The 71,201-nt window shown below is 40.2% G+C and overlaps 3 protein-coding genes across 7 annotated transcripts in view; 1 reads left to right on the top strand and 2 right to left on the bottom strand.

The window, feature by feature from the left end:
• Window positions 1–4,480: 4,480 nt before the first annotated feature.
• LOC111145328 (phenazine biosynthesis like protein domain containing) lies at window positions 4,481–26,512 on the bottom strand. Its single transcript, XM_022500167.1, has 9 exons — window positions 26,362–26,512; window positions 15,112–15,211; window positions 14,641–14,739; window positions 11,682–11,791; window positions 11,562–11,591; window positions 9,109–9,197; window positions 8,662–8,840; window positions 5,752–5,814; window positions 4,481–4,674 (listed from the first exon to the last, which is right to left on the bottom strand). The coding sequence occupies exons 1-9, from the start codon at window positions 26,443–26,445 to the stop codon at window positions 4,562–4,564; spliced, it is 867 nt and encodes a 288-aa protein (XP_022355875.1). The 5' UTR covers window positions 26,446–26,512; the 3' UTR covers window positions 4,481–4,561.
• A 24,594-nt stretch (window positions 26,513–51,106) lies between these two features.
• Window positions 51,107–62,768, top strand: LOC111145360 (heterogeneous nuclear ribonucleoprotein H3). 5 transcript variants are annotated; one of them, XM_022500222.1, is made up of 10 exons: window positions 51,107–51,309; window positions 56,266–56,400; window positions 56,931–57,069; window positions 57,590–57,729; window positions 58,228–58,314; window positions 58,626–58,741; window positions 60,210–60,345; window positions 61,111–61,206; window positions 61,289–61,381; window positions 61,525–62,768. In XM_022500222.1, exons 2-10 carry the CDS (start codon window positions 56,289–56,291, stop codon window positions 61,599–61,601), a joined length of 996 nt encoding a protein of 331 aa, XP_022355930.1. In that variant the 5' UTR covers window positions 51,107–51,309; window positions 56,266–56,288; the 3' UTR covers window positions 61,602–62,768. The 5 variants fall into 5 exon arrangements, with proteins under 5 accessions (XP_022355930.1, XP_022355926.1, XP_022355929.1 ...); XM_022500218.1 differs by having other exon boundaries at window positions 51,141–51,309; window positions 57,590–57,774; XM_022500221.1 differs by having other exon boundaries at window positions 51,274–51,290; window positions 57,590–57,774.
• Window positions 62,769–64,772: 2,004 nt separating this feature from the next.
• The window catches only part of LOC111145359 (RUN and FYVE domain containing 2), a 54,662-nt gene continuing 48,233 nt past the window's right edge, over window positions 64,773–71,201 (bottom strand). Inside the window, exons 17-18 of the mRNA XM_022500216.1 lie at window positions 65,491–65,568; window positions 64,773–65,399 (exon numbers count right to left, since the gene is read on the bottom strand). Coding sequence (XP_022355924.1) covers window positions 65,256–65,399; window positions 65,491–65,568 — 222 coding nt within the window. The 3' untranslated portion in view covers window positions 64,773–65,255. The remainder of the gene's footprint in view (window positions 65,400–65,490; window positions 65,569–71,201) is intronic.

Below are 71,201 nucleotides of genomic sequence, written 5' to 3' on the forward strand. Positions count from 1 at the left end.
ATGGGTTTTCTTCATTGTAATCTTGAGGTGGAAGAGAAGTAGGTGGAGGCATAAATAATTGGCCATGAGTGAGAAATTGTTGAGCCTGGATGATATGTTCATGGGAGCTCATCACATATTCTCTATACTTCTGTATATGTTTGAAATTTTCAGAATAAATCGGGCTCTCTGCTCGGCGGGGGGCCTGCTTCCTCCTCTCTCTCTGCCTGTCTCTCTGCCTACTTGTGATCTCTCTCTGTCAAATAAATGAAATTTTCAGAATAAAATTAAAAATGAATAAATAGACAGCATGTGTATTAGTTATCTATTGCTTCAAAGCGAATTACCTCACAACCTAGTCATTTAAAACACACATTTATTATCTCGGTTTCTGTAGGTCAGGAATTTGGCACAACTTAGGCTGGGGCCTCTGGTTCAGGGTGTCAGGAGGCTGAGTCAAGGTATCAGCCAGACTTCAGGCATCAGAGTCTTGATGGGGCTAGCAGGTCCGCTTCCAAGCCCATTCATGGTGCTGTTGACCAGACTCTCCTTAGAGCAGTTCACAAGGGGCAGCTGACTTCCCACAGAGCAAGTGATGAGAAAGACACACACACACATCTACCAAAACAAAAACTGAAGTTTTTTTTATAACTTAATCTCAAAAGTAACATGCTGTCACTGCTGAATATTGTATTGGTCACATAGACCAACCCTGGGAAACGTGGGAGTGGACAGCCCAAGGGTCTGAGCAGCAGAAGGTGGGATTGTTGAGAGCCATTTTGGAGGCAAGCTGCCATACATGGTGCATGAAGCAAAAACTGAGTGCTGTCCAAATTATCCTTGAAAATCCTGTAAATAACCTAGAAATCATAGTAGACTGATATCCCAGTGCACAAGCCCAATACTGCCAGGTTTTTCTCTAGTGCTAGAACACTTCACTGTTTTGTCGAGTGCCAGATAAAGTTGTTGGCTTGCATTAGGGACCATGGTCGTTCCAAAAATAAATGTATTTAAAACTGAAATCACATTTGGCCATGCCATGAGCATATATAGTTAAATTCAAGTAAATCAAATGCATTATGATGGGATTCTAACGCATTGTTAAAGTGGGGAAACTTATGTCTTGATGACGTCTGCCATTTAAGTCCATTTGACTGACTTTCCTCTTATCAGCTTCACAGTCATGAAGCCGCTTTTTGATTATAATTTGGCTTCCCAAACAGATATGCAGATGGAGAAAAATGCTCTGATCTAATCCATTATGTGATTATACTTCTCACTGTTAAATAAAAAATTGGTATTCTGGTTCTATACATCAGTCTCTACACTCTAGTTAAATGTGACTCTACATCTGAAAGATCAATTTGCTCTTGGTACGTTTATGTAATAGGCTTCTGAGCCTGTACCCCTGAACCCTTGGACTGTGATGAATTTACTCAAGTAATACCACCCTAGGGGAAATGTCTGAGTAGCCTAAAAATTTCCCCCAGGTGTGGCAGCCCTATTTACCATATGCAGCATATATCCATGAGCTCCCCCGCATTTCTCAGTTCCCTTGCTCTTAGATGGGGGTATATGACCAGTTCCGGCCAAGAAGCTATGAGCAGAATTGACACCTTTCACTTCTGAGGCAAACAGAGTGAGACTTCCATCCACTCTTTACTCCTGCTGCAGCAACGAAGGAGGCCACGTGTTGAAATAGCAGAAGGCAAAATCAGCCGGGGCCCCTGCAGGACCATGGAACAGAACCCCTCCTGACTTGTACTAGACAGTGATAGGAGTGAAAATAAAAGTTTGTTATATTAAGCCTCTGTAATTTTGTAGGTATTTCCTACATTAAGATAACCCAGTCTAACTCAATATGCCAGGGGATGCCGACTTTGAGGAGAGTGCTTTTTTCAAGCAATGGTAACATTATACTTGAGTGCTGGGACACATCTCTAACAATCTCCCTACACATTCCCCTATGCCCACTCTTAGTAAGATCAGGTAGGTAAGAAATGGGCAGAAGCAAAAGAAACCCGCCGTATTCATATCAGCAAATAACTCACTCTGCACAGTATGCTAATTCCAGAAGCTCTTTGCTCCTGCTACCCACAGAGGTCATTTCATTTCTTCTTTTTATCTATTTAGGTATGCCTCTCCCATCCCTACCCCTGCTCCCTTGGTGGCTACTTCTGGAGCACTATGGCCCCTCCAGCCACTCAACCTTTGACCAGGTTGACGCAGTAAACCCAGTAAGTATGATCAGTTGCCCTGACTATTCTGACTCAACTGCTCATTTCTAAATGGGCAGTTCTTTAAAAATCACTTACAAAAGTGAATACAGAGTTAAAAAATATAAGACAAAGGGGTACCTGGGTGTCTTAGTTGGTTAAGCATCTGCCTTCAGTTCGAGTCTTAGGGTCCTAGGATTGAGCCCTGAGTCGGGCTCCCGACTCAGTGGGGAGTGTGCTTTTCCCTCTCCCTCTGCCCCTCCCCACTTCCCACCCTGCTTATGCTCTCCTTTTCTATATACCAAATAAATAAATAAAAATCTTTAAAAATATAGGATGCAAAGTCAACTCAGATGTTTCAACTAGCAACTTTCATGCCAAAAAAAAAAAAAAAAAAAAAAAAGATTTCCAAATAACCTCAGGGACTTGTATCCCAAAAATATCTATTAAGAACTTAAAAGGAAATTAAGAGTATGCTCCAACATGATGAGCCCTAGGCATATAGAATTGTTGAATCACTATATTGCATACCTGAAACTAATATAACACTGTATATTAATTATACTTGAATTTTTAAAATAAATAAGCTTAAAAAGAACTTACCATACATTGTGGAGATAAAATTCAGAAACTTACAACTATGCATTTATATAAAATCACTCAAACAATTCAGTTCAAGGTGGAGAAAACCTTGTACTTTATGAAAACCCTCCAGTGATTCTCACCCATGGTGTCATGACCCACTGATGAGTTGGGAGAAGCCGTGAGGTATGCACCAGGTCACTGGTTACTCATTAAGCTAAAATCTGAAGCCAGTGAATCGTTTACTTCATTGCAAATCAGCAGAAACACAAGATTACTGCTAGAATAAATTCATTTTCACATGCCTTAGCAAAAATAAATAAAAATAGAAAATGTGGCAGCAGTAAGGACACAAAAGGGACACTACTGGAGTTTCTAACTGATTAGCTTGCAGTTTTTTGAGATGGCTGAGAATTGCCATCAATGAGATCACCTTAAACCCTGTTAATGTCTTGAAAAAGTCCCCATCCCAAAGTCAGTTGTAGATATTCAACATTATACATTTAACTGAATTGAAAATATGTTAGAACCAATTTTATTAACCTTAATATTTATTAAGATTAAGAGAAGAATGTTTTGGGGCGCCTGGGTGGCTCAGTGGGTTAGGGCCTCTGCCTTCGGCTTGGGTTGTGATCCCAGGTTGTGGGATCGAGCCCCAAGTCGGGCTCTCTGCTCAGCAGGGAGCCTGCTTCCTCCTCTCTCTCTCTCTCTGCCTGCCTCTCTGCCCACTTGTGATCGCTGTCTGTCAAATAAATAAATAAAATCTTAAAAAAAAAAAAGAGAAGAATGTTTTTTAAGACATCACTTCAAAACTATGTATCAAGATAAAGATATTATATTGCTTTTAGTGTTTAATTTTATCACTGATAAAATGTGTATTACACTAATACACATACACTTTTTTGAAATTTCTGGGTTTTTGGTTATTCTGTGGTATGTCCTGATTTTTAGTTAATGAACATGAGTATTTTCTGATAAGGAAAATAATTTTTTAGGTGCATTAAAATGACTCCCAATTTTACCCCCCCACACATAGACACACATATATACAGCTGTCACCTTTCTATCTCCATGCCCCATCTTTGTCCATATACATTCATATTTTCCATAGACATAACTTTGCTAACATTTTGTAGTCCAATTCCCTTTCTTAGTATTATGTCATGAGATATTTTTTCAATATTTCCACATAGTTATTGGGTCTTTTTAATGGCTACAAAATAGTCTATCAGATATTCACACCTAAGCTTAAATGGTTTGATCTTACTCCTCATAAACGTGCTCTTCATTCTGTGATTGGTAGTCACAATCAAAGGTGACAACATTATTCTTTGTTACTGGTTACTTCTATGTCAAATACACTCACAGACAGAGCCAAAACTCCATTAAGTAATAGTCAGGAAGCATGATGAAACTTCCATTAATATGTCTTAGTTTTTCTATTTCTAACCTGTGGGTAAACTGAACAGCTGTGCAAATTTGGTAAAGGCAACCGCTTACATTTCTTTTTATTTTATTTTTTTAAGATTTTATTTATTTGCCAGAGAGAGAGACAGACAGCCAGAGAGGGAACACAAGCAGGGGGAGTGGGAGAGGGAGAAGCAGGCTTCCCACTGAGCAGGGAGCCCTGTGCCCTGCTCCAACCTAGAACTCTGGGATCGTGACCCACGCCAAAAACAGACACTCAAGGCTTAACGAGTGAGCCATCCAGGCGCCCCTAAATTTCTTTTTATGCAGAAAATACTTAGTTATTCAAAAATCACAACATCGAACCACAACCATTTCTAGGCTGTCAAAGTGCCCTCTAAAACAACAGCAGTGCCTCCCCTAATGTCAACCCGTCCATCAGGACGCAGTGAAATCTCCAGTTCTCCTCCTCGGCGGGAACACTGAAAGGCTAAAGGAAACATAAAACAAGTCATAAATTAATATTGTTCATTTTCACCCTTTCTAATTCACAGGGCATAGTTAAAGACCTAGTTAAAGACCTCTTCTTATAAGCTCCAGAACCCTCCCAGCTCAGTGGAAAGAATGTATTCCTTCCTCTGTCCATAGCACTGTCCAGCCTGGCCTGTTTTCCTGAGGACTGAGGGACCGTAAATGCAATTTGAGCCACAAAACACACAGTTCCACATCTTCTCTTCCTGAGTCATCTCCTCTGTCACTTCCTGTAATGTCCCAGACACATCCCGCCTATAGCTTCCTCCCCACTTCTGTCTAGGAGAGGCATGGAATAGAAATCTAAAAAGATAAAGAGAGGTGATCTTGGGCCTCCACAGAGAGCCCCATCTTTCCAGGTCTGAAGGACAAAGGGAGCTTGTTCACCCCTGTGCTTTAATCAAGCAGCCACACAAGTCAGGCAAACAAGAGGCACAGCCTCTGCCTTCCCGGTGTGTAGGAGAGTAACTAGGCTCACCAAAGAAAGACCGGCCAACCTGGTATCCCCAAATGAGAGTCACAGAGGCCTAACCCTCCCACTGCGTAAGACCTCCTTCCTGGAGGGTCAGATTCCTACTTTGACTATTGGGCCTCCACTGGCTGCAATCTATTTCCTCTCTCCCCTCCCCCAGGTCATTAGGGGACTTGGTTCAAAAGCAATTTGTTTGATTCAATCCCGTGACTAGCAATGGCAATAAGGAACTTTGGTGATCATCCCATCTCAATTTGTCACGGTCTAAGCAACCTCACTGGGCCAAAGTTATACAGCTAGTTAATTTCATTCAACAAACATTTCTTGGGCACTTACTGTATTAGAAGTGTGTCTGTGGGTTGGGAGGGACAGGGGTGGAAGATGTTCCGAGTAGAGGATTCAGAGTGAAGGAATGTAAATCTTTTGTTTTCATATGGGTGATATAGGACATTTTATTACATCTTCAAATCAATAATACATATGAGAAGGAATGCTAGCTAAAGTTAGCAAATATTTTTTAAAATGAAAAAAAAAAAAACAACAAAAAACAAAAACCTGCCCTACCGTGCATGTCTTTCTTCCCCAGTTGCTCAGACCAGTAGCTGCTGAGAACAGCATGTGCCGACCCTTAAAAGAAGTGAAAAGTTATGATACAAAAACAGGGGTGACATTGTGGTAAATTTATAAGCAGTTACAACCAACTATCCAGTCTGACTAAACCTTAGATGACTTGGTCATGATGTTGGCCATGGCCACAGTAGAGTGTGGGATTATGAATGGACATAGAAAGGAAAACACAGAATTTATAGAGAAGTTTCTCCAAATAGTGTATCTGCTATGTTTTACACTTTCTGAAGGCCGAATTAAACTGCAGGGTCTTTTTTCCTAATGTTTTCATTTGAGTCTAGTTGACACACAATGTTACATTAGTTTCAAGTGTACAACAGAGTGATTAAACTATGTTATGCTTTGCTCACCGCAAGTATAGCTACCCTTCATCACCATACAATGCTATTACAATACCATTGACTATATTCCCTGTGCTGTGCCTTTAATTCCTGTGGCTTATTCATTCCATAACTGGAAGCCTGTAAGTACACTTCCCACTCCCCTTCACCTATCCCACCCATCCCCTAAACCCCCTTCCCTCTTGGAATAATCAGTTTGTTTTCTGTATTTATAGGTCTGATTCTGGTTTTTGTTTATTCGTTTGTTTTGCTTTTTAGATCCCACACATGAGTGAAATCATATGGTATTTGTCTTCCTCAGTCTGACATTTCACCTAGCATAATACCTCTAGGTCCATCCATGTTGTAGCAAATCGCAAAAATCTCATTCTTTTTTTATGGCTGCATAATATTCTAGTGTTTCTGTGGCTATGTGTATATACACACATCACATCTTCTTTATCCATTTATCTGCCGATGGACATTTGGGTTGCCTCCACAAGATGTTGCCTCCACATCTTGGAGGTACCTCCACATCTTGGAGGTACACAGTGGTGCATATATCTTTTGAATTAGTTAAATGGAGGTTTTAATTCTTGTCCTATCAGCTCATTGTCAGCCCGTGGTAGGACGACCAAGGGCTTCACCTAAATCTTTCTCTAATCTTTCAAGGGGATTACCTCCTTCCTCCTAGGATGAATATGCAAGGAATACTGGGAACTCTGACAATAGGTTAAATTTTCCACCAAGCCAACATTTTTAGGCTTTTAGTACCAAAAATACTTTCTTTTAGTGAGGTGTTCTTTTTTTTTATTCGACTGTGCCCTTGTTTAAATCAGTGAATAGATATTAAAATGAAGAAATAAAATTCAAAGTAATAACTGACAGAAGAGTCTTTGGGAGAGACGAGGATGGGTTTTATTCAGGAAAACTTACTAAAGATCAAGGGAGGTCCACTTAGGCTGACCAATCATCCCAGTTCACCCAAGACTATCCTGGTTTCAGCACCAAAGGTCCTATATGCTGAGAAATCCCTCAGTTTCAAGCAAGCTGAGATTATTGATCATAACAGCCCAAAGACCTTCCCACTTTAGAAAAGCATTATTACAGGGGAAAACACTTGCTCTCTGTACCAGTTAAAATCTTTGTGAAGCAGCTGTGCATGTGTAAATCCACTAGAAACTTCTTTTCTTTGGGGAAGGGTCAAGGTGTACTATTTAGATGTCATTGGGTATTTTCCTGAGTCTTTAAGAAAAGTGCTTTTCTGAGCTTTGAATTTCATGTGTTTTGTTTCTCAGAGAGTGAACTAGGTCAAAGTCCTGAAACCATCCCAGCCTCTGTCTTCTGTTCAGAGCAGGAGCTTCAAAGGTTTCTCCCAGCCTCATTTTGCCCTGGCCATTGTCACATCCGCCAACCTCCTCCATCAAGCATCCCCCCCTTTTTTCTGCTCAGCCCACTCTTTTCTAAGAGGATGAAAGGAGGAAGCTTCCCCTTCTTGCCCATCTTTGATTTCATCCCTCTGCTTCTGGCGGGTAGATCTTGAATAACCATGTTCCCAAACCCATCCCACCCACTTTGCAGGCAGGTCTGGGAAAGCTAGTCCTTTCTGTGTTTCCCACTGACAACCCAGGAATTTATCCTTCAGAAAAATAAATCTTATTTATGTTTCAATGATCACGCAGGCTGGACATTGGAAAAAACAAAGGGCTTTGTGACTATAGAGGACATTGGCCCCTGAATTGTGCAAATGGCATATCTGGAAGTGTTGGTTCAGGGAACAAGTTCTGTCATCATTATTAAAATAGCTAATAGCGGGGCGCCTGGGTGGCTCAGTGGGTTAAAGCCTCTGCCTTCGGCTTGGGTCATGATCCCAGGGTCCTGGGATCGAGCCCCGCATTGGGCTCTCTGCTCAGCAGGGAGCCTGCTTCCCCTTCTCTCTCTCTGTCTGCATCTCTGCCTACTTGTGATCTCTGTCAAATAAATAAATAAAATCTTAAAAAAAAAATAAATAAAAAAAATAAAATAGCTAATAGTTATTGGGCATTTATCATGTGCCAAGTACTGGGCTAAGCATTTACCATGCATTGTTTTTACATAACCCTATGAAGTATTACTCATACTTTATAGAAGAAGGAATAGAAACTTTTTTTTTTTTAGTTTTTATTTAAATTCTAGTTAGTTAACATGCAGTGTAATATTGGTTTCAGGAGTAGAATTCAGTGATTCATCACAACAAGGGGAATAGAAACTTTAAAAAATTAAGTGATTGGCCCAAGGTCAACAGCTAGACAGCCAGGCTGCAAACCCAGGCCGTGGGGTGTGAAGGGTTAACCCTGCTACACTGCCTCCTTTGTTCTGTAGCTTTCACGGGAGACTTCGGTGAAGGAATAGGGCAGGGGCAGAAAGGGAAACAAAAAACAGCTCAAAACCCAAACAACTTGAAAGGTCTTGTGAAGGGCACTTAAAGAGCTATTTTTTTACCTTCCTCCACTGTTGAACCCTCCCCAGGACCCAAGTCAAAAAGTACCTGTTACGGGGTCCTCAGCCAGACCAACCCACGGTGCAAAATATCTGGAGTAAAAGTCAAATGCTTGGGTCTGCTCTCCAGGCTCTCCTTTAAGGGTGAGAATGAGTCCTTTCACCTTGCCTGTGTTTTCCACTTGCGGCAGATCCTGGGTGTTCACCTTCAGGTTCTCCAGGAATGACCTGGTTCATAAATGGGATGAATTAGGACAAACCTATCTCACAGACCACGACACAGACTCTGTAAAGCCAGCGGGGGTACAGCTTTTGCCCAAATGGCTCCGCAGGACGGGAGGAGAGAGCAAGTAGAATTATCTTCCTCTCTGAGAACAAAAGTCTCTGCATAAACAAATGGTTTGACTGGACCTAGCACAGCCAGACAAAGACAGCGCTATAAGTCTGGGTTCTCAGCCCTCCCCAAAGTGCTACCGAAGCAAAAACCTTTGTTTACCTCTTGTAAGTATCACTGAGTCGGACAAGGAGTTTTCGGGTATCTGGAGAATAGCGGATGTCTTGGACCCGTGTATCACCTATGGCAGTCTGTGGAGACAGACCAAAAACTCCTCAGGGTCAAATCATTGATCTTCTGTATGAGGAACAATCTCTCATGAGCATCTTCTGAGTGCCAGGCACACCCAATATCCCTAATCCCAAGAGTTTTAGTTCAGTTTCAGGACTCAAGGTGTTGCCCAGGGAAGGCCAGTTTTCTGGAGACCAAAGACCTTTAAGGAGGTGAGCTCACCCTCTGAGAACTAAAGACGGGCATTGTTCACAAGTATTACTATGGGCCTCAACATGCTAATCCTTCAAATGGACATTTTCCTCACAAGTAAGGAAGAAGACTTAGAGAGGCCCGGGGACAGGGACACACACATACACATACCCACACGCCTTGACCCAGATCTGAGGGGCCCTGGAGTCAAGCTCTGAATCACTAGTGTCTACTGTCTGTAGAAATGGGGGCCTCGGGCCCACCTCTTAGCATTGCTGCAAGGATTAAATGAAATAATACATGTGGAGTCCCAGCAGCAGTAACTAGAAGATTCTACAAGGCAAGGACTCAGGGCCAGCAGTCTGAATGGAACTGGGGACGAGCACACTCATCTACACATGCTCTGCTTGGCAACCAGTGTTTTCATTTTGATGGTAGGCTGCGTATCAGTAATGTAGCAACATTTCCTAAAGATTGCTGCATCCACACTTTACCTGAGACTGCGTATAATCATGCTCACATCCTAGAACATTGTTTGTCTGTTTGCCTATTGACTTGGAGAGCTGAGGGGGCTGTTGAGCAGGGAAGCCCCTCCAAGTCATTTGGCACCACCACTAGCTATACTCAGAGCAGATGAGAATTACATAGTACTTGTCTGGCTATCATTAGGTCACTTCAGGTTCTCGAACCTTCTTCAGGAACTGAGATGTTCGGGGTCCCAAAGCCAAGACTCCCTCTGCTTTGGGTGGTGACTTGGCTGTCTGCCCCTGTGACCACAGATGAACAAGTTCCCTCCCTCTGGAAATGGAAACTCTTGCGGCCAGATCCCATCTGTTCTTGGGGCCTTTTAGCTTCTGCAAGGGGTCATTCAGCCCTCCTCTGCATGAGTTCTGATGTCAATCTGAAAGTCCGATTCTCAGCTGAGAATCTTATGGCCAATTTCTAGGAACACAAAATAACAATACTCAGGAGAAACAACCCTTTAGCATCCCCACTTTACAAATGCTGACCCTGAGGCTTAGAGACACCACGTTAAGTTCTTTCTACCATGAACATCTATACTGTGTATATTTTCCATTTTCTTGTCAACATGCTTAAAGCAGTTCATTTATGAATTTGGCTTGTCTTTCAAACCCCAGGCCATAGATGGGACTGAGTGTAAAATCAGAATCTGTAATGCTTGCTTCTACTCTTGGAAGACATAGATAATGCAAGACCCTAAAGAGATCATAAATGCTGTAGTTGAACATTCACTGAGAAACACCCCAGTGGTACCCACAACAGGCTATTTAGTGAGAACTGGTTTTCTCACTGCAGCCCTTGCCCTGGCCCTAACCGGGCCCTTCCTTCTCTACAGACTAAGAACGGGGTCATGCAGGGCTGCTCAAGTCCCCTGGAATCTCCATGGGACTGTAGTAGTGCCAACCTCACCTGGAGACCGTGTTAAGTGAGATAGTGCATATGAGGACCTTAGCACCTGGTACTGTCCAAGGCAGCTCTCAAAAATGTTCATTAGCAGGATCATTATGAAAGTTATGAAGTCCCACCCCTTCATAGACCTCTTGAGGAAGCCAGGCTATGAATCTTGCCTTCTCTGTCAAGTTGCCCACACTCTCCTGCCTGCCTTCATCAAACCACAGCCCCTCACCTCAGCCTCCTTCTCCACCACAGAAATCGGGGCTGCCCTGCCCAGCAGTTTCCATTTCCTTTGTGCTTAGCCCACTGCACAGCAGTCTCTCCCCTCCCCTTCCTTCATGAAGGGTAATGCTGGCAATGAAAAGCCAGGGATAACTGCTCAAGCTTCTCACCAAACAGATTCAACATTAAAATTCACTCTTCAAATGTACCGTGCACTTTTCATCCAAGCTTAGGTTGGACTGCTTATACCAATAGAAGGCCTATTTTGGGGGTCATATGGTACTGAACACTTTTTTAAAGATTTTATTTATTTATTCATGAAAGACAGAGAGAGAGAGAGAGAGAGAGAGAGAGGCAGAAGGAGAAGCAGGCTCCCCCACAGAGCAGGGAGCCCGATGCGGGACTCGATTCCAGGACTCCGGGATCATGACCTGAGCCGAAGGTAGACACTTAACTGACCGAGCCACCCAGGTGCCCCAAATGGTACTGAATCTTTGTGTTCAAACAACAAATGACCAAATCACAAGAGCTTAGGTTTAATTCTTTTCACCAACCTTTATCAAGTCCTCCACTTCATGGAAGTCCTAGATGGGGAAAAAAGACAAGACCATTGATTGTAAGGTACACGAGCTGTCGGTCAACACGGCCCATGGCAGTAGTTAGAAAGAGCTGACCTGGGGGTGGGCAGGATAAAGAGGTAGATCCAAGATAATACTGTCCTCTGCTCTTCTGGCCTTCAGTTCCCCACTCAGAGTGACAAAGGTTAGAACGTTATTCACGTTTTCTGGACCAAAAAAAAAAAAAAAGAGTCTTACTTTGTCAATTAGAAAACTCTCTAAAAGGAAAACAAGAAATAGGGAAATAAACTTTGTCCTAGATTTGCACATCTGTTTCAATCACAATTGCATTGTCTTAGATTCCCTGGTAGTGCTGCCTTTTCCTGTAAGGAGAGGTTCAGGTTTGGGTTACTGGGGTCCAGCGTAGAGAGAGCACCCACCAGATTCTCACTTGAGAACCCAGAATGTATCTGATTGGACTTGCAAGGCTTCAAATGCTAGTTCCTTTATGCTAACTGTGTCCTTGAGAAAATTATTTAACCTCCTTAAGCCTCAATTTCCTCATCAATAAAATGGGGTAATAATTAAACCTACTTCATAGGGATGTAATAGTGTTTTCTAAAGCAGATTTTTAAGTACCCATCTACAATATTAGATTGTTACAAATAATACTAGTCTAAAATATGCCAAGGGGATGATAAACTGAACATAGAAATTATGAATGACAGGCTACTAGAAACAAATCAAGTTTTCCCTTAATAAACCAAGCTACACATAAATTTTTTATTTAAAGATTGGACCACAAATGCTGATATACTAGCCCTTCATGTTACTGATACAACTTGGCCCACTTATCTACCTCAGTGTGGGTGACATTTTTAGTGAAAACAAAGATCTGTGACCTAATTCTTTTCTCTTCCTTCATATTTCTGTAAAACGTAACCATATCTAAAAGGTAAGGAAATTTGGCATTGTTGGTTAACTTTGACTGACTATAAAATGTATACTTTAAAACCCAAAGTTTAATTTTTCTCATTATAATTGGTGGAAGACATCATGATTTGCAAAGCATTTTTTTCTTAGTTTATCTTATCGGAACTTAAGACATTCCATGGGGGCGTCGATCTGAAGGCTATTACTCCAAATCTCTGCCTCAAACCAAACACTGTGGGGTTTTCAAAAGGCACGCAATCCAACTTCAGTAAAATCTTTTTCAAGATTTGTTTTCTTTATTTGACAGACAGATCACAAGTAGACAGAGAGGCAGGCAGAGAGAGAGGGGGAAGTAGGCTCCCCACTGAGCAGGGAGCCCAATGTGGAGCTCGATCCTAGGACCCTGGGATCATGACCTGAGCCAAAGGCAGAGGCTTTAACCCACTGAGCCACCCAGGTGCCCCAGTAAAATCTTTTTCAAGACTGAGTTCCTAAGCAATATTTCAGGGTATTTTCCTGCTCTCATTTTTGTCCCTTATCCACAGAAACGAAAATTATCTTGTTAAGACATATAATGGGCTACATGGTAGCATGGCCTCGTGTTACCTCCTGCCAGTCCCCCCCTGCGAAACTCCAGCCACTCCAGGTTTACCAACTACACCCTTGCATTTGCTGCTGCCTCTGCCCCAATAGTCCTCCTTCCACTCGAATTCTTTGCACACATGGCTTGATATTCTTCAGCCTGAAGATCCCCATCTCTAGTGGATGCTGCTGTCCTGCATCTCAACCTTCCCCTCTGAAGGCCAGGACTAGGTGAGGCAAGGAAAGACAGACGACGCATGCATTGAAGGAGGCACCTGCTCTCAGATGCAGCCTGAAGACGTGATTGTCTCCGCCTTCACACAGCCCTGCCCCAGCTGCCAGGGGTATTGAGGACTGACAGCTCAGCTGAATCCCACTCTGTGAATCACCCTTGGGTGAGCAGAGCTACACTACCCAAAGTCAGGCTGCTTTTGTGGGCATTGGATGTAGGTCAATGGAGGGTATAAAGGCCTACACCTTTGTTTCTATTTGGAACTATAGTACTTGAGGGATCTTCACAGCTTCACCTCTCCCTGTGGATTTGGCCTAGGCCTTTCTTTGTTGCTACCACTTTGCAGTTCAACATGTCCCTCTGTTCTATTCTGCTTTCCCTTACTCCCCTGCCAATATTGACCCCAAGAATACTGCCTGCACTTCTCCCAGCATGCAGTGTGCTTCCCAGGGGAACTTGCCCTATAACACCTCCCCCTACCCTCCCCATCTATGTAACTGCCCAGAGAACCTCCTTTTCCAACGCTGCTCTCCCCACTGTTACCCTCTGTCATATCATCCTGTTTATTTCCTCATTAAGCCTCTGTTTGTTGTCTACACCCATTCATGGCTGTTTCCATCCCCAATTCTAGGGCATTTCTATGCATCTCTTCTCTGCCTCATTCCCACAGAGCCCTGATCTTTATTACACTAAATGTAACAAAGATGAAAACTGGTAGGACTGAGGTACAGCATCGTCTCTTCACAAGGGAAGTGTATCTAGCTGCAGTTCATGGATCTTTAAACATCAGAGTCAAGAAGATCCTGTGAGGGGCATTTGGCTGGTTCAGCTCACAGAGCATGTGACTCTAGGGGTCGCGTGTTCAAACCCCATGTTGAGCATAGAGTTTACTTTAAAAGAAGAAGCAGAAGCAGAAGAAGAAGAAAGAGCAAAAGAAGAAGCAGCAGCTCTTGTGAAATGAATCTCAGTGTGGGTGGGGACATACTTGGAGCAAAATGTGCCTTATGGTTCTCTGATACCACATCACGTGAGACACCTATTGTGTCTTGCAAGCTCCCCTCCTGTGCTGGTCAGAGATCAGACAGCTCCTGTTCAAAACGAAATGGCGTTCTAGGGAACAACGACCAGAGCTCTCCAATAGGCCTGGCACATAATCAGAAAGGCCAGAGTTTCGGGAAGCTGTATCTGTTTCAGCGTCCTGAATGGCATGAATAGGACTCTGTAATGTCTTGACACCAGTGACTTTGATTCATCACAAAGAGTGAGAATTAAAAAAAAAAATACTTGCTATTTGCTCAGTGATTGGTTCATAAAAGAAAATCATGTTACTTATTTTGTTGAACAGCACAGCTGCAGAAGCCAGGGTGGCGTGGCCGCATAGGGGAACCTCTCTCGCTGGCGTAAACCACCTTAATCCGAAGCAGGAACCTTTGAAGGAGGAAAAGCCAAAGAGAGGCAAGATCATTCTCATACAAGTGGGTCACAAGATTTCATTTTTCTTATTCTTTTCTAACTATTTCCCTAGCATGATTAATAGCTGAAACACATTGTGAAGGAGGAGTAAAGTCTAGGCCAGCATCCTAAGGCTCCCCGGTGCCAGATCTAGAGCTGAAACATTCAAATTACCCCACACCTACTCCCCCGGATGAGCTGGAAACCAAATCAGAATCTCCCCACCTTCTTTCCTGTCTGCATGCAAATAGTTAATGGGCATCTCTCTGCAATACCATTCCCCCACTGGAAAAGCAGCTTCTGGTACCGTGCAAGAATGGCTTAAGGAAAAAAAAAAGGCATATTTACTTTGTGTAAAGTTGTCAGTGGGGTGCAGTTTTCGGATAAAAGCAGTTTCAGAGAGGTTCATTTCTCTTGCAATTTTTTGATGCATGTCTTCATCCAATTTCTAAATTGGAAACAAAAATTTATTGAGACTCCAGAAACACAAATGAGACTTCCTTGGACAGCAACTGCCATTAGTTAATAACACAGTTTATGAATGTTAAAAGTTACTTGCCTAAAAGAAAATAATTGCCAAGGAAGTCAAGACACTTTTATAAAGATTGTTTCTCGGAAATCTATGCTTGTAGCACTCTATGAAGAGCTGTAGATGTCAAAGCTAGGAAAGACTCAAAAACCTACTGGCCAGCCCTGTCTTTTATCTAGTCTACCTGAGAGATTATGTTCTCTTCTAAACAATCTCCACAAAGGAAACACCACAATCTCCCTTTCTTGTTGAATAAAAAGATCTTCAGTATCCACTCTGGGTAGGCTGGCCCATTCTGCTCCCATCAATACAGGGTTCACTCCCTTTTATGAGTCAGGCCTCAGGCTAGAGTTCACCTCCTCCAGAAAGCCTTCCGGAGTGCTCTGTCTAAAGGCTTTGTCTCCTCGCAATGCTTAAACCACCTGAATTTACCCACTGTGTCCCTTCACTGTCTGTCCCCCAACATCTGAGTTTATGAGGGCATACAATGTACTATCTTGTTTTTTACTTATACCTTATACTCATCCCAGAATGGTAGGAGCTCAATAAACATTTGCTGGAAGAATATATTATTCACTACATCTTCATTTTTACTTGTTTTGTATGTGTAAGCTCTATGCTCAAAATGGGGCTTGAACTCACGACCCTGAGATCAAGAGTAATATGTTCTACCAACTGAGCCAGCCAGGCGCCCCACTTCATCTTCATCTTTAAAACTCTCAAAATAGGGCGCCTGGGTGGCTCAGTGGGTTAAGCCGCTGCCTTCGGCTCGGGTCATGATCTCAGGGTCCTGGGATCGAGTCCCGCATCGGGCTCTCTGCTCAGCTGGGAGCCTGCTTCCCTCTCTCTCTCTCTGTCTCTCTCTCTGCCTGCCTCTCTGTCTACTTGTGATCTCTCTCTGTCAAATAAATAAATAAAATCTTTAAAAAAAATAAAACTCTCAAAATAAATATTTTTGTCCACATGCATATAAAGAAATCAAACACAGAGAGGTTGTATAAATCATAAAGTCACAATATGCTGAATAAACGGAAGAATGGTTAAGAATATGGGCTTTGTAAATGGTAACAGCCAGTGAATCTAGAGGAAAGGTATATGGATGTTCATTGTACCATTCTCAAAACTTTTCTTTAAGTTCTAAATTTTTCAAAATAAATGGTTAAGAAAATAATGTGAATTTATATCCTGGGTCAGGTCCTAGTAGCAGTGCAAAAGCGGGCAAGTCATTTAATCTCATGGAGTCTCAGTTCCACACCTTTAAAACAAGGACAACAGTACTTAGGTGGAAAAGTTCCTGTGAAGATACACAAATACGTATATATACATGCACACACATGTATTAACTCAAAAAAAAAAAGGGGGGGTCAGAAACATGAGTTTTCCTTTAGAGAATGAAAATCAAATTTTTAATCAATAAATACTCGCTAGTTAGATTTTGAATTCTGAAGAAGTCTCAAGACAAATGTATTTTTGCTTTGGCCAAATTTACTATTCTTGAGCCCCCAAAACCCAGAAATAAGATTTATAACTTTATACTGATAAATTCAAAATTCACTTAACTGACTTATGCAAGTTAAGCACCCATTATCTTTTAGTTGATTCAAATTGTTTTGAAACACGTTCCACATACTCATATAAGGCACAAAACGGTGGTTATTGTGACAAATCAATCATTTTTTAAACTATCAGCTGATATAAAGATCCTAGCAGACTTACTAAGCTTTTCTTAAAGGGGCACTGTCTTCAAAATCTATAGATGATGTGGGGTTCTAGAGAGAGAGAAATGACTTAAGAAATTGATATGTATTGTCTGCAATTCAAACACAATGATTTCTGTTTTACTTAACATTTTTCTTTCAAAAGATTAAATCTAATAATGCGAATAAAGTGCTCATCACAGTGCCCAACACACAGCAAGTACTTGGAAAATGTTGGCTTTTATTTCGAGTAGCTCAAAACCCATGCTTTAAGCAGCCACACCACTCTGCCTCCTCATAACAAAGACAAACTATTATTATCCCTTTAGCACACTGCAGACCAGAAAACCAATGTCTATCAGATGAGACGGGTTCCCACAGCGTTTCTAAAGGAAAGCTGCAATCAGTCAATTAACAAGAGCTGTGCTAGGCCAGCACCACTACTGAGGGAATGTGTTAGAAATACAGAGTTTCAGCTCCCCCCCTCCACCTTCTAAATTAGAATTTCCTTTTTTTTTTTTTTTTAAACTAGATTTCTAGGTGGTTAAAGTTTGAGCAGCCCTCTTGGATACAATACAACCCCATTTTCAAGGGGCTTAGCATCTTGTAGGGAATCAGAAAGCAACAGGGAGCAACACCAGAGAGTGTGTAATTGAGACACATAGATTTTTGACAATAAATACTCTAGGACTTTAGGGGCACCTGAGTGGCTCAGTTGTTAAGTGTCTGCCTTTGGCTCAGGTCATGATCTCAGGGCCCTGGGATTGAGCCCCGCATTGAGAGCCCTGCATTGGGCTCCCTGCTCGTCGGGAATCCCGCTTTCCCTCCCTTAGTTCCCCTGCTTGTGTTTCCTCTCACGCTGTCTCTCTCTGTCAAATAAATAAATAAAATCTTAAAACACACACACACACACACACACACACACACACACACACACTAGGACTTTAGATGTGGACTTAGAAAAAGAGCATATTTGGGTGAGTTGGACAGGAAAATATGGACAAAGAGTTTTGTGTTGGGGATGCTTCTTGGGCAAGTCACTTGACCTCTCTTCTGATCTCCTTCTGTTAAATCTTTGACACTCTAAGGTTCTGTGATCTGAGGTAAGGAGAACCAGGATGGTGGGAATGAAGTGGCATGAACACCTGTCACGCCTGGGGCCTGGGGAGTGAGTCGTCCCAGCTGAGTAGATGGGCTGGGTCTGCTGGGCATCCCAGCCAACAAGGCAATGATGTTCAGAAGCACTCCTCCTGGCTCATTGAATTTTCTGTGTGGAAACTGGTCCACGTGCCTGGGCTAATGACCCATGAGAGAAACTGGAAGCCAACTAAGTCCCTACTGCTGAGTGTGCAATCACAGGCCTCGGTGGGGATGGAAGGGGTGATAAACAAAAGCTTGTGTTGGTCTTTCTGGATTTGCTGCCGTGGTTGTGAGAACCCGCAGTGCCTGCCAGGCCTTCCTCTGATCTGGCCACACTCCCTATCCTCGTCCTTCCTTTTCTTGTCTTTTGCTTCCCTCCACCTTTAGGACAAGAGTCTCAAAAAGCATTAAAGCATCCCACATTGTAGCCAAGCTCACTGTCTGTTGTTAATGGATTTCTTTGCAAATGGGCTTTTTGGCACATCGGCCAGAATACACACTTCGCTGACCATCAGCTCTTCTGTCTTCTCTACCTTGGCGTATTGTACCAATTACAGTTTGAATTTCTGTAACTGTATTTTCTGCCCCAGGACACCTAAAATTCACTTGCTATTTGCCTAAAGGACAGAGATGCTGCAGAAAGTTTGATGGTAGCCATCCTCGATATGCATGACAGGCAGCCAAATTTCTACACTGGAACCAAAGGTCAAGATAATAGTGAGTCATCAGAAGACTAAAGTTGCTTCAACTTTGGGAGCTGGAGAAACAGGAGACTGCATTCATGCAAAAAAACTGAATTTTTATTCCAACAATTTTTTCATCTTGCTTTAATATCCATTTCCCTTTGGCAAGCTCATGAATCAAATTTCCGACAGCAAAGACAGAGCCATGTTTGTTTTTCTGAGTTCCAGTGTGCTGCCTAGGGACACTGAGGTTTCATCACCATATGGCCCACAAACATTAATGATCAGAAAATCAGAGCAAAGTTTTAAAATACTCCCATCTTGTGGCAGCTTGGAAATATGACAGCCTAAACATGACTGTTCTGTTATCTGTCCTTGTTCATTTGTCCCTCTTCTGTAGGTAGATCCCAGCAGAGGAAAAGCACTTAGTATGGAAAGTTCTAAATGATCCAGGAAGAAAGGGAAGATTCCTTCTGAAGCACTTGGATTTCCTATTTTGAAGTGACATCTGTACAATGCAGCACTCAAACCGTAGGCTGTCTCCAGTTGTTCCTGATGATTCTTCTGTGTGTCTCGTATCTCCAGCCCCATCATAGAACCCAAAGCTCATACTCTCTTTGCACATCCTGCCCAGCCCAACTCACCAATGAAATAAAAGATCAGTAGTTGTTAACCAGCTAGAACTCTTAGAAAGAGATCTTGCTATAATTCAATTAACAGATTTACTTTCGCTCAAAAGATAGCTATTTAGTGCCTCTCATGTGCTAAGCCATGTGTCATGGAATAAGTTAGAATAGGTTAAGATGTCAAAGAATGTGCAGTCTAGTGCGGAAGACAGGCATTGAATGAATTACAACAAGAGCAACGCATGCTACCAACTGGGAAATAAGGGGTGCCATGGGAGATTAAAAGGGGAGGACAGCTAGTCTGGCAGTAAGCATGATGGGTTAAAAGCTTGGGATCTGCAGTCACGCAGACCTGTGGTAGGATCCTGAAGTCAGCCACTTGGGTAATTACTTAACCCTCCTCTGCCTCTGTCTTCTCATCTGTAAAATGGGGGTGATGATAATAGTAAGACCTAATCTTAGGGGTTCCTGAGTGGCTTAGTCGGTTGAGCACCTGACTCTTAATCTCAGGGTCATGAGTTCAAGCTCTACATTGGGCTCCACGCTGGGTGTGGAGCTTAGTCTTAAAAAAAAAAAAAAAAAAAAAAAGACCTTCTCTTAGAGTAGATGTAAGGGTAAAATGAGATAACATATAAAAATCAATTTAGCACAGTATCTGGCTGAACTTACCTGAAGTTAATACTCCCAAAGCTGAGGGTTATGTTCTAGAAGCCAGTGAAGCAGAAATTCCTACATCAGAATCTCCTCCTCCCTTGCATTGCTCTTTTCCCTCAAATACTAGACAAGAGAAAACATTTCAATGCTCTGGAAAAATCTCTACACTCTTCACCGTGCCTTTTCTGGGGATAAAAATGAGATATGACTTTGGAACCCCCTAGAAACCACAGAAGCCTCTGACTCAGTGTAGGCACACAGAGCCAATGATCCTCTGAGGAAGGGCACCAAGTTTGGAAATGGTCACTGCATCATAAGCTTTCCCAAATGAGTTAAAGCACAAACTAAACACAGTACTTCTATATACTCATTTTTCCTTAAATACATAACACACCAAGCTGCAAAGAAGCTTTTTTTTTTTTTTTTTTTGAAAAAGTCTCTTGTTACCCTCTAAATTTAACCAGGAAAACTGGAACAGCAAGTAGTTTAGAAAATAAAACTAGGCATTCCTCTAAAACTGCAAAGCCAGTCCTCCTTGCTATCTCTGGAAATGATTGGGTTAGTGTTTCAAAGAATAAAAATGCATAGATGTGAATATTATATTTGATCCTGGTGTAGTGTCCAGCACATGGTACATGGTCAGTAAATGCCAGCTGAATTGGAATAAATGCATACACTAGGCACACGGCAAAGTTGTTTTTATGGATAATTGTAACAGGAAAACCCAAGAATAAACTGGTGTTTGGAAAGGATCCCCTGAGGGGTGCCTGAGTGGCTCAGTTGGTTAAGCGTCCAACCCTTGGTTTCCGGTCAGGTCATGATCTCAGGTCCTGGGATCAAGCCACGCATCAGGTTTCACGCCCAGTACTGAGTCTGCTTGAAGATTCTCTCTCTCCCTCTGCCCCTTGCCTTGCTCATGCTAAATACATACATACATACATACATACATACATACATACAATCTTTAGGAAAGATCCTTTGACACAGTGGTTCTCAAATGGGGGGAGGTTTTTAATTTTCATAACAGGGGGAGAAGGGAAGACTGCTGCCATCTAGTGGACAGAGCCCAAGGTTACCAACATTGCCCATGACAGCCTCACACAGCAAAGAACTACCCAGTCCTGAGTATCAACACTGCCGCAGTTGAGAAACCCCACCCTAAACATACACCTACATATACATAAACACATACCACAACAGCAAGAACAGCAAAACAAAACAACCTGAGGCTTTGTTAGAATATGAAGAATAGGGGCACCTGGGTGGCTCAGGGGATTAAAGCCTCTGCCTTCAGCTCAGGTCATGATCGCCGGGTCCTTGGATCGAGCCCCACATCAGGCTCTCTGCTCCTGGGAGCCTGGTTCCTCCTTTCTCTCTGCCTGCCTCTCTGCCTACTTGTGATCTCTGTCTGTCAAGTAAATAATCTTAAAAAAAAGAAAAAAGAATATGAAGAATAAAATATGGGCTCTCTACCCCATTGTTATGTTATTTTCACTGATTGAAGCTGGTTGGGGTACCTGGGTGGCTCAGTCGTTGGGTGTTTGCCTTCGGCTCAGGTCATGATCCCAGAGTCCCAGGATTGAGCCCCACATCAGGCTCCCTGCTCACCAGGGAACCTGCTTCTCCCTCTGCCCCTCCTCCTGCTTGTGCACTCTCTCTCTCTCTCTCTCTCTCTCAGATAAATAAATAAAATCTTTAAAAAAATAAAAATAAAAAAATAAAGCTGATTGACAGAATTATAAACAACCTATCACCCCTTAGCACTACCCCAGCCCTCTGACCTATTCAAGTAGTTAGTCATGAGTTCCTGCAGTTTCTACACAGCTGTCAAAGTAATACATCTATTTCATTCTTTAAAATATTGTTTCTGGGGATGCCTTGTGACTCAGTTGGTTCAGCATCCAGCTCTTGATATCCGCTCAGATCATGATGTCACAGTTGTGGGACAGAGCCCCACATCAGGCTCTGTGCTCAGTGCGGTATTTGCTTCAGATCTTCTCTCCCTCTCGCTCCTGCTTTCTCTCTCTCTCTCTCAAATAAAAAATAAAATGTTTTTCTTTTAAATGTTGTTCCTAGGAGCACCCAGTTGGCTCAGTCGGTTAAGCGTCCATCTCTTGATTTCAGCTCAGGTCATGATCTCAGGATTGTGAGATCGAGCCCTGCATTGGGCTCTGTGCTGGGCATGGAGCCTGCTTAAGATTCTCTCTCTCCCCCACTGCCCCTCCTCCCCTAAAAAAATCTTTTTTTTTTTTTAAGATTTTATTTATTTATTTGACAGAGAGAGAGACAGCAAGAGAGGGAACACAAGCAAGGGGACTGGGAGAGGGAAAGTAGGCTTCCCGCCGAGCAGGGAGCCCGATGCGGGGCTCCATCCCAGGATCCCAGGACCATGACCTGAGCCAAAGGTCAGATGCTTAAAGACTGAGCCACCCAGGCACCCCTAAAAAATCTTTTTAAAAACATTGTTTCTATACACTTTCTGTGCCTTGACATGATCTTTATTGTCAAATTGATTGTCAGGCACTTGAGGACACCATCAATTTTATAAGGTTTTAAATATTTTTTTCAAATATCTGTTCCATGTTCCATTTAGCTCTTAATCTGTTTTTATTTTCAGCTAATGTACAGTGTTATAAGTTACTCATGTGAAAATTTTTAAAATGGACTTGTCTAGAAAAGAAAACAAAACAAACTTTAGAATATTCTAGAAGCTCTTGGAATATTGCCACCCAGAATTTTTTCCTTTCCTTTCCTTCCGGAAGTCTTTTTATCAAAGAAGACGGAGAAGAAGAAGTAGGAAGGTCTTTTTTGCAAGTATTCAAACAGTTCAAAGTGCAATTGCCTTGTCTTTAGTCTGCCCATCAAGTTTTTTTGTTGTTGTTTTTGTTTTGGGGTTTGTTTGTTGGTGATTAGCCTCAACTCAGTCAAATTTTTAAATAATTTGAAACAAAACAAAACAAAAAAAAGAATACTTCTTTGAAGCCCTTAACTTAAAATCTGAAGTAGTTTCTCCTTTGTAAAATCCAACACTGTTCTGTTCTCTAAGTCCCTATTGTACCTGGTTCCATTAGATCTTTTTTTAAATTTATTTTTTAATTAATGTATTTATTTTATTTATTAACATATAATGAATTATTTGCCCCAGGGGTACAGGTCTGTAAATCATCAAGCTTACACATTTCACAGCTCTCACCATACCCTCCCCAATGTCCATAACCCAGCCACCCTATTCCTACCCCCCAACCCCCAGCCACCCTGTTTGTTTTGTGAGATTAAGAGTCTCTTACCATTTGTCTCCCTCCCGATCCCATCTTGTTTCATTGTTTCCTTCCCTACCCCCCCACAACTCCCCTGTCCTACCTCCCAAATTCTTCATATCAGAGAGATCATATGATATTTGTCTTTCTCTGATTGACTTATTTCGCTTAGCATAATACCCTCTAGTTCCATCCACGTCGTTTCAAATGGCAAGATTTCATTTCTTTTGATGGCTGCATAGTTTTCCGTTGTATATATACCCTACATCTTCTTTATCCACTCATCTGTTGATAGACATCTAGGGACATGTGCACCCAAATGTTTATAGCAGCAATGTCCACAATAACCAAACTATGGAAAGAACCTAGATGTCCATTAGATCTTTTAGCCTCTGTGGTTAACTATTTGATAATGATTGGATTTACATGTCTTTTTCTCTCACTAGACTTTGAACACCTCAGGGGCAGGCCAACTTACTAATCTTTGTACTTCCTATCCCTACCCCAAAGTGTGGTTTGTGGTAGATGTCGATAAATATTTGTAGAGTACAGTAATGATAGGCTAATGCCTGCTGAACTGTGGGCACCATTATAAGGTTTAGCACTTAATTGTCTCTGATATTTTCCTGAGTTTACTTGTGTTCTCTCTAGGTGTGTCCAGCCATGGGTCAAAGAATCTGAGGGCATAAACCACGAGTTTATGCTTCCACTAGAATTTTTATTGATTATGAATTAGGGAAAGTGCCAAATTAGCCTCCAGGAGAACAGGATTCTCACATCCACAGAATCTAAAACTAGCAAATTATTCTTTTGATTATCTATTCAGTTGTCCCTGACAGGCCACCAAATTAACCTGGTATCATAGATCCAAAGCCCGGAAGTGAATTGGAATACTTTTTAGAGAGCAGCCCTGAATCATGGACTTCCTTATTTTCTTTTTCTTTCTTCCATTCTTACTGAGGCAGATTACTTTGAACTATGCTAAGTTCTTTGATTAAATTTTTGCATCCTAGCTTTTCCAAATACATAAATAACATATAAAATATATTTGAAGAGAGAGAGAAAAAGGCTCTGGTGTGCAGTGAGTGTACTGGAAGTAAGAGGAATAAGTTGAAGAATGATGCTAATTCTTGTCATCTGGTGAAAACTGAGTATGTAAATCCCTTGAAGCTATTTTCAGAACTCTTCAAGAATACTACATGGAGACATGCAACAAAGATACTAAGACTCTTGACAAGCAATTTCAGTCACTTCCACAATTCCTTGACATGAAGTTGTTTGCCAGCTTGTTTCTAAAGAACGTTCACGATTTAAAATCTGCTTGTTAATCATTCTCTCACTAATCCTCCCAAGCTCTTGTGTTACTTGATAAAGCCTATTAACTTTATTACTTTCCGCATTTTAGGGCAGGAAAATGCCAGCTGCAAAGTTGCATAATGAATGTATTCTTAAGGTGAGATGAGGACTCTTCATCACCATTTTGCTGCTCCACTGGAGGGACAAAATAAGTGTACAAGGACTCAACCAACAATACTCACCCATCTCAGTAAAACCCCATGCATTCATCATCTTGAGAGCACACTACAATCACGGGGAACCTTAAAAAACAGTGCTGCCTGGGTCCCACCTCCAGAGATTCTGGCGTAGGAATTTGAAAGCTCCTTGGGTGATTTTCTTTTTCTTTTTTTCTTTTTTTTTTTAAGATTTTATTTATTTATTTGACAGAGAGAGACACTGCAAGAGAGGGAACACAAGCAGGGGGAGTGGGAGAGGGAGAGGCAGGCTTCCCACCGAGCAGGGAGCCCAATGCGGGGTTCAATTCCAGGACCCTGGGGTTGTGACCTGAGCCAAAGACAGAGGCTTAACAAATGAGCCACCCAGGCGCCCCTCCTTGGGTGATTTTCTTTTTCTTTTTAAAGATTCTATTTATTTACTTGACAGATAGAGATCACAATTAGGCAGAGAGGCAGGCAGAGAGAGAAAGAGGGGGAAGCAGGCTCCCTGCTGGGCAGAGAGCGGATGCCCAGGGACCATGACTTGAGCTGAAGACAGAAGCCTTAACTCACTGAGCCACCCAGGCGCCCCACCTTGGGTGATTTTCATGTGCAGGTTGACATTCACTCCACTTGAAGTCCCCAACACATACTTTGCCCAAATTAGTAAACTTACTTAAAATCATCAATTGCTTACTGTGTTTCTGGAATAATTCTCAGATAATCTACTCTTGAACTAACTTCTGTGAGTGGAAGGGCTCCTTAGCTTGTTTCCTAATAGCCAGGTAGAAACACAAAGCACTGAAGGTCAATGAATATTTAACTATTCTGTTAATACTTATCCTAATCAAAAGCCTTTTTTTTTTTCATGGAGCCCCACCGGGGCTTGAACTCATGACCCTAAGATCAAGACCTGAGCTGAGATCAAGAGTCAGACATTTAACCAACTGAGCCACTCAGATGCCCCTCAAAAGCCATTTTTAAAATGAGACTTTCAGGAAACAGAATTCTCCCTGTATTAGAGCTTAAGTACTTCCTTCTACTTAATAACTTAATTCCTTGCAAAATGTTTTTTGCTTGGTCCTGAAAAGAATTTCTAATTGTCTGAAATAGGTAAGGTTAAAGATACTCAGCTAAAATTTTTATGTTAAATATAATATCAGCTATGTCAAGTCACATAAAACTCACCTAATTTCATTCGCCTTCACATTTGGTGCTCACTAGGTGAAAACCTGATGGCTAACAAAGAGTCCTCTGTTTTTGTTTTTGTTTTTTTAATTGGCTTTAGTTCTTCCTTACATAAATCTTTCTTTTTCCAGACTTTGAGCGTCTGTGCGCAAGCACTCTCATCAGTTTGGTCAAAATCAACTCTCAGACGTGAACGTTGCTGATATCATTTGACAAAGAACACGAACCAAAGACAAACATGTGGGTCTGATTTTTTTTTTTTTTGTAGGAAATATTTGGCTCAATATGAATCTAGAATTTCAGGTACTGCACCTCAAAACCAAGTACTTACATTTTCTAGGAGGCAAACAGCAGCAGGATTCCCACCAAACGCTTTTGCTGTAAATGCATCTACTACAAAAACAGGGAGCTTCATTTTTCTTGCTCTCAAAATTGCTGGTAGCCTGCACTACTTCTACTTGTTGCAAAAATTCAGGAAGTTAATGTTTTACTCCGTATACAGAAACAGCCAACAACCCAAGTCAAGCAATGACTCCAATACACCTGCATTTAAAGATAGGAGATCCCCTAATATTTAAGTCCCTAAATTGAATTTGTTTTAAAATACTGGAATTTCATATTGATATTTATACTGAATGTATACTTAAGAACATAATCATATCATTTTTTAGGATAGCCAAACTAGCATAGGTTATGTTTTTAATGAAGTACTTGAAATGTCAGAGGGGACATGCTGCAAGATTTCTTTTCCTTTGGTTCCCGTGAATCTTGATCACACCACATGAAGAATGAAGAGGTAGACCAGATGGAGAGTGGTGGGCAACAAAGCAAAGTTTATTGAGCAATAATACAGAGCTCCTGAAGAGGGAGGGGACCTAAGAGGGTTGCATCTAGAGTTTCTAAGTCTAGGGATTTTAGGGGCCTGTTGGCTCTGTTTTAATCTGTTTAACCTTCCAAGCACCTGTCACCCAATCAGGTTTTTGTCATCTGCCTATCACATGGGAAAGGGTGGAGGGCTTCTTCCAGGGCAGTGTAACATCCTTTATTTTTATTTTTTTAATTCAATTAAATAATATATAGTGTATTATTAGTTTCAGAGGTAGAAGTCAGTGATTCATTAGTCTTATATAACACCCAGTGCTGATAACATCTCGTGCCCTCCTTAATGCCTGTCACCCAGTTACTCTATCTTCTCAGCCTCCTTCCCCGCAGGAACCCTCAGTTTTTTTCCTTTCTCTTATGGTTGGTCTCCCTCTCTGATTTTGTCTTGTTTTATCTTTTTCCTCTCTTCCCCTATGACCCTCTGTTTTGTTTCTTGAATTCCACATATAAGTGAGATCGTATTATTGTCTTTCTCTGATTGACTTATTTTGCTTAGCATAATACCCTCTAGTTCCATCCACGTCATTGCAAATGGTAAGATTTCATTTTTTGATGGCTGCATGATATTCCATTGTATATATATACCACATCTTTTTTACCTTCAACAGTCGATGGATATCTGGGCTCTTTCCGCAGTTTGTTTATTGTGGACATTGCTGCTATAAACTTTGGGGGTGCACATGCCCCTTTGGATCACTACATTTGTATTTTTCCCAATAGTGCGATTGCTGGTGATGGGGTCCGTGACCAAAGGAGCGAGACTGATACAAAGCGAGGGTCAAGCAAAGCTTTATTTCGCTCCAGCACCGAGAATCAAACCGACCGGCCGAGCCGTCTCTTACGGAGAGGGAGACCACCCCCAGCCTCACAGACTAGCTTTTATAGAGCAAAGGCCATGTGGTTGAGCCTGGCCAATGAGATTGTAATACACAGAGAAAGTTGCATAGTCATGCTAGGTCACACACAGGTGGCCAATTGAATTACAATTTACCCTACAGTAGCTGTTTGAACTAGCCTATCACTCTGGTCAGAATTGGCAGGGTTTACATTCTTTGGTGGTTAGGGAGATAGTATGTGTGCTTTACTGATTGGATGTCTCCACCTGGCCTGACTTGTCCTTGCATTCGAGGCTCTCTTATCTCCACCTGACCTGACCCGTCCTTGTATTTGGGTTCTGTTATCAGGGACTGGTCGACCATATGTTACTGGTTTCCCAGACTTGCTTTTAAGTAAGTTCCCCTGGGGGGGGTGCAGGGTCAGTTTAAGTTTTACTACATAAACAACAAAATGGCTGTTTTACCGAGATGGAGTCGCTCTGGTTAAGTAGGCCCCTACACAGGGTCATAGGGTAGCTCCATTTTCAACTTTTTGAGGAACCTCTATACTGCTTTCCAGAGTGACCACACCAGCTTACATTCCCACGAACAGTGTAGGAGTGTTCCCTTTCTCTGCAACTTTGCCAATATCTGTCGTTTCTGACTTGTTAATTTTAGCCATTCTGACTGGTGTGAGGTGGTATCTCATTGTGGTTTCGATTTGTATTTCCCTGATGCTGAGTGATGTTAGGCATTTTTTCATGTGTCTGTTGGCCATTGGATTCTTTATTCTTTGGGTGTTGAGTTTGAGAAGTTCTTTATGCATTTTGGATACTAGCCCTTTATCTGATATGTCATTTGCAAATATTGTCTCCCATTCTGTTGGTTGTCTTTTGGTTTTGTGGACTATTTCCTTCGCTGTGCAAAAGCTGTTTATCTTGGTGAAGTCTCAATAGTTCATATTTGCCTTTGTTTCCCTTCCCTTTGGAGACCTGTCTAGCAAGAAGTTGCTGTGGCTGAAGTCGAAGAGGTTGCTGCCTGCGTTCTCCTCTAGGATTTTAATGGATTCCAGTCTTACCTTTGAGTCCTTCATCCATTTTGAGTCTACTTTGTAAGGAAATGGCCCGATTTCATTCTTTTGCATGTGGCTGTGTAACCCTCCCTCAGAACGATGTACTGACCAGACGTGCTTAAGCATGTACTGGCAACAGGCCTCTTGGGGAGAGGATAGTATACCTCCTTGAAGCCAGCAGCTGGGAACGTCCACCCACTGAGGGTGGAACTCCGCCTGCTTCTTTTTTCTGTTATCTTCCCTTCTCCAGAGATCACCCGTAGTCAATTAGATGGTCCCTTTAGATGTGTTTACTCAACCACAAATCCTATACTCCTTGATCAGGCGTAATCAGGCGTATCTTGCTTATCTATAATCTCCTTCGACTCCTTTGTTGATTGTTGTCTTGTATCTAATAAATACAGGACTGAGGAGTTGTTCCGGGCAGCAGTCTCCTCAACTGCCGACCCCTGGTCCCTTTCTCTTGCAGCTGACGTGTTTGTGCCTCATTGTTCTCCCCTGCGCTGTCAGGAAGTGGCAAGTGGCGTCCAAAGGGATAAGAAATGAAACAGGAGAAAAAGCCCCAACGCGAGTTGTTGTTGTTGTTTTAAAGATTATTTATTTATTTATTTGTCAGAGAGAGAGAGAGAGTACCCACAAGCAGGCAGAGTGGCAGGCAGAGGCAGAGAGAGAGAGAAGCAGGCTCCCCGCCAAGCAAGGAGCCTGATGTGGGACTCGATCCCAGGACCCTGGGATCATGACCTGAGCCGAAGGCAGAGGCTTAACCCACTGAGCCACCCAGGCGTCCCCCAACGTGAGTTTTTGCATGGCCATGCCTTTTTCCTGCTGGTGAGTTGTGGGTTCTTATCGCAGGATATGGGTAATATAGACAGCACAAAAGAATATCCCCCTGACGTATGTTTATTGAGATGGCTCCTAAAGGCGGGAGGAGCAAAAGTCAGCGAGGACAAACTTTCAGAGCTTTTAAAAACCGTAATTAAAGAACATTGCTCCTGGTTCCCTACATTAGGGACTTTAGACTTACAGACATGGGCGAAAGTAGGTCATGAGTTAAAACTTCTGCATGTTAAAGGAAAACCAATTCCAATTACTCTATGGCCTACTTGGACTCTTACTCCCTCCATTCTGGAACCTTGACAATCCTCTGATTCGGAGAGCAATAATGAGTGTTCAGGAGAAACTAAAGAGGAACCTGAACATGCCATTCCAGAGGTAAGAGAAATTGTGAAAGTCATCGTAAAGGAATATATAAGGGAGGAATCTCCTTCCCCCTCCTCCAGTAACACAACAAAAGGAGGAAACAGTTGCTAATGTGCCATAGCAAGCGGCACTGTTGTCATCGACTCCACCATCCTATGAGAAGGCGCCATTTAGTGAAAAGGATGAGAAATCCATGCTATCAGCTATTCGAAAAGTCCTCACGGAAGCAAAGCGAGCACGAGACCTAGATGCCTTACATTTGAATTTCCCGGTTATTATTAGAGAACGTGTCTCTCCAGGGCATGATCCCAACAACTCTAATGGTATTTATGAGGCCGTACATGAGTCATTTCCCTTCAAAATTATTGAAGGAACTCAAACAGGCAGTACAAAAGTATGGAGTTAATCCCCCACTTACAACAGGAATCATTCAAGGTATCACAGAAGGCAACCGACTTACTCGGATTGGTTGGTCATTATTAGCAAAAACAGTTCTATCTTTGAGTGAGTGTTTACAATTTAAAACATGGTGGCAAGATCATGCAGAAACCGCAGCTGCCCATAATAGAGCTAATAATGTTCCTATTTCCGTGGAGCTGCTCATGGGTGTTGGGCCATGGGCCTGGATGCAAGATCAGGTACAGATGATCAAGCTATTGAGCAGTTCTGGCATTGCTGTTTGAGAGCCAGGGAAGAGAATAGAATCCCAAGGAGAGAACTGCTCTTCTTTTCAAAAGGTGGTACAGGGTCCAGAAGAACCCTATACTGATTTTATTGCAAGATTACAAGAAGGCATAAAAAGACGGGTAGATAGTCTCGAGGCTGCTGATACCATTCTTCAGCTGTTGGCATATGAAAATGCCAATGCTGATTGTAGGAAATTGATTGCACCCTTTAAAGGCAAGGGAGCACTAACAGATTATATTAAGCTATGCCAAGGAGTGAACAGAGACCTATAAAGCTGACTTGTTAGCTCAAGCAATGGCTGCTCTGACCACAGAAAAATTTAAAGGACAATGTTTTAACTGTGGGCAGACAGAGTATACTAAGGTTCAGTGTAGGCAAAAAAGAAAACTCCCTCCTTGAAATGCAAGAAATAATTCACCAGGAAGTGTGTAAACCTGGCGATTCACAGACCTGTACCCCTGGGGATAAAAAGATATTATATGTTTATGAAAAATAAAATTAAAAAAAATAATAATAATTCACCAGGTCTCTGTCCTAAATGTAAAAAAGGAAACCACTGGGCAAAATGATCCTTACTACTCAGAGATATACTTCTTTACTGTCAGCATTGGATTCAGCGCCTCCATCTTTCATAACTCCCATGTACATTCCCCAACTGACCCATGTTGACCTGTAGGTAGGGAAGCTCTATGCCCCTCTTCAGCAAGAAGTTACAGAATATGAGACCTTCCACCCTCAGCAACCTTAAAGATTTAAGGGTCAAAATTATTCGGGGGGGGGGGGGCTGGGGGGTGGCTCAGGGGGTTAAAGCCTCTACCTTCGGCTCAGGTCATGATCTCAGGGTCCTGGGATCGAGTCCCGCATCGGGCTCTCTACTCGGCGGGGAGCCTGCTTCCCTCTCTCTCCACCTACTTGTGATTTCTCTCTCTGCCTGCCTCTCTGCCTGCTTGTGATCTCTGTCAAATAAATAAATAAAGTCTTTTAAAATAATTATTCAGGGGGGGAATGATGTGGGAAACAGAGGCAGAAGAAAAGTTATTAAATTTCCTTACTATCTAGAGCCCACTGACAAGTACTTGAAACAGGCTAGCAATGTGCATCAGGGCTCCAATATTCTTTTCTGTGAAGGAGCTGAAGGTCACAAGGGCTATCTGCGGCCACATATTGTAGACTTGCCTATTAACCTTTGGGGACAAATAGAGTGAAGATCCCAACATGGGTCAGATAAAGAAACTGACCAAGAAAGTGAAAGAAGTTCTGGAAAATGAACAGCGTCCTTTCACCCCTAGCAACATGGCAGTAACTATGATGGCCCTCATCATGGTAGCTGTAAGTTTTCTGAGATGTTATGCACAAATAGATAACTTTACTTATTGGGTGTGTATATACCCAATCCTCCCCTGCTCCATCCAGTAGAATGGGGAGAAGATATAATACCAATTTATTTGAATGCCTCGAAATGGGTACCTGGAATATTGGATCCTAGATTACCATTATTGCTCCAAGAAGAGGACACATATTAATTTTACCTTGGGATATCAATATGTACCAGCAATCTTGCTTATCTATAATCCTCAACTCCTTTGTTGATTGTTGTCTTGTATCCAATAAATACAGGGGACGCCTGGGTGGCTCAGTTGGTTGGACGACTGCCTTTGGCTCAGGTCATGATCCTGGAGTTCCGGGATCGAGTCCCTCATCGGGCTCCCAGCTCCAAGGGGAGTCTGCCTCTCCCTCTGAGCTTCTCCTTGATCATGCTCTCTCTCACTGTCTCTCTCTCAAATAAATAAATAAAATCTTTAAAAAAAAAAAGACTATCTAATAAATACAGAACTGAGGAGTTGTTCAGGGCAGCAGTCTTCTCAACTGCCAACCCCTGGTCCCTTCTCTTGCAGCTGACTTGTTTGTGCCTCATTCTTCTGTGCACCATCAGGAAGCGGCAGGCTGGCCAGTTTTCCCAACACCATTTGTTGAAAAGACCATCTTTTTTCCATTGGACATTCTTTCCTGCTTAGTCAAAGATTAGTTGACCATTGAGTTGAGGGTCCATTTCTGGGCTCTCTATTCTGTTCCATTGATCTATGTGTCTGTTTTTCTGCCTGTACCATACTGTTTTAACGATCACAACTTTGTAAAAGAACATGAAGTCCAGAATTGTGAGGCCACCACCTTTGGTTTTCCTTTTCAACATTCCTCTGGCTATTTGGGGTCTTTTCTGGTTCCATACAAATTTTAGGATTATTTGTTCCAGCTCTGTGAAAAAGGTTGATGGTATTTTGATAGGGTTTGCATTGAATGTGTAGACTCCTCTTGGTAGCATAGACATTTTAACAGTATTTTATCTTCCAATCCATGAGTATGAGATGTTTTTCCATTACTTTGTGTCTTCCTCAGTTTCTTTCATGAGTGTTCTATAGTTTTCTAAGTACAGATCCTTTGCCTCTTTGGTTAAATTTATTCCTAGGTATCTTATGGGTTTGGGTGCAACTGTAAATGGGATGAACTCCTTAATTTCTCTTTCTTCTGTCTCATTGTATAGAAATGCAACTGATTTCTATGCATTGATTTTATAACCTGCCACTTTGTTGAAGTTCCTATACGAGTTCTAGCAACTTTGGGGTGGAGTCTTTTGGGTTTTCCAAATAGAGTACCATGTCATATGCGAAGAATGAGAATGTCACTTCTTTGCTGATTCAGATGCCTTTCATTTCTTTTTGTTGTCTGATTGCTGAGGCTAAGACTTCTAGTACTGTGTTGAACAATAGTGATGATAGTGGATGTCCCTGCTGTGTTCCTGACCTTAGGGGGAAAACTTTCGGTTTTTTTAGAATAATATTTGTTGTGAGCTTTTCATAGATGGCTTTTATGATATTGAGGTATGTAGCCCCTATGCCTACCCTGTGAAGAGTTTTCATTGAGAAAGGATGCTCTACTTTGTCAAATTCTTTTTCTGCATCTATTGAAAGGATCATATGGTTCTTTCAAAGAACCAGCTCCTAGTTTTGCTGATATGTTCTACAGTTCCTTCAGTTTCTATTTCATTGATTTCTGCTCTAATCTTTATTCTCTTCTCCTGCTGAGTTTAGGCTTTATTTGCTGTTCTTTCTCCAGCTCCTTTAGGCATAAGTTTAGGTTGTGTATTTGAGACCTTTCTTGTTCCTTGAGAAAGGCTAGTATTGCTATATAATTCCCTCTTAGGACCCCTTTGCTGCATCCCAAAGGTTTTGAACAGTTGAGTTTTCATTTTCATTTGTTTCATGAATTTTTTTAGTTCTTCTTTAATTTCCCGGTTGACCCATTCATTCTTTAGTAGGATGCTCTTAAGCCTCCATGTATTTGAGTTCTTTCCAATGTTGTTCTTGTGGTTGAGTCCTAGTGTCAAAGCTTTGTGATCTGAAAATATGCAAGGAATGATCCTAGTCTTTTAGTACTGGTTGAGACTTGATTTGTGACCCAGTGTGTGATCTATTCTGGAGAATGTTCTATATGCACTTGAATAATGTGTATTCTGTTGCTTTAGGGTGGAATGTTCTGAATATATCTGTGAAGTCCATCTGGTCCAGTGTATCATTTAAAGCCTTTATTTCCTTACTGATCTTTTGCTTAGATGATTTGTCCATTTCAGTGAGGGGAGTGTTAAAGTCCCCTACTATTATTGTATTATTATCAATGTGTTACATCTTTAATTTTGTTATTAATTGGTTTATTTATTGGCTGCTCCCATGTTAGGGGCATAAATATTTACAATTGTTAGATCTTGTTGGATAGACCCTTTAATTATGATATCGTGTCCAACCTTATCTCTCATTACAGTTTTTGATTTAAAATCTAATTTGTCTGGTGGTGCCTCAGTGGCTCAGTCAGTTAAGTGTCTGCCTTCGGCTCAGGTTATGATCCCAGGGTCCTAGGATTGAGCCCCTTTAGGACTCCCTGCTCAGTGGGGAATCTGTTTCTCCCTCTCCCTCTGCCTGCCACTCCCCCTGCTTGTTCTCTCTCTCTCTCTCTCTCTGTGTCAAATAAATAAATAAATTTTTAAAAATTTGTTTAAAAAATCTAATTTGTCTGATATAAGGATTGCCACCCCAGCTTTCTTTTGATGTCCATTAGCATGATAAATGGTTTTTCCACCCCTCACTTTCAATCTGAAGATGTCTTTGGGTCTAAAAGGAGTCTCTTGCAGACAGTATATTGATGGGTCCTGCTTTTTTATTCAATCTGATACCTGTATTTTTTGATTGGGACATTTAGCCCATTGCATTCAGAGTAACTATTGGAAGATATGAATTTAGTACCATTGTGTTACTTGTAAAGTCAGTGTTCTGTATATTGTCTTTGTACCTTTCTGGTCTATCTAGTAACATACTTTTGGGCTCTCTCTTCACTTAAAAGATCCCTTTTAATATTTCTCACAGGGCTAGTTTAGTGATCACAAATTCTTTTAGTTTTTTGTCATGGAAGTTTTTGAAGGTATTCAGAATAATTTGATAGTGCTTGCTTTGGCAGCACATATACAGAATAATTTGATAGCTATCTAGCTGAATTCTTGGACCAGAAGAAACTAAAGTCTACTACTCCTCCACCATCTTGGATTATCTCCCCTATAAAATCCTTTTAAGGGTGGTTTCCTCTTTGGGAGGGGGTGCCTTGTCCCTGCCGGCCTTTTTTCCAACTATCTTTAGACATATATGTTGCTAACATATCTTGAATTTTTATTTGTTTCTTGAATTATTCTAACCAGACTGTATAGAACAGAAAGTTGGAAACTTTTTTTGTTTTTCCTCATTGCAATGATCTCAGTTCCTAGGACAGTGCCTGGCATGCAATAATTATTTATTGAAGTAATTAAGTAAGTAAATAATACACTGAACATATGCCAAAACTGGATTTTGATACATTGCTGACAAATACTTAGGAGTTCTCAACACAGAATCACCTACCAGCCAACATTTCTGTTTCAGGAGCATCACTGTTATTAGTACATTGCAGTTCATTTATGCAATTACATGGAAATTTTATTATAGATTACCTTTGTTATTTTAGAAAACAAATAGAGAACAAATTAAAATTTTCTGATAATGAAGCATAGTTTTCATCAGTCTAATAGAATTAATACTATTTTGGAAGTCAGGTATGCCAAAAGGAGCATATTTCTAACCTCATTGAACTTTAGCCTTATTGGTCCTAGCTATCAGCTACATGTTCAATTGGATGAAAAAATGTATATTGAAAAGATTGTCTAATTTTTCCATGATGCACAAGTTTTAAAATACAGTGTTTGTTTAAATACTCCTCTGAAGTTTTCTTACCTAGTTTAGAAGAATAAGTTCTGTAACTGAGTACTTTATGAGGCTTCTAGATTGCATTGGTTCTCAAATGGCAACCATTTCTTTAAAGGGAAAAGATTTTTCTTTAAAGGGAAATGATTCTCAAAGGCTAACTGCAAATGTCATTCACTTATTTAACAGCCACTTCCTTCAGCCCCACCCCATTCCTTACCCACAGCACACTTGCTATTTCACTTTTCCTAAAAGAACTTTGATTTTGTTTGGGAAGGTAATGTACCCAGCCCCATCAATGAATCATAAATGACCTAAGCCAATCAGGATAATCTCATTCTCCTTTGCCAGATGCTCATTCTTCCAGATTATCTTGCAGCTAGAGATGGCAATATGATCTCATTAGAGAAAGACTGCTGGAGGGATTCTGGGAAAAATCATTTGCTTTCTGATAAAAGGGGAAGACCTGAGAAAGGAGAATGGACTGTCACTGCCCCTTCTCCTTTTCCCATCTTGAACATGCTTCTGATGCCTGGAGATGTGACAGTCATCATTTGACCATGAAGTGACAAATATGAGGATGAGAAGCTAACAAACTAGGTGAGAAAGAAAGAGAGCAGGCATTCTGAATAACATAGTTAAGCTGCTAAAGAAATGTTAGAAGCTCCTACTTCCAAACATCTTAAACAGCAGATGTTTTTAAGGTTCAAACCATTATTAGTCCACGTGGTAGCCAAAATAATAGCTCCCCAAAGATGTCCACATCCTGATTCCAAGAACCTGTGAATATGGTTTTTATATACATGTTATGGCAGTGGGAAAAAGGTTACTGATAGGATTAAGGTTGCTAGTCAACTGACCTTAAAGGTAGATTCTTTTGGATTATCCAGGGGACCCAATATTTCAGGGGTCTTTAAAAGTGGAAGAGGGAGGCAGAAAAGTCCAAGTGAGAGAGACTGGAACATGTGGAGCTGCTGGCTTGAAAAAGGAAGGAGGAACCACAAACCAAGGAATGTAGGTGGCCTTTAGAAATTGGAAAAAGCAAGAAAGCAAATTATCCCCTAGACCCACTAGAAGGTTATAGTCAGTTTAGGATGCAATAATAAAATACCATAGACTGAGTGGCTTAAAAACAGAAATTTATTTTCTTACAATTTAGAGGCTGGGAAATCTTAAGATCAAGATGCCAACAAATTTGGTTCCTGGTGAGGATTCTTTTTCTCATTTATAGACAGCTACCTTCTTGCTGTGTCTTCACGTGACACAAAGAGGGGGGAGCAAGCCCATCATGAGTTCCCCATCCTCATAAACTCATCTAAACCTAATTACTTCCTAAAGACCTTCATCTCCAAATGCCATGAGTTTGGGGGTTATAGCTCTAACATATGAATTTGGGGTGGGGGGTAGGGGACACAAGTCAGTCCACAGCACCACTCCTGCCAACCTCTTGATTTTAGCCCAGCGAGATCCATTTTGGACTTCTGACCTCCAGAACTATAAAGCAATAAATTTGTATTGTTGTTAGCCACTAAGTTTGTGGTAATTTGTTATAGCAGCAAGTGATGCTGATGCTGTCCTTGGAGAATAACCATAGAAAGTGCATGAAGTTTCTAACACCTTAAGTGCATAAAAATATTTTCCTAAAATGTATTATATAATTTGATTTTAATTTTTATTGTTTGTCAAAAAGTAGAGAAAGGAAGGTTTTTTTTTTTATTTGTTCAGTTTAACCAATTGATGTCCCTGTTTCTACCCTATGGTGACAGAGTATGCTTAAGGTAGTGCTCACATTAACAATTTATTTTTCAAAAATTACTTTGCGGGGGGAGGGGGGTTGGGAGTGGGGGTTATGGACATTGGGGAGGGTATGTGGAATGGTGAGTGCTGTGAAGTATGTAAACCTGGTGATTCACAGACCTGTACCCCTGGGGATAAAAATACATTATATGTTTATTAAAAATAAATAAATTAATTAATTAAAAAGAAAAAAATTACTTTGCATTTCCATGGGGCACCTGGATGGCTCAGTCAGTTAAGCATCTGCCTTCATCTCAGATCATGATCCCAGGATCCTGGGATCAAGTCCCGCATCAAACTCCCTGATCAGCAGGGAGTCTGCTTGCCCTTCTCCTGCTCCCTGCTCTATCTCAAATAAATAAATAAAATCTTTTAAAAAATACTTTGGGGGCACCTGGGTGGCTCAGTGGGTTAAAGCCTCTGCCTTCAGCTCAGGTCATGATCTCGAGGTCCTGGGATCGAGCCCCTCATCGGGCTCTCTGCTCAGCAGGGACCCTGCTTCCTCCTCTCTCTCTGCCTGCTTCTCTGCCTACTTGTGATCTGTCTGTCAAATAAATAAATAAAATCTTTAAAAAAAAATTTTTTTTTAAATATTTTGTATTTCTTAAATGCCAGGTGTATGCTAGACTTTGGGGATAAAATGATAAATAAGTCACTGTCTTTCAAAGAATTCTCAACCAGTGGGGAGACCAACATAAAAATTATAATGTGAAAGTAATATAGATAAAATGCTTAGGAACACAATAAGAGAGCAATAACTCTGCCCAGGAAACAGTGAGAGGGATCTCCAGAGATGAGGTAACATTAGAGTTAATCCAAAAACACACACAAAAAGTGTTCAGCAGTTCCAGAAGGTAGGAACAGGCATCTTGGGCACAGTACATGGATTGATGGCAGAGCAAACAAATTTGATACAGAAATAAGAGAGGGTAAGGGGCACCTGAGTGGCTCAGTCATTAAGCATCTGCCTTCGGCTCAGGTCCTGATCCCAGGGACCTGGATCGAGCCTCGCATCAGGCTCCCTGCTCCTCGGGAAGCCTGCTTCTCCCTCTCCCATTCTTCCCACTTGTGTTCCCTCTCTTGCTGTGTCTCTCTCTGTCAAATAAATAAATTTAAAAGAAAAGAAAAGAAATAGAGAGGAAAGAGGATAGGAGAGAACTATGAGATGATACTTTAAAGATCTCCTGGACCCAATGTCTACAATTTGATCTTCATCTTTGTAGGTTCAGAAATCCAAAGTTCAGTTCAACAGCACTATGTGTCAGGCTCCAGGGCCAGGCACCCAGGGAGAGGAGAGAGGCTCATGAGTGAGTTTGAGCCCTCTATCCCAAGCTTCTAATCTTTTTTCTGAAGATGTCTCTTTTCTACTTCCCACCCACCACAATTAATTTTTATTTATTTTCTGTAAGGAAAAAGCAGCATAACCTCCCACTAAATTACTGAGAGAAAATGTGAGGCAGATGAAGTTTAAGCAGCTTGCCTTTCTTTCCCTAGTAAATGGGATTGCACAAATTCTGGCATCCTGGGTAACCTAAATGACTGTGCCTGACATGCAGCTATCAGGCAGGGTGTTTTTCAAATGACCAAAATAATTAAAGTTTTTCTTCTCCAGTTTTACTCACGTTCCATTAGACCCCTAAACTGTTACAAGATTTCTTTTCCTTTGGTGCCCCCGGTTTTTGGTCACATTGCTTTGAAGAATAAATAGGTAGACCAGACAGATCGGTAGGCAGAAAAACAAAGTTTACTGGGTGAACATACAGAGCTCCCAAAGAGGGAGAGGACCCGAGAGGGTTGCCACTGTCGTTTCTAAGTCTAAGGGTTTTTATAAGTTTGCTGGCGGGCTGTTTTAATATGTTAACCCTCCAAGAGCCTGTCACCAAGTCAGGTTTTTGTCATTTGCCTATCACGTGGGAAAGGGTGAAAGGGTCCTTTCAGGGTGGTGTAACAGCCTTTTAAGGGTGGTTTCCTCTTAGGGCGGGAGGCCCCCCCTTATCTCTGCCTGCTTTCTTGCAACTATCCTTCATTAAAACAAATCTGCTCTTTAATAGAAATCAATCACCGCCAGAGGGTATAAGTTCATAAATCTAAATTTATATGATTTCTCAACTACTTGTATCTCTTATTTTTTAAAGTTTGTTTTTGGTCATCAATTTAGTATATGAATATGATCTCCTTATAAAAAATAAGTTAGGGGCGCTGGGGTGGCTCAGTCAGGTTAAGCATCTGCCTTCGGCTCAGGTCATGATCCCAGGGTCCTGGAATTGAGCCCCTTCCTTGCTCCACAGGAAGCCTGCTTCTCCCTCTTCCTCTCTCCCTGCTTGTATTCCCTCTCTCGCTGTCTCTCTCTCTTTCTTATTTATTTAAATGAATAAAATCTTAAAAAAAAAAAAAGTACAGAAAAAACAAAAATCCCACTTGACAATTCCCTGTTCCACCACCTTTCCCAGAGCTCTATCAGGTGTGTTTCTGAGAACACCCTGGACACTTTCCTGAATTCTAATCTACCATGTAAATGTAGATAAATCCTAAACCTCCCTTGTTCAAATAGCTTAGTCATTAAACCTGCCCATGGGTGTGTCTGGGAACACTAATGCTTATTCATCCCTCTGTAATACTCTTAGTTTGTTTATGGTCTCCTGTGGCTACAGACAACAGAAAGTTGATTCCTGTTATTCCCCAGCTGTTTGTACAAAAGAACCTACTTAGCTTCTGCTATGACTGCTGCCTCAAAACTAGGCTACTCATTAGTAAATACCAGTTTAGTTTTTTGAAAATATAAATACTTAAAAGTAGAGTATAGCATTCAACGTGTACATGAACTCCGTCTACTTTACTAGCTGGTAAAAAGGAAATAACTATAAAAAAGAATTACAATGATAAGTAAAATAAGTTTTACGTCAAAATTTGGAAGAAATGTATGTTTAAATTAGTTTCATCTAGCTATGTGGAATATCTCTCTCTCTCTCTCTCTCTCTCTGGCACTCTGTTACTTTGTGTTTACTCTTTTTTTTATAAAGATTTTATTTATTTATCTGACAGAGAGAGATCACAAGTAGATGGAGAGGCAGGCAGAGAGAGAGAAGGAGGGAAGCAGGCTCCCTGCTGAGCAAAGAGCCCGATGCGGGACTCGATCCCAGAACCCTGAGATCATAACCTGAGCCGAAGGCAGCGGCCTAACCCACTGAGCCACCCAGGCGCCCACTTTGTGTTTACTCTTATGCATATTTTCTAGACTTGGTGGAGCTCGGGAACACTGCCTTTCTTAAAATATTAGCTTGGTTTTGTTAAAATAATAGCCTGGTTTGGAATTCCTCAACTACTTTTATGTTCAAACACCCACTTATTTTGGAATTTTTCACTTTTCTGTTGATTTATGGTTCTCATAATCATGACTTACTATTTATCAGACAAATATATATATATACATATATATACATATACATACATATACATATGTATATATATATACATATGTATATATATACATATGTATATATATATATATATATTTTTTTTTTTTTTTTGAGATTTATTTTAGGGGCACCTGGGTGGCTCAGTCGTTAGGCATCTGCCTTCAGCTCAGGTCATGCCTCAGGGACCTGGGATGGAGCCCTGCACACATCGGGATCTCTGCTCAGCAGGAAGCTTGCTTCTCCCTCTCCCACTGCCCCTGCTTGTGCTCCCTCTCTCACTGTGTGTCTCTCTGTCAAATAAATAAAATCTGTTAAAAATAAATAAATAAATATACATAGATTTATTTTAGAGAAAGAGTGTGTGTGTGAGGAGGGGAAGGGGCAGAGGAAGAGGGAGAGAAATAATCTCAAGCAGCCTCCCAGCTGAGCGGGGACCCCTGACAAAGTGCTCAACCTCAGAACCCTGAGATCATGACCTGAGCTGAAACCAAGAGTCTGATGCTTAACTGACTGAGCCACCCAGGTGCCCTATCAACCAAAATTTTAAAAAATACTTTGACTATTTGGGGTGTCTGGATGGCTCAGTTGGTTATTAAGTGTCTGACTTTGGCTCAGGTCATGATCCCAGGGTCCTGGGATCAAGTCCCGCACTGGGCTCCCTGCTTCTGCCTCTGCCTGTCGCTCCCCATGCTTGCGCTCTCGCTCCCTCACTCTCTCTCTCTGTCAAAAAAAAAGAACAAAACAAAACAAAAAAACTGGACCCCTGGGTGGCTCAGTCTGTTAAGTGTCTGCCTTCAACTCAGGTAGTGATCCCAGGATTCTAGGATCGAGTGCCACATCAGGCACCCTGCTCAGCAGGGAGCCTGCTTCTCCCTCTGCCTGCTGCTCTCCCTGCTCATTCACTCTCTTTCTCTATCTGACAAATAAAAATTAATAAAGTCTTTTAAAAAATTAGTTAATTTTAAAAAATACTTTGACTACTTGAAATTAAGACCCACATTCTTGCCCCCTAAGAAGTTCAAGGAGTTAGAATGGACTGCAGAAAATAAATTATGACCTGATGTTATGATTCTAAGTAATAAAAACATGATTCAGTATTTTGTTTGCAGTAATAAAACTTTCAACATATGCCAAAATTGCTTAGGCTCTTTCTATTGCTCTATAAAGAAGCTATATTTGGGGGCGCCTGGGTGGCTCAGTGGGTTAAAGCCTCTGCCTTCGGCTCAGGTCATGATCCCAGGGTCCTGGGATCGAGCCCCGCATCGGGCTCTCTGCTCGGCAGGGAGCCTGCTTCCCTTCCTCTCTCTCTCTGCCTGCCTCTCTGCCTGCTTGTGATCTCTGTCTGCCAAATAAATAAATAAAATCTTAAAAAAAAAAAAAGAAGCTATATTTGACTACTCAACTATATTACATATTTATATTTTGAATTGTGAATTTTTGAGTAGTCTCATAGTTAAAGATTCATCAATCTTTTTGTAAAGCACAGGTGAAGTTTTGCTCTATCTTGAAATTAATGGGTAAAAGTGAGTCTACAGTCTTTAAAGAAAAAATACTATATATGTACTACTTGGGTTTAACTTGAGCAATGGTGGAAAATAGTGAGTTTTTTAATGTTATGGGTCTTAGGGATAAGCAAACAAAATAATAATTCTTAAAAACTTGTAGCCTTCTTTATTTATATATATCCTTCTGTTCTTTTTATGTATACTTGCAAATGCATGCTTACATTCGGTCCCAGGTTTTGGCACCAAACAAACCAGTGCATGCTTACAAGAAATATACATATAGGGTGCCTGGGTGGCTCAGTGGGTTAAGCCTCTGCCTTCAGCTCAGGTCATGATCTCGGAGTCCTGGGATCGAGTCCCGCATTGGGCTTTTTGCTTGGCAGGGAGTCTGCTTCCTCCTCTCTCTCTGCCTGCCTCTCTGCCTACTTGTGATCTCTTGTCTGTCAAATAAATAAATAAAATCTTTAAAAAAAAAACGAACTTTTAGAGAAGAATTTTTCTCTAAAAAAAAATATACATATGTTCTTTATATATATTAATATATATGATATAGCATACATGTGCAAATTCATATATGTAGTAGAGTAGATATAAAATATGTAGTTAACACAAAAGAAAGCAGTAATGAAGGAATACAGAAACAATAAAGACATAAGACATGTTGAAAACAAATAGGAAATGGCAGACTTAAAACCTACTTTATCAGTAACTATATCAAATGTAAATGGAATAAACTCTCTAACCAAAAGGTAAGATCAGCAGAATTGATTTTTTTTAAATGATCTAATTATGCTTTCTCTGAGAGACACACTTTAAATTCGTAGACATAAATAGGTTGAAAGTTAAAAAATGGGAAATATATGCCATATAAAAGGTAACCAAAATGGAGCTGAAGTGACTACTAATACCAGACAAAATAGACTTTATTTTTTAAAAATATTTTATTTATTTAACAGAGAGAGACACAGCGAGACAGGGAACACAGGCAGGGGGAGTGGGAGAGGGAGAAGCAGGCTCCCCACTGACCAGGGAGCCTGATGTGGGGCTAGATGCCAGGACCCTGGGATCATGACCCAAGCTGAAGGCAGACACTTGACGACTGACCCACTCAGGTGCTCTGACAAAATAGACATTAAAGACAAAAGTTGTTGCTAGAAACAAAGACATTTTATAATGATAAAAGGATCAATTCATTAGGACTATATAATAATTACAAACATATATACACCTAACAATAGAACCCCAAAACTTTTGAAGCAAAATCTGGCAGAATCAGAGAAATAGACAATTTAATAATAAGACTTGGAGATTTCATAGCCTACTTTCAGTAATAGAACAACTAGACAGAAGATCAGGAAAGAAACAGAAGACTTTAATAACACTGTAAGCAACTAGCCCTAACAGACATCTGTACAACATCTCCCAATAGAAGTAAACAATATGTTCTTCTCAAGTGCACATGGAACAGTCTCCAAAATATATGTTAGGCCATAAAACAAGTCCCTGTAAATATTTTTTAGGTTTATTAAGTCCCAGTAAATTTAAATACTTGGAATCATAAAAAGTATGTCCTCTAAGAACAATGGAATGAAATTACATATCAACAACAAAAGGAAAAGGAAACTTGGGGAAATGTGGAAATTAAACAATATTCCCTGATAATAAAAGGAACTGAGGCTTTATGGAGAAATGGCTGATTCTACAGCCAGGACAAAGAAATACCAGATGAGCCTGGAGCATCTTCTAGTACCAGAAAATAAGGCATACTCGGAAAATAAAAAGGATAAGGGATGTCAAAGGGATACAGGAGCCAACCTGAAGAAGTCTCAGTAGCCTAAGGAAGAAAAATTTGATCAAACAAACTATAAATACAAATAATAATAAGGTAGTATTGGATTATACTCAAAGTATAAAAATAATAAAATTTTAATAAATAATAAATTAATAAAATTAATATCCAAGAGTCTGTACTGACATAAAAATTGGAAGAAAGGAAGGAAAGGAGGAAGAAGAGCTAAATCTCCCTTATAGAATAATTCCAAATAATTTATCTAGCTACTCTCTTTTCCAGGAGATGGAGATTATATGCCTCCGCCCCCTTGAGTGTGGGCTGCACTCAGTGACTTGTTTCCAAAGAGTAGAAAGTAGGAAGATTTTGAAAAGTAACAATAGAATTTGTTAACCTGGCAGAAACCTGGCAAATACTACTTCAGCCAGGTGACCAAGGCTAACATTATCACTGATAAGTCATGTTGATTTTCTTCTTGCTGCTTCCCCTGCTTGTGCTCTGTCAAATAAATAAATAAAATCTTTTTTTAAAAAGTCCATTTCCCAGTTATCCATACCCCCCCCCAATTTCCACTAACAGCAACTGTATCTGCCTATACTAGAAAAACAGCAGTATATTACATGTGACATATTTCTTATTCTATCCAGAGGTGATACTTGGTATTCATATGAGTTCACAGATTTCCCTGAAATAATTTGCTGCCCCCCAACACAGTGCTTAGGACACCATACTTACCAAAAAATTCTATTAAATTCACTGTTGAACTGAATTTATCAATAATGAGCCACATTTACTAACAATTTACTAAATTCACTGTTGAAATGAATTTACCAATAATGAGCCACATTTACTAACATGATACATATGCATGAAAGAGGATGGGACTAGAATTATTATTTCAATTACTAATCTCTACCTTACACAACAACCTAACCACCCATTTTAGAGATTTAAAAACAGGTTCAGAAAAGTTAAATGCCTCAGAATCAAGTAGCTGGTAGGGAAGTGTCAAAGCTGGGATTGGAACCAAGACATGTCTGAATCTTTGATTATGAAAATAACTCTGTTTTGCCATTGATTTTCTTTGTAAACTTGGAAGCATTAATTTATCTTTTGGTTCTTCTATTCCTTGGTCCATAAAATAATAATGTTCCTAGACTGTATTGAAAATTAGTGCCTGGGTGGCTCCGGCAATTAAGCATCTGACTCTTGATCTCAGCTCAGGTTTCCATAGAAGGGTCATGAATTCAAGCTCCTACTTAAAAAAAGGGGGGGGGGGGCGCCTGGGTGGCTCAGTCCTTAAGCATCTGCCTTTGGCTCAGGTCATGATCCCAGGGTCCTGGGATTGAGCCCCACATTGGGCTTCCTGCTCAGCAAGAAGCCTGCTTCTCCCTCTCCCACTCCCCCTGCTTGTGTTCCCTTTCTCTCTAAGTCTCTCTCTCTGTCAAATAAATAAATAAAATCTTTAAAAAAAAAAAAAAAGTTACTTAAAATGCTCTACCCACAATATAACCATCATTGTTTGTACACTGAGAGACATAGGTATATATATAATGAAAACTATATTTTCATTTACCTCTCAGAAACTTAAGATCAATGGGAAACAATCTGATATTCTTATTACCTGTGCTGCTTCTAAGTTATTAATGTGCTTCTGACACATGAAAAGCTGTATAATAATTTGATTTAAAATCCTAAGTAGCAGGGACGCCTGAGTAGCTCAGTTGGTTAAGCTTCAGCTCAGGTCATGATCCCAGCGTCCTGGGATCGAGTCCCACATTGGGCTCCTTGCTCAGCAGGAAGCCTGCTTCTCCCTCTGCCTCTGCCTGCCACTCTGTCTGCCTGTGCTCACTCTCTCTAACCAAAAAAAAAAAAAAAAAAAAGTTAAAATCCTAAGTAGCTATCTTTTGTAGCTGTTGTCCCTGTTCTTCACAACAATCCACTATAACAAAAAGAATGCTCAATACTTCTGATTATTTTTAAAAATTAGAGAAAGTATGTTAGGTGTTTTCTTCCTTTTAAGTTTCCATTTGTTTACTTATTGTATAATAATTAAAATTGGAAGAGACCTTTTGGTTTCCCTAATTCCAGAATGAACACTTTGATGACTGAAACAAAACAGTATCAAGAATGTAAGCTGTGTAATTAAGCCTTGCCTTGAGAAATTTTGAATCATGACAAGGAAGATCACTCCTGTCTAAAGACAGTAGATAAATATGAAAAAGCATTTCACAAACTACTTAGTAAGGCAGATTTAGTGTTAAAAAGGCATCAACTAATTAAACATACTCCTAGAAACTTATTTGTGGGTTTTGCTACCTTTTTTAGCTTATTTGCATTCCATAATGGCAAAAAGATTACGTTAATCCAGTTTTTGTCATTTTAGAATGCCATTGGGGTCATGCAAACAATTATCTTAATTTTCAGTGAATATGCCTTCTCTCTCCCAGAAGGGTGCATGGTCTTTCAATTTCTCTTTCTTTCTCTTTCTCTGGGCTCTGCATGGAATTTTCCTCTCCTCTTCATCCTGATGGTGTAATACATAATCACATGTTCGTTGTCTTGTTTTCCTCTTAGTGTTGTGGGTACTTCCATTTCCTTCTCCTTTTTCCTCTTTTCTCTCATTATGGCCTCTAACAAGATCCTCTCCACAGACCCTCTGATCTCTATGCTAACAGGAAAGCACTGAAGCACTGAAATGACAGAAAGGAAGACAAAGAGAAAACAAAATCCTGAAAGCAGCTGGGAGCCCTCCATTCTAACTATCTCTATGGAAACAATTCCACAGAGATCAATCTGGAAACAATTCTGTAAGGATCACTGGAGCAGTGGTGAACCAATCTCACCAAGACTTACAGAATACAATTTGCAAATGGGAATAGTTGATAGACTTTTTTTTTTTTTTTTTTTTGAGAAAAGCAGTAAAATAAGAAGCCAAATAAAAATTAGATTTGCCCCTGGGGTGCCTGGCTGGCTCCGTTGGTAGAGCATAAGACTCTTCATCTCTGGGGTGTGGGTTCAAGCCCATATTGGGTATAAAGATTACTTAAAACAAATAAATAAAAACAAAAATCATTTTTAAAAAAAGACTAGGTTTGCCCCAAAATTAGTGTACCTTTTTTTTTTCAAATTCAAAGCTTTTTACTTGCTGTAATAATAAAAAAGCAAAGGAATGAATGTACTAATTTCAAGTCCTTCCTAAGCATTCACACTGGCAAACAGCAGAGTGCCTGATATTAGGGAATTGTGGCCAAAACGCAAAGAAAACATAGAATGATTCTAGGATTGTGGCCTGTAATCATACAAATTACGTGGAAAGAATGCCAAACTCAATCAGGCACTAAATACATTGTTTGAATTCAGGCAAGGGGTGAAAGGGATTACAGAATTCCATCTACTAAATCAGGTTGAAAGACTAAAAGAGTAAAATAGTGATGTAACTTGTACCCAGGGAAGAACTCCATCTAAGGTGTGGTAGCCTGGACTCTTACTAATATAGCAAAATTTTTTAACTGTGGAGAGGGGCTCAAGGTGTCAGTGATACCAGGACATCAAGTTTCAGACCTGTTCAAAAGTCTCCAGCCAATGAACCATTAACTGCAGTTCCCCTGAGTTGATAATGTTTGTTAGGGGAAGTAACTTCAATTTGCCTGAAATGATGCTTGTTCCTTGAATGGATAGTTAAGTTCCTTGCAACACCAAGAAGGTCCAGAGTGCTTTAAGACATTAGGCCCTTGGGGCGCCTGGGTGGCTCAGAGGGTTAAGCCTCTGCCTTCAGTTCAGGTCATGGTCTCAGGGTCCTGGGATCAAGCCCCACAACGGGCTCTCTGCTCAACGGGAGCCTGCTTCTTTCTCTCCCTCTGCCTGTCATTTCCTCTGTTTGTGCTCTCTCTTTCTGGCAAATAAATAAATAAAATCTTAAAAAAAAAAAAAAAAGACATTAGGCCCTTGAGTAAAACCATTTAGATTCAAATTCTAGCTTCTTCACTAGGTGAGTGACCCTTAAAAAAAAAAAAAGATTTTATGTACTTATTTGAGAGAGACAGAGAGAGAGAGCAAGCAGAAGGGGAAAGGGGCAGAGGGAGAGAAAGACTCCCCACTGAGTAGGAAGCCCACTGGCTGCAGGACTCAATCCCAGGACCCTGGGATCATGACCTCAGCCAAAGGCAGATGCTTAACCCACTGAGTCACCCACTAGGTGTGTGACGTTAAACAAGTTTTCGTACTTCTCAAACTCAGGCATCTCACTGTAAAATGGGGACAATAATAATGATTATCTTTTAGGATTATAAGGAATCAGTGGATTGAGCACAGCACTAGCTCAAGTAAACTCTTTTTTTTTTTTTTAAGATTTTATTTATTTATTTGACAGAGATCACAAGCAGGCAGAGAGGGAAGCAAAGGGGCGGGGGAAACAGGCTCCCCTCTGAGCAGAGAGCCAATACAGGGCTCCATCCCAGAACCCTGGGATCATGACCTGAGCAGAAAGCAGAGGCTTTAACCCACTGAGCCACCCAGGCACCCCACAAGCAAACTCTTAATAAATATGGACCATAATGTTACATTATCAGGTTTTGTTTTTCTGTGTCTTGTAATGATGACCATACTGTCCCAACCCCCTTTATCTAAGAAGTATTTTGAGGGAGTGGGGTGAAGAAAAGCATAGGGCACTATGACCTAGCCAATTCTTACTGTCCCACACTTGTCTAAAGCAGATTTGAAGGTGAATTAAACCATGACATGGAACCATATGTCATGACATACAACCATGTGTATGGTGGAGGTAACTGCCTCCACCATACACATTTGAGATCTCATGGGGTAAAAAATTATTCAAGGTTCTCCACTGCTAACACCACTTATACCCCCCTCATTTCACCCCAAGGGCTTCCCAACATCTGTAGTACAAAGTACCAGGTCTTTGGCTGGATATTAAAGGCCTGCAACATAGTTTGGTCCACATTTCCAGCCTACAAGGAACATCCCTGTGTTCAAATTCATTTCTTTCCCTCCCTTGCACTTCATAATGGTTCCTACATTAGCACTTCACCTTGCATTGTTCTCTTTACCAGGACCACCCTGCATCCTCCCCACAGAAATTTGGCTTGAATTTTTTTTTTATTAAAAAAAAGTCATGGGACGCCTGGGTGGCTCAGTTGGTTGGGCAGCTGCCTTCGGCTCAGGTCATGATCCCAGCGTCCTGGGATCGAGTCCCACATCGGGCTCCTTGCTTGGCGGGGAGCCTGCTTCTCCCTCTGCCTCTGTCTGCCTGTGCTCGCTCTCTCTCCCTCTCTGACAAATAAATAAAAAAAAAAAAATTAAAAAAAAAAAAAAAAGTCATAAGGTGTCCCTAAAGACCCTGGTGGTAGGCCAGCATAACCCCAAAGTATTAGGTGTCACTTGTACATGCAATTGTCAAGAATGCAAAGCCCTATTTAGAAAACAACCCGAATTCCTCAGTCATGAGTGCCTGATTTGTCACTGAGGTTATAAAGAGATGAAACTAACAAACAAAAATGAACAAATGAGTTCAGTAGGGAGAACAAACTGGTGGCTGCAGAGGGAATGGGTGAAATAGATATAAGGGATTAGGAGGTACAAACTTGGTTATAAAGTAAATAAGTCACAGAGATGAAAAGCCCAGATTGGGAATATAGTCAATAATAATGTTATATGGTAACAGATGGTGACTACACTTTTCTTTTTTTTCTTTTTTTTTTTTTTTTAAAGATTTTATTTATTTATTTGACAGAGAGAGATCACAAGTAGAGAGGCAGGCAGAGAGAGGGAGGGAAGCAGGCTCCCTGCTGAGCAGAGAGCCCGATGTGGGACTCGATCCCAGGACCCTGAGATCATGACCTGAGCCGAAGGCAGCGGCTTAAACCACTGAGCCACCCAGGCGCCCCGTGACTACACTTTTCTTAATGAGCACTGAGAAAGAATTGTCCAATCAATGTTGTCTGCCTAAAACTAATCTAACACTGTATGTTAATCATACTTCATTAAAATCAGAAGGCACAAGGAGAAAGCGAGTACTTTCTCCTGGGACTATCAGAAGAAATCTGAAATCAAGAGGACTCACGGAAGGAGACCCGCTTGGGGAGTGGGGTGAGGCCGGTTGCCTTAGTGTCCGGGCAGAGAAGGAGGAGCCCCAGGCCAAGAGCCAAAATGCGGGTCTGGTGGACACTTTATCTTCGCAGGGGTAAAACACTTATTTTTACTGCATAACGCAAACCTGACAAGAAAAGCCCTCCTTCGCATTTGGCCGCCGAACCACGTGGCATCCCTTCTCTACCGGTGACGCTGGGGTAAGGGTGGGGCCTCTACGGAATTTGTACTTGGTGCGGACAGAGAATCGAACTTCTCCAAACCGATTCAACACACGCACGCAATTGCTGCCACTTCACATCCTTCCAGAGTGGGCAGAAAGGTAAGCTCTGAGCATTTAACAGTCTTACAGTAATCCGCGTCTTTTTCTAACTGGACGAGCTCGACTATTTTCCACTCCTTCCCCAACAAACTGGACAACCCATTAGCACGCAAGCGCATTTCTTGCCGTAGCGCCAACGCGGGATCGGATCTCTTATCTCGCGAGAGTGGGCCGGCCAGTCTTCGTTGCTCTCGCCCCACCCCCTCCTTCTCGCTCGCTCTCTCCCATCCCCCCAAGCCAGTCTCTCTGCTGCGCAGCTCCCTTAGCTGTTGCCGCTGCTGGAGACGGTTGGAAGAACCGTTGTGGCGAGCGCTACACGAGGCGAGCGACTTCTTCCTCTTCCCGACCGACCCCGCGAGTACCGGAGTCGGCGTTACTGTCGCTCGACAGGGTATCTGAAGTAAAAGGGGGTAGGTTGGGCTGGTAGTGTCGAGAGCGGAGTCGGGAGAAGGACGAAAGAGAGACTGGGAGGGGGTGGGGGGGGGAAGTGTGGAGGTCGCCGCTCGGAGTCGGCCAGACTGCGCCTCCCAGGCGATCTCCCACTTCAGGGAGGGCGGCCTGCCGTGGGGTGGACTTGCTCGGGTGAAATTCAGTGAACGAAACTGAGGACCGGAGTGGGGGTCATCCAGCATTTCCCCTCCTTCCCTGCTGGTTTGGCAGCCGCCATTTTGGGTACGGTGGCGCGGCCACCTCGGCTTCCCGCCCTTCCCCTCTCTTAATACTTTTTGCCACTCAGCTTCCGAAAACTGATTTAGAAGGCCGGGGGGAGGTCAGAGCACCCCGGAAGGGATGAGGGTGGGGAACGAAGCGAGCAGGGAAAGGCTGGGCACTTGGATGGGGGAGGGCCTGGGCTGGCGGGCGCGCTCCCGATGGAAATGGCGCCGAATGGGCCTGGCCTCCCACCGCGGCCTCCCTTCCTCCGCAGTCTCTGCTGGGCTACCGGGGCTGGCGGGACTGCGAGTGACTTCTGACGCAGATTCCCAAGATGAGAGAGGCTGGAGCTGGGGGAGGAAAGCCAATGGCGACGAAGGCGCTCAACTCTCAAATCCAGGACAAAGGAGGCAGACGGCCTCCTTTGTAATTCCGCCGCCCGGTGGCGAAGGTTTTAAAGCCAGGCTTGGCTGCCGGACGGAGAGGTGGGGATGAGGGGGGGGGAAGGGGCGTACTCTCCTTAGCTCTCTGGTCTCTAGGGCCGCTAGATAAACGAAAAGTCTCCGGGGAGGAATAAAGGACGCTTAGCCGGCCCTTATATTCCAGATTTGGAACTTCGAAAAAGAGTACGTACTCATTTTCCAAAGGGTTTTTTTTATTTTTTCCTTCTCACGTTTATCTTAACCACTTGATGGGTAATTGTTTGTAAGCAGTAAAGCGGGTGACTTATCAAATAGGAATGTGAAATGGGCCTATTTCAAATAGGTCGTTTAGGACTAGTTAACTGTGTTAGAGCTTTCTGAACTTTTGGGTGGGGGTGGGTGGTTTAGCAATGGTTTTGTGTAGTTTGGCACATACTCGGTTATAATTTAAGTAGGAGTTTTACCTTTGGGAAACAGTTGTTAAAACACAATCAGCGATGGCATAAATTTGTGTAGCAGTTGAGTTACTGACTTTCCAATATTAAATCTCCAAAGGTTACATATTGTGCAAAGAGGCGGTGGAAGTAAAAGATATCAAAATACAGTTAGCGTTTATTTTACTTTTGGTAGCTAAGCATGTTTTTTTATTTACTGTAGGACTGTGGTAATATTTTGACCCAGAAAATAAGCCTACCTAACAAAAAGAAAGTCCAGTCATGTTGTGTGATGATTTTGGGTCCTTAGAACACAAGAGAGCTGGGTCTGTAATTTTCCTTGAGTAGGTACAAAGTGACAGGCAGCCTGAGAATACGCTTCCAATAATAGCTGAATCCCTACAGGAACTCTTACTTTTTTCAGCCTTAAAAAAACAAAAAAACCTTCGTAGTATTTAAGACGGTCTGGTTTGTGGTACCATTTGGAAAAGCCCAGTTTCCTGTAAAATAGTACATGATAAAACCGCTTTCCTAATTGGATTACCCTAGAAACCTTTTTTTCTGCCCTCTTCTGCATCATCATCTGGAATCTGGAAATCCATCTGATTGCTGATTGCCTTTATATATTTTTAATAATCATGTTCTTTTTTTGGTGTTCTTATTTTGGTAAATAAGTAGCTGAGCTGCAGTAGGTGATGGTAACTTTTAGAAGAGAACTCTTTTATAATTTTAGACTTCACCTCATTTTAGGTATTAGTGGTGTGTCTACTTTTTCTACTGAAAATTAAGGAGCAAGCACACTGAAAAGAGAAAATGATGTAAATTTTTCATTTTAGCTAGACATATCACCACTTTTTGCCAAATTCCGAAGTTCATTATCATTTTTTTAGGACCATTGGGGTACCATTTATTAAGTTATTTATTGGTGCATCACACCCTAACTACATATTATGCTTCAGAAGATAGTCTGTACCTCTGTGTTACAAAGGAATTTGATGTTTCATTTGATCTGTTAAGAGGTGCTTAGCAGCTTTGAGATACAGTTCACATACTGTAAACTTACCCATTTAAAATCCTACATACGTGTACTTTTGTGACTGGCTGCTTTCACTTAGGTTAAAGTTCTGTTCAAAACTGACTACAGTTATCCTAGTTCAACTGCTGGTATTTTTAATTGGTGCTAACACTTGGCAGTCTTAAAACAATTGAGATAGTCATGACGTTGTTGAAAAGAAAGTTTGAGATGGATTATCCTGAATAATTAGTAAACTCTGGGTAGTTCCGAGACAGCTTTATTAATGTATTAGTGCAGATGGTCTTTTTGTATGCCTTCAGAGTTTGTCTTGGTTTTGTTGAAGGAGAATTCTAGAATCAAATTTTGAGTTTTGAAGAAGTCTAGTGTGGCTTTAAGTTTTGTGCTCTTAAATGCATGTGGGGTGGAGAGTCATCCTATAAATAGTTTGTCTTCTGAATCTGGTTAATTTCTCATCAACTTAAAATTGTGTTAACAGTATAGTGTGATTTTTTTTTTTATAGACTTAATACTTGGTTTATAAGTGTCTCTGGTATGGACTGATCCAAAAATCAAAACTAGTTTGCTTGCTTAGTGTTTCTTGGAAAGGGCTAAATTTTGTTTTAGTAAAGTTAATTTCCATCCTTTTTTGTGTTTTTTTTCCCCCAGTGTCTTTATATTTTAGAAAGAAATGGGCTAAATGATAAAAAGTATCACATTAAGGTCTTTTCACAACAGATTAGATTGGTTTTGCTAAATACTTAATGTTTTCCGTGAGGAAGTAACGTGATGTTATCTCCTCCACTTACTGTTCTATTCTTGAATTATCCTTAATAGGAAAGAGTTTTTGTTTTGTTTTAAATTATTTTTGTTTGGCTTTTTTTTTTTTAAGTTTGGAGTATGTTTTGTTTTGTTTTTAAGAAAATGGTAGAGATCTTCAATATATCTCAGCTTCTTTCCCAAACTGATTGAGGGTCTACTTGTTTCGAAACTACTCCAGAACAGTATTTTTTTATCTAGCTAACACGTGTGATAGTAAACATTGCCCCCTGCCCCACCCAAATCCTAAGGAATCTTGAATCCTTAAGCCTGTGTTGACTTTGGAAACCACTTGTACCTATCCTTACTTGCTTTCAAGACTCAGGATAGTTTTCCGTCCTTTTAAGGTTCATTTATTTATTTGTTTTGTGGTCTATTGCAGTAATTTTACAGGAGGGGCCCTTAAAATCCAGTAGCAATGGCTACTATTGACTGATTACCATGTTCCAGACTGAGCATTTTAGGTCTTAAAACAGTCTGGAGAGGTACGGGCACCACTGCTGTATTTTAGAGCTGAACATAGAGGTTAAGTTTGCTTTAATCAGCCAGTGAGTGGCAGAATAGGGATTCAAAATCAGGTTCTCTTTCTCCCTTTCTCAAAAAAATTAGTATGTTGTTTAGGTGCCTGAAAATCATTTGTAACGTCTGATAACAAAAATCATAGTTGTCCCACTTTGGATTTCTATGTCTAGAGTGACTCTCAGGACTTCTAAAAAGCAAAACAAGTATGAAAGTTGATTTAAATGCAGAGGTATTTGATTAATAAACACATTTAGAAAATTTCAACCTTAGGTTATTTTGAATGCACATATTCTAGGAAAAAAAATTTTTACTCTTTGCAGATGCTCCCTCTAACAGTTGGACCGATATAATTAGATGGTATGAAATCAAATATTAGTGAACACTGTTATGAATTTATCTTGAAGCATAAAGGAATCAAGTGAACAAATTGTTTTGTTTACAGGGGAGGAGGTGGTGAGGGAAAGGTTTGAAATACTCAGGTGAGTAGGATTCCTACAGCTGCTTAGTGAAATTTGTAAGGTCTGGTAAGTTTTTGCAGCTGAAGGACTTCTGCCTTAGCCTTTTTGAAGTGTTCTGGAATTCTAAAAGAAAGGATTGTTGTTGTCTTGTGGGAAGGGAACTGGGTGTGGATGGGTTCTTTCTGGAGGGCTAGGAGGGCTTTTCACTGTACCCTAAAATACTTCTTGAATGTGACTGTATTAACGTATTTTAAAATTTGTGTTTAAATGTAAAGCAGTGAGTGAACTGATTTTGAATGTACTATTTCCAATAACTTCCCAATAGGTGGCTTCAAAAAACACCCATACTGTTGGAAAGCATTCACTTTTGGGTGTAATTTTACCTCAGTTTTAAAACTCACGTAATTAACTCATTTTAAAACCGGCTTTTGAGGAGTGTTGAGATTTAGTTAAAACAGAGTTGAGAATTTTTCCTCCTTCAAAAACAATTTGATGTGTTCAGAACTAAAAGTGCATCTAAAAAGACTTTTTAAAATAATGCCATTTTTCTAACCTCAAAAAAGTACTCTTTGAACTTCTGACTTAGGCTCTTTCTGTGAATGGACATTGGTGCAATGTGCAGCTTTGGAGTGATTAAGTTTTTTTAGAATTTACATATATCAAATGAATAATAAGTAAAACCTGGAGAAATGCGCATGAAAATTAGATGAGGGAAAAGCTAGAGTTGATATAGATGACAGAGTCAGGAAATAGGGAGAATCTGAAGATTGATATTGTAATTGTGTAAATTTTCTTAAGATTGGGCATTACATAAAATTTGGTCCTTTGAAATTGGGTACTTTTTGGAGAGAAGGGTCAGGTATCACTTACTTTTCCCAGTCTTTTTGCCTACCCCGGAGTGGGAAGGGGTCATGCCGCTGAACCGTGGCATTGTCAACAAGCCATATGTTATATTTCCTGTTGTGCACCACTGAGTGGTGTTTCTTCAGTACCTGTAGCAAGAGTATATTTTGATTGACTGCTTTATGTGCTTGTTTATTTTTTATAGCATTTAAATCAAACGTTATTGAGATGGATTGGGTTATGAAACATAATGGTCCAAATGACGCTAGTGATGGGACAGTACGACTTCGTGGACTGCCATTTGGTTGCAGCAAAGAGGAAATAGTTCAGTTCTTTCAAGGTACCTCTAGTATTAGTCAAAGTTTAGTAGTATTTTAATTTTGTATTTTTATTGTAATACTCAGTTTTTAATTTGTAAAACCCATTTGTTTTGGGGACTTTTTGAGTATGATATCTTGGTTAATATATTAAGTTATGAAATATGCTCCAGTTAATATTGAATACAGAATGTGTAGAATATGTAAAACCTAACTAATGTGCAGTAAACTTAATTGAGAGTAATTATGTATGATGAAATGAACCATGAATTATCATATGGAGCATAGTTAAATTTAATTTAGCTTTTTTAATGTAATATAGGTGAGCTTTTAGTGTGTAATTTAAAAAGACTGGTTGCAAAAAAAAATGTAATCCAATAATATTTGAAAAAAAATCTTCCGCTTGTGTTATGGGGTGATGGGAAACTTAAGCTTTTTTGTTTTGTTTTTGTTTTGTTTTGTTTAGACTTGTTTTAAATATTTGATTCAGATGGGAATGTTTCAGCCTTTAACACTGTTCCCCTTGATGGGGTTATTTGTCCTTGGGTTAAAGGGTTGGAAATCGTGCCAAATGGGATAACATTGACGATGGACTACCAGGGGAGAAGCACAGGGGAGGCCTTCGTGCAGTTTGCTTCAAAGGAGATAGCAGAAAATGCTCTGGGGAAACACAAGGAAAGAATAGGGCACAGGTGGGGATGGAGAGTTTGGGATGGTGTTAAATTTTTATTTTTGGGGGTTGTGGGTCACTATTGCTTAATGGGGGGGTTACAATAACATTTTTCTGGGGTAGTTTAAAAGAATTGATAATTATCTAAATTTAACTTGAAAACTACGGATTTGGGTGGGGAATTAATGCTAATAGTTTGCTTAAATTAAAATTAGATTGTTTCCATTTCTCTGTAGGATGTTGATAAATGCTTTTGTATAATCAGCTGTTTTCTCTAAACACCTATCATGTACTAAAGGAAACAAGCTAAAAATATATTTATATTACATGAATTGTTTTCAAGTGACTAATTTGTCTATGTAAAACTTAAATATTAATTATTTAAGTTTGTAGGTATAAAAATGTTAATTTATGGTGTATTTCGGCAATTTAAATTGGGTTATGTATCTAGATATAGAAAAACTTACTGAATTTTTGCCCAATATCTTACTTACTCTAATACATTTATGCTGAAACCTGTACCTTAAACCATTTTTAAATAGGTATATTGAGATCTTCAGAAGTAGCAGGAGTGAAATCAAAGGATTTTATGATCCACCAAGAAGATTGCTGGGCCAGCGACCGGGACCATATGATAGACCGATAGGAGGAAGAGGGGGTTATTATGGAGCTGGGCGTGGAAGTATGTATGACAGAATGCGACGAGGAGGTGATGGATATGATGGTGGTATGTGTATCTAATGAACAAAGGTTCTGTTGTCATTTTCTTAATGTTCCTGACACTTTGTCAAGAAATACAGAAATGGCAGTAATTTCAGTACCTACTAGGTTTTAAAACCTGTTCATGAAAATAGCCAGCTATGGGACTTGATTGATGCACATATTGGCACCTATATAAGTTATACAGAAAGTAAAATGAAGATATTGGCATATTTTGACGCTTTTTTTATTTGACATCAGGATGAAAGTTAATATTGATGGCTTAAATATATTCTAGGATTCTTTTTATTTCCACTGATTGTTACTAACTGCTGCTTTTTTTACATGCACCGAGTTGGGAGTTGTAAACTTATAATGATAATATAACCAGACTACTTAACCACAAAATGATTTTATAAAATGGTTTATAAAATTTATCTCTTAAAAGTGTATTCATGTATTTTCTCATTAAATTACACAGGTTATGGAGGTTTTGATGACTATGGTGGCTATAATAACTATGGCTACGGAAATGATGGCTTTGATGACAGAATGAGAGATGGAAGAGGTAAACAAATATTAAAGACATACTCGTTTTTAGGTGAATGTTAAATATTTGTTTTACAAAACATTTAGTGGTGATAATTGGTGATTTCTATGAAATTGATGGATTGAGCATTTCAGTGCATACCTGTGTGGGGCTTTATATAGATGTATACTTAAAGGTAAATTCTTGATTTTGATGTTCATATCAACTCCTAAGATTAATTGGTCAAAGAAAAAGGTATAAATAAGAAAAGGTATGTATCGGGAGTAAGTTTGTTGAAATGCTTCACTACATGTATCAATGGATTATAATTGGAAATTTTATTCTCTTAGGTATGGGAGGACATGGTTATGGTGGAGCTGGTGATGCAAGTTCAGGTTTTCATGGTGGTCATTTTGTACATATGAGAGGATTACCTTTTCGTGCAACTGAAAATGACATTGCTAATGTGAGTGATTTTAGTAATTTTATCAGTAATTTTTCATTTTTATCCTGGTATCTAGTCTTGAAGTGTTCTTAATGTTCTCTTCTTTTTCTTTATAGTTTTTTTTTTCTTTATAGTTTTACATCAAATGCCTTTAATAGGAAAAAATACACATACTCTTATCTGTACTGGTTAATTTTTTTTTTTGTCCATTGTATGCTGACTTAACTAGGATTCAAGGATTCAAGGAAGTAGATTCATAAAATCCAGTTAAGAATTTAGGGAAAAGATTTATCAGCATAGAGTGTTGCCCTTGTATCAAATTTTGAAGGTGGAAAACGTACAAAGTGAAAAAGGTTTAGTTGTTTGGTTCAGCTTTGTAGCTACAGAATGATTACAATTAGGAGCTGTGAAAATAATGGGAATAGATGCTACTGCTTACTTAAAACTGGTTGGTTTCAAGTTGGTTAGAGTATCTGCAAACTTCAGCCCATGTGCATCTGGTCACACCCATTCATTTACCTATTGAGTAGTTGCAGTAGAGATCTAGGGACCTGCAAAGCCAGGACTATTTACCTGGCTCTAAAAGAAATGTACCTGTAGATCTTACAGGGAACTCATTGGTCCTAAGTTCCAGGTGCCTGTTAGGATTGCTTTAACCTGATAACTTGTGATTTACAACTAAGTGATACGTTTTGGGGGTATCTATGTACAGTTTGTGTCAATTTGTCAAATTCCACTGGTCTGAATCATAACACCTAAATTCTTTGTACATGTTTCTAAGTCTCTGGTTACCTATTTATCCTTCAAACGATAATTCTGAAATACTTCCTTGGGAGGAGTAGGAATGGAGGACTTAATTCTTCTCCCTCTCAGTGGTAGGGTATGAGATGTTTTCATTTGTTTAGAGTAAACTGTGCTCTGGGTTAGATTCCCTCCGCCATTATCACTTAGCTCCCCTGCCCCTTTCATTTAGCTTATTTTATTTTATTTATTTATTTTTTTTTAAGATTATAGGGATGCCTGGGTGGCTTAGTCAGTTGGGCAGCTGCCTTTGGCTCAGGTCGTGGTCCCGGCGTCCTAGGATCTAGTCCCACGTCCGGCTCCTTGCTTGACTGGAAGCCTGCTTCTCCCTCTGCCTGTCACTCTGCCTGCCTGTGCTCTCTATCTTAAAAGAAAAGATTATATTTATTTATGTTTAATTTAGCAAGCAGAGGGAGAAACAGGCTACATCATGAGCAGGGAGCCTGATGCAGGGCTCTGTCCCAGGACCCTGAGCTGAAGGCAGACACTCAATCGAGTGAGCCACCCAGGCACCCCACAACTGAGCTTATTTTAAAGAAATAATTTTTTTGCATTTTCCTCTATGTTTATGGTCCTAGAATGTTCGTAGTTGTTAGCTTTGCAATACAGAGCAGTAAAAAGGTTTGTTTTAATGGATGAGGGAAAACTAAGGTATGTGGCAATTTAATAAGTGTTTTCTCTTATTTAGTTCTTCTCACCACTGAATCCAATACGAGTGCATATTGATATTGGAGCTGATGGCAGAGCAACAGGAGAGGCAGATGTAGAATTTGTGACACATGAAGATGCTGTAGCTGCCATGTCTAAAGATAAGAATAACATGCGTAAGTATTCTTGGCTTGCTATCTAGTTTCTTAGGTGTGAACTTGTTTATAAAATAACATTTGTAATTTCTCAAATGTGATATGCTACAAGGTTTGTAGGTAAGTAACTTGGTAGTCATTGGGACCTGAAACCATATGGCCTTCTAAGAAGTTAAGACCATTCGTTTGGGGGGGGGGGGGCGGGGGGGTGTTTGAAGAGTTAATTCAGTCTCAGTACTTGACAGGTTATCCAAGCTTAAGTTATTAAAGAGGGAAAATAGGTATATTACTAGCATGTGCTTGAGTTCCCATGCCATTTGCAAATCAGGACTTTTTAACCCATCCATCAAATTAGTTGGCTGTTATTTCTGTATGCCATCAAACTGGTTTTAAACCATTAAATTTTACCCAGACCAGTGATTCGTAAATCTGGGTACACGTAAATCACTTTGTAGTAATCTTTCATGGACATTATTTTCATGACATGATTTGAATTCATCTCTTTGGACATGGAATGTATTTTAAGCAGCACAGTAACTGGTTCTGAAATAAGGAATCAGCCCTTTTTATATAGATAAGGAAATGGAGGCCCCAACCACATTTTATGTTTTTAGCATTGTACAATTTGAACAAAACATGGTAGGTTAGGTTTTAGCCTCTGGCGTTCATCTTATTACTGCACTAGGAAGTATGTAAATATATTCCCAGGTTAATATTAGCTAATTATCATTTTATTGATAAATTTTGATCCATCATTCCTTCCTTGTTACTCTCTTTGTCTTAAAGAACATCGGTACATTGAACTCTTCTTGAATTCTACTCCTGGAGGCGGTTCTGGAATGGGAGGTTCTGGAATGGGAGGCTACGGCAGAGATGGAATGGGTAGGTAAAGTTTTTTAAATGAGCAGAGTTACACATGTAGCAGTCAATCTCACATTTTTTTTTTTTCTTTTTCTTTTTAAAGATAATCAGGGAGGTTACGGATCTGTTGGAAGAATGGGAATGGGTAACAATTACAGTGGAGGATATGGTACTCCTGACGGCTTGGGTGGTTATGGTAAGTGTCATTGGTTACTGTGGTTTGATATGTTAGTCCCCATGTGTGCAGACACTTTTAAGTTCATGTATTATCATCAATGAAGTATGTACTGATAGTTCCTAACAAGTTTTTTTTTTGTTTTGTTGTTTTTGTTTTTTAAGGCCGTGGTGGTGGAGGCAGTGGCGGTTACTATGGGCAAGGGGGCATGAGTGGAGGTGGATGGCGTGGCATGTATTAAAGCATAACCACCAACATAAAAGTCCTGACAGTAGCGTCTGGTCTACTAGACTTTCTTACAGATTTAATTTCTTTTGTATTTTAAGAACTTTATAATGACTGAAGGAATGTGTTTTCAAAATATTATTTGGTAAAGCAACAGATTGTGATGGAAAAATCTGTTTTCTGTAGGTTTTATTTGTTGCATACTTTGACTTAAAAATAAATTTTTATATTCAAACCACTGATGTTGATACTTTTTATATACTAGTTACTCTTAAGGATGTGCTGCTTTCCTAAGATTTGGGTTGATGTATTTTACTATTAGCTCTACAAGAAGTAGTATAGTGTAATTGTAGAGGACAATGGTTCACCTTTGCATAAACTACAAGTCTTATTAATAAGCAGACATCTGGAATAGAGCTTGGAAAATAGTGTAACTTTTTTTTCTCCTGGACAATACTGTAAATATAAAAACCTAAAGATGAGTGTAGGTGGCTTCAGGAGTGTAAATTCAGCTAATTTCTATTTTAGTCATTCTTTTCAAATGTCATTTATCAGGCATAGCTATGAAATGTTGAAGATCTTGAGGTATTTGGATTTCTGAATATTCATAATTGTGTTACCTGGGGATGAGAATGTTGGAAGTTTAAAATTCTAGCCCTAGATTTTAGAATAAATTCACTCAGCACTTGACTGAAGTACCAAAAAATGTTTCCAAAAAAGTGATAGTTGTAAGTTATCTCAAAATGTCTTAGACTAGGTTAAGATTCTCAGTGACATGAGAATCCAGTATAAGTACAAAAATATTTACTGTGGAGTATAATTCTCACAGCTGTATTTTCAGTTTTTCTGCCCAATATAGCATATGGTTTCTCAATAACTGTATAAATGATTAAACAAATGTAAGAGACAAGTCCATGTGATAGTTTTAATTAAAATGAGAGTCCTGGAAGTTGGATTTTGCATTTGATCTCTGGAGTTTTAGAGCCATTGTATTAAAAAATACTATGTGTAGCAAAGAAAAGGTGCTTTTTACTTTTAATCCCTTTGATCAATACGGCTTTTTCCCCCCAAATTGGCTAATGGATCAAAATGAAACCTGTCAATGTGAATTCAGTTATTGACCTTGTTACTTGTTTTTGCTAGAAATGTTATTAATGTAATAAATATCAACGTGGGAGATTAATAGTGTGGCCTCTGTCCTAGAGTGATTTGTGTCGGTTACTGATTGTAAGATTGTAAATCAGATTGGTGGAAGATATTCTAAGGGAACATTAGACAAAGTGACACCTAAGGAGTGATTTCTACTGTTGCAGAAAGAAGAGGTTCCACTTAAGCTAACACAGCTATCTGCTAAAGCAGAGATCCATCTTAATGTTTGTACCCCTCCTAAGTTATCCACTTAGATATTAGACTAATACCACTTACCTTTTTTTTTTTTTTAAAGATTGTATGTGATTTCCCAGGACCTGCTCTATTAAAATCTTTAAGTAGTAAAGGTATAAAAAGTTATAAGCGCAAGTTGCCCTTTGAAGGGCTAATTTTTCATAGGTTTTATTTGGTTTATAAAATTCACATTTTAAAACACTGCAGAGTAGAATTACAGTCACAATTCCTTGGCACTATGATAGATAGCATTACTGTGGGTAGTACTGGCTAGATGAAGGAATGGTATGTGAAATTCATGAAGATAAATACTTTCAATGAGGGCAAATCTTGAAGATTAGAAAGTGTAGGTTCACAATACAAATGAAGTTTTATAACAAAATCCAACATTTAGTATACATGGCTCTTAAATAAGAACCCAAACTAAATGAAGCAAATTGTATTGCTATCATAAAAGCTTGACTACAAAAAGCCCAAAATCAGTGTTGATAAACAGGAGTTTTGAATAACAAAGAATTTAATGGGGGACTGAAAATCATGGTTTATTTGTTGAATGAAACCCAGCTTTGGAATTTAAGCAAAATCACATTTTAAAATTTGTATTAATAAGCACAGTAATAAAAAACACAGTATTTGAAACTTCATAGTTGCTTATTCTCATTTTTAACAATCAGAAAAATGTTAATCATCCCATCAGTACAAAACAGTTCAAGAATATAATTCTTCTCTTGACAGTATTTCTGTCGGCATTCAAGAAAGACCACCTAAAAATCTGTACAGCAGTTCGAACTGAAGACCTCAAAAGCTTAACGGGATTTGGAGAAAATAAATCCTCAAGTAAAATACTGATTTCATACTTTGGCAATTTAGAAAATTAATTTTAAGCCCTAGTGAAAGTATATATACTCTAAGGAAAGGCTCCTACAGAATAAGTAACCCCATCTTATGTGGGGGGGGGGCATGATTAATTTACTAAATGTAATGCTCCTAGGAGTAATCAAAAATTACTATCTGACCTGTTTGAAAGGTTCACAGACTTAAAGTGCATGGCTGAAGTTAACACGAAAGGGGGGAAAAAGGATCTCCCAAGTGGTGATGCTATTCAAAGGATTAATGAGACGGGTAACCTTTTACATATTCTTGGTGTGCTACAAGAATGGTAAAATGGGATTAGTGTTTGACTCTTTCATGCTGGAAACAGACCATGTATTTCGTGGCAGGGCTGAGACCACATCTTTATCTGCTCAGGATCCTGGCTTGGAGGCGCTCAGTATAGAGTGAATATTTCACTCTATACAGAACTGCAGTAGTGGATCACTACACTGTAATGCTTCCTAAAAGCTACTGGAATGTAAATAGAATAAAATTTTTAATTACTCAAATTCCATCAAAGGCAAACTATTTTAGATTTCTCCTTTGATGCTTAGAGGAGAATCAATCAGCCTGTAACCCCTTACTATTAATAAACATTTTCTTCCGGGGATGGATTTTTTTCTTAAGAGGTGTTGAGCCCTCCCTAAAGTTCGGTGAGTCAGGTATAACATGGAAAGATGTGTAAGTAATAATTTAAAAGACTAGTTCAACTTCCTTTCAAAATAAGGAAAAAGTTGAGGTAAAAAATACCTCTTTAACCTATATCTGAAAATACCAATAAATACATTGATTAGAGGAAGACCAAGAGGAAATTTTTACAGGATAAAATACTGGCCTCTTCTAATGCAAAATGGGCAAAGGAAGTGGGGCAGAAAGGACAAGTTATTAAGGATGAAACCTTAGCAAGCTAATGAAAAGACTGTTGAACTGGAATATTAATACTTTTTTTTTTGAATAGCAAATAGTTCAATGTATTTCTGATCTTTCTGAGAACTGTGATACTTTAAAGTGCATTAAGAAAATTACAGGCACCATCAAATACCAACTTGACAATTTGCAGAGTAAAAGAATCTGAACCCCTATTTTTAAGAAGGCCTTTACAAAATAAGGCAAATGTGTGTTAGCTCTGCTATCTGGCCTTTTTTTAGTGGTGTTATAAGTTATATGACTGTTACATCAATTAGGAATTAACAAAAGTTAATTTAAAGCATGCCCTGTTGAATGTTCTTTTTGAATAACAATGAGCTATTCTACAGCTTCTAATTCCCATGTGCTGAATACGTGGAAGATAAAACTGGTACCAGTACAGTCTGAAAGCTGCTTAAGAAGAGCTGGCTAAATACATCATGTACATGGTTCATACATTAACCATTCATTGTAGGTACTTTCATACAAAAGGACTTAGTCTGGAGTCTTACGGCAAATTAGATGAGCATCTCTGGATCAGCAGCGCATGACAGGAATCACAAACCCGTACTGGCTTTGGTGAAGAAGGCAAAGGCAGTTCGTTGTCAGAGCAAGCATTACAGAAAATTTCCCCACAATTTCTACAGTGGTGCTATTAAATGGAAAAAAAAAAAAAAAAAAAAAGTTAAATTAGAAGTCCTGTTTGCATCAAGTCCTTCAGACTCACTTCCTATCTCCCTTACCTTTCTCTTAGAAAGTGAGAATTCAGTTTCACAAAGTTTACAATGTGTTGCTTCCTTGTCTTTCAACCAAACCAGTCCCTAGAAGAAGAAGCATGAAAATTAACGCTAAAGTTAACATTAAAAATTATACATGTGAACATTTTCAACCAAAAACCATCTAAGAATATAGAGATGACTTGGAAATGAGTCCTTTTCTTTGAGAAATACTGAAATAGTTGGGAGAATTAAGTACGTGTGGGATTTGCTTCAAAATAAAATGGGTGAGGGAGAAGGATAGTTGAATATAAATACAAGAAAGGCCATATACTGTGAAATATTGAAACTGGCTAATGGGCTAGTTTTTCTCTATACAACTGTTTGGACATTACCATTATCAAATGTTTAAAAATTTAATTAATGGGGGGGCGCCTGGGTGGCTCAGTGGGTTAAAGCCTCTGCCTTTGGCTCAGGTTGTGATCCCAGAGTCCTGGGATGAGACCCACATCCAGCTTTCTGCTCAGTGGGGAGCCTGCTTAGCCTGCTTCCCTTCCTCTGAATTCCTGCCTCTCTGCCTACCTGTGATCTCTGTCAAATAAAATCTTAAAATTTATTTTTTTTCTTTTTTTTTTTTTTTAAAGATTTTATTTATTTGACAGACAGAGATCACAAGTAGGCAGAGAGGCAGGCAGAGAGAGAGGAAGAAGCAGGCTCCCTGCTGAGCAGAGAGCCCGATGCGGGGCTCGATCCCAGGACCCTGGGATCATGACCCGAGCCGAAAGCAGAGGCTTTAACCCACTGAGCCACCCAGGCGCCCCAAAATCTTAAAATTTATTAATGGGAATATTCTTTAAGGAAAAAGAGCCCTAGAGATTATCTAGTCCAACAGTAAGGATACATTTTCACTATGAAATGCATAGTAATTTGGTAATATGTATTCCATATACTACAATAAGTCCTTAAAATCTGAAGAGAATTTGGAAATCACATTAGAATTCATTAGAGGAGACTCACTTTAAGTTTTACATGGCTATTAATTTCCCTTAAATTCTATAACAAATGTAATGGCTACTGTGTAGATGAGTAGAAAATGTATAAGTCATTAACAGGTGAGAGAGAACACGATACCTGAAATTTCTAAATTGACCCATTCTTAACCCATCTAAGATCCTGGCTAGGAACATTTTTTCCCTACAAAATCAATTCTGTATAGAAGACCCAGGTGAAGGAAGTCTTCAGTGCTTCTGTTTAATGCCATCACATGTTCCATTTTAAAACAGTCAGACTAAGTCATGTTGCTGCTGCCAAGGAACCAAGTATAGTTGACCCTTGAACAAATGGGGATAAGGGGTGACAGCTTCCACATCAACAAAAATCTGCATGTAACTCTTGACTCCCCCCAAAACTTTTCATTTAATAACTTGTTGACCAGAAGCCTTACCATTAACAGTTAATATACTGTATATGTATTACATGTATATTACATATACAGTATGTATATTATGTATGTATATTACATACACATGTATATTACATACTGTATATGTATTACATGTATACATATACTATTGTATTCTTAAAATCAAGCTGGGGGGTGGGGGCAGGGCCTGGTTAGCTCATACCAGACACACCAGTAAATAATAAAATGAATTGTAGAATTTTTTTAAAACTAAGATGGGACCTTAAAGGTAATCCAACGCAACTTGTTGAATGCTATTAAAAAGGAAAGTAACTTCCCAAATGTCCAAAAGCCACCTAGTGGAAGCAGCTTTGCTCCCTGCCAAGCTATACCTTAAGGGATGGAGAGCCTGCTATGAAGCAAATTTCCAAGCAAAAGTAATCTTTCTGACATCAGGGCTTGGTCTTGAGAATTATTTTTTTTATAAGATTTTATTTGACAGAGTTCGCAAGTAGGCAGAGAGGCAGAGGAAGGAGAGGTAAGCAAGGTCCCTGCTGAGTAGAGAACCCAATGTGGAGCTCAATCCCAGGACCCTGAGATCATGACCTGAGCTGAAGGCAAAGGTTTTAAGCCACTGAGCCACCCAAGTGCCCCTTCCAGAATGTTTACTTTTTTTTTTTTCTTTCTTTCTTTTAGAGTTATTTATTTGGAAGGGTGTGTGTGAACGGGGAGAGGAACAATGGTAGAGGGAAAGAAGCAGGCTCCACTGAGCCCAGAGCCCAATGCGGGGCTTGATCTCACAACCCCGAGATCACAACTCAAGCCAAATTCAGTGAAAGTTTGATGCTTAACTGAGCCACCCAAGCACCCCTAGTCTTTTTTTTTCATTTGATTAAACTTACCCTTCCCGTCTCCCAAGGAGAAAAGCTATACAGTGCAGGGTAGGCCTAGTGTGTCAGCTGGAAGAGACCTCAGAGATCAGTACCTACAGTTCCCATTTTACAGATAGGAAAACCTGTCCAGAAGGCTAAACCTGTCCAGAAAGCTAAAGTTGCTTCCTCAAGGAAACAGCTGTTTTCAAGCAGAGTCAAAACTAGAAGGGAGCAAGCTATTCCTCTGTAAACATGGCTATTATTCTCTGCCTAATTCCAGAATGTCAGTGACCCAACCACACCGTGCCAAAAGGATATTAGAGGATCCTTCTCTGGAGAAACTCACCTGCCACAGAGAAAATTCCTGTAGATACTAACAATTTGGAGAGGGTACCCAGCAGTTTGCTATTAACAGATTCTCTATGGTGAGGCCTACCAGTCTACAAAAACCCATTCCCATCTACCCAACCACCACACACAGGGCTTTTCAAGAATTTTTGTGCCTTTACTGAAGTGGAATTTTCCAACATTTAAGGAATAACAGGCATGAGGTGCTTGAGCCAAACAAACCCAGGAAGGGAATTCAGAAGAAAGGTGGTAGCAAAAGAAAAACTATAACGAATATCCTCAGAGATAAAATGCAGGATGCCATTTTTAAAAGGAAAAATGAGTAAATAAGGGCCTGAATATTAAAAATATGGTAGCAGAGATTAAAAATTCTCCTAGAAAGCTGCACCTGAATCTAACCAAACCTTTACATTTAACTTCCAGTTTACAGGCAATAAGAGAACAGAGGAACAAGTTTAAAATTACTGTGGGCCAGCAGATAAAATCCAGAATGTAAGAAACTCTGTAGGACAGCTATCCTAGACCATCAACTGGTCAACAGCAAGGACAAAAAAAATCCAGTCAAATAAAAATCAATTTTCATACAGATCAAAACAGAGAACACACAATATTTTGTTGAAGACAGACATAAATAAACTACAAAGAAAAACAACATAATGATGAACACAATATAGAGAACTATTAGTATAAGGAAGAGAATGTAATCAGGGAGCAAACATTCTATTATAAGCTAATCAGAGTATGCCAGTGTTTTTTTTTAAATAAGTGGTTTTTTTTTGTTGTTTTTTTTTTTTTTTTTTTAAGTTTTGAGAGAGAGAGAGAGCAAGTGTGAGAGAGGGAGAGAGAGAGAGGAGGGAAGGGGCACAGGGAGAGGGAGAAGCAGACTTCCCACTGAGCAGGGAGCCTGACACATGGCTCAATCCCAGGACCCTGAGATCATGACCTGGGCTGAAGGCAGAGGCTTTAACCCACTGAGCCACCCAGATGCCCTATGCTAGGGTTTTTAAGTTATATATATACAGTTATATATATGGTATGTTTCATAATGAAAAAAATTTTACAGAACTTAAATGACAGATGGGCAGACATCCCTACCCATCCAAAAAAATGTGAGAGCAAAATAAAATGCCTATACGCTGATGCACAAATTCTTAAAACCTTTGTCTTTTCAACTCTGCATTTTCTAGGAAGCTACAGAAGGACGCATTTCCCAAAACAAGGGAGTAAGCCAAGAAAGACATTAAAGGGTTCAGGTAACAGGAACTCTAACATATAAGCGAATTCTAAAAATGGCAGCAAAGGAAAATATCAAGACGGGGGTGACCAAACCTGACTGAAGCAGAAGAGCGAAGAACTCCACGAGGGGTGACTCCAAGGGAAAAAAACCCTGATTCATTTTGCCATAGGAAAAACTTTTTTTTTTAATATTTTATTTATTTGAGAGAGCATGAATGAGAGAGAGCATAAGCAGGGTGAAGGGCAGAGGGAGAAGCAGACTCCCCACTGAGCAGGGATGCCTGATATGGAACTCAATCCCAGGACTCCGGGATCGTGACCTGAGCCGAAAGCAGATGCTTAACTGACTGACTGAACCACCCAGGTGCCCCAACATGGGAAAAGCTTTAATCAATGAAGAATGTTAGGGAGGCACCTGGCCTCAGGTCATGATCCCGGAGTCCTGGGATCAAGCCCCGCATGGTGCTCTCTGCTCAGCAGGGAGCCTGCTTCTCTCTCTCTGCCTGCCTCTCTGCCTACTTGTGATCTCTGTCAAATAAATAAAAAAATTTTTAAAAAAAGAAGCATGTTAAGGGCGTGCCTGGGTGGCTCAGTCGGTGGAGCATTTGACTCTTGGGTTTCCGCTTAAGTCATGACTGAGCCCCTTACTGAGCCCCGTGTTGGGGCTCTATGTTCAGTGTAGAGTCTGTTTGTCTCTCTCCTTCTGCCCATCCCCTCCCCCATTACCACACCCTCTCAATAAATCTTTTTTTAGATTTTAATTGTCAGAGCACAGGCAGGGTGAATGACAGGCAGAAGGAGAAGCAGGCTACCCACTGAGCAAGTAGCTTCACGTAGGACTTGATCCCAGGAACTGGGATCATGACCTGAGCTGAAGGCAGATGCTTAATCATCTGAGCCACCCAGGCATCCCTAAATAAATAAAATCTTAAAAAAAAAAAAAAAAAAGCATATTATAAAAAAGCATTTGTATAAGAAATCTCAAATGCTCTAATACAAAACTTTATTTTTTAAAACTCAATTTAGTTAACATACAGTATAATATGAGTTTCAGGGGAAAAGCAATTATTAACTCCAGAGGGAAAAAGAAAAAGTTCAAGAAAGAAAGCATAATCACAATATACTACATGGCCCAGCAAAGAACAACATTTAAATAGTCAAAGAATGTATAGTAAATGAATTACATGAAAACTCAATTACACTGGGAGGACAATGAAGAGCAAACAGACCAGGGTGAAAGTCAGCAAAATTCCTCATCCACCATCTTAACTAGGCTATAGATAGGTCTAAAATAGCTCTTAAATAAGTGAGTGAATAATATATACTGCCTATTATTTAGAAATAGGGGGCAAAGCCGGAAGAAACAACTAAAAACTGGAAGTAGCTCCCTTCAGCTGGCAGGAGCTAGGTTGGATAAGGGACGGGGGGGTGAAGAACAGAAGACTGCTACCATGCTTTTTTTTAAATTCTTTCTAGCACTAATGGACTTTTTAAATTATTTTCACGTAACACTTTGCTAAAAAAACAGGATGCGAAGCTGTGTGGTAGGAGGCAATCTCACTGAACTATTCAGAGAGACTATTTTATATTGTAGAAGGGACTCTGTGTCCAGATGCATTCAGAACCATATACTCAAACACTGTACTAATCACTTTTCTCACATATTAACCACAATATTCAAAGCAACCTGCAAAATCATATGCCCATTTCAGAAGCCATTCAGAAGAGGAAACAAACTCCATGAAGGTATGACTTGTTGCCAGTCAAAACTAGTGACAGACCAGCACAGGAACTCAAGGACTCTCGAAGACAAGATTCATTATCAGGACATGCTTCATAGGAAGATAGAAAAAATTCTTTCCAAGGTCATTTCCAACATG

Source organism: Enhydra lutris, unplaced genomic scaffold (assembly GCF_002288905.1).
Source record: "Enhydra lutris kenyoni isolate GAN:26980312 unplaced genomic scaffold, ASM228890v2 scaffoldscaffold12, whole genome shotgun sequence".
Classification (NCBI taxonomy): Eukaryota; Metazoa; Chordata; class Mammalia; order Carnivora; family Mustelidae; genus Enhydra; species Enhydra lutris.

What these genes read in the sequence shown, in the direction of transcription:
- LOC111145360 (XM_022500218.1), top strand. Translation starts at nt 56,289, where the DNA reads ATGGATTGGGTTATGAAACATAATGGTCCAAATGACGCTAGTGATGGG. An exon ending in AGGTGATGGATATGATGGTG is followed by an intron (nt 57,775 to 58,227) that starts GTATGTGTATCT and finishes TAAATTACACAG; the next exon opens with GTTATGGAGGTTTTGATGAC. An exon ending in CTACGGCAGAGATGGAATGG is followed by an intron (nt 61,207 to 61,288) that starts GTAGGTAAAGTT and finishes TTCTTTTTAAAG; the next exon opens with ATAATCAGGGAGGTTACGGA.
- LOC111145328 (XM_022500167.1), bottom strand. Translation starts at nt 26,445, where the DNA reads ATGAAGCTCCCTGTTTTTGTAGTAGATGCATTTACAGCAAAAGCGTTT. An exon ending in CACTGACAACTTTACACAAA is followed by an intron (nt 14,740 to 15,111) that starts GTAAATATGCCT and finishes CCTCCTTCAAAG; the next exon opens with GTTCCTGCTTCGGATTAAGG. An exon ending in GGGGAAGAAAGACATGCACG is followed by an intron (nt 4,675 to 5,751) that starts GTAGGGCAGGTT and finishes TGTTTCCTTTAG; the next exon opens with CCTTTCAGTGTTCCCGCCGA.